This window comes from Tiliqua scincoides, chromosome 2, assembly GCF_035046505.1.
Source record: "Tiliqua scincoides isolate rTilSci1 chromosome 2, rTilSci1.hap2, whole genome shotgun sequence".
Taxonomy (NCBI): domain Eukaryota; kingdom Metazoa; phylum Chordata; class Lepidosauria; order Squamata; family Scincidae; genus Tiliqua; species Tiliqua scincoides.
The window spans coordinates 233,370,773-233,442,861 of NC_089822.1; positions in this window are offsets into that span (position 1 = coordinate 233,370,773).

Below are 72,089 nucleotides of genomic sequence, written 5' to 3' on the forward strand. Positions count from 1 at the left end.
AAGATAACTACACAGGAACTTTAGCTGAAAGCTTCGTAAGTTCCAGCAATAGCCAGAGGGTATATTCAAAGTGTAAAAAGATGAAGGCATTCTTCAGAAATATGCAGTATAGATTGTAAGCTTGCTTCACGTGGTCCCAGTTCTGTTGAAATTCTCTAAATGGTTCTTATGGTTTACACATTGGAACCTGACTAGATATGATGGAACTCCCGGGAAGCTTCTGTATTCTATCTTGAAATGCAGAGGGAGTCCCAGATGTCATGTGAGGACAATATTAAACTTTGGCTCATCTCTACTCGTTCCACCTCCATTTTTTTCCTCATTTTGCATTATCTAAACTGGTACATTCTCATTCGTGATGGCTGAGCTTGTCTCAGAAATCATTAGTTTTCTTCTGGGTGTTCTCAGAGAATCTTTGAGAGAGAAGAAAAAACTCATAAAAAGCTACCTTGAGCTGTGTCAGACAAAGGATACCAGCAAGATGAATGAGGTTCCAAATGTGCTCATAGGGCAAGGAGAATGCAATTGCACCATTATAGGATATTCATACTGAGAAACAGCAAGCTGGCATAGCTTGACTTTCATCCACTTGACTTTCATCGCTTTGCTCTTTCAACTGCTTTCAATTATAACTACATTTCACGTTTTGTCCATGTTTTCCTCTTTTGTCTGATTTCATCCAAACTTCCAGGATGTCTGCCAACGTCATATGTTTATTTTTCTCTTATTTCTGTTTGTTTAGGTTTCACATGCATTTGCATGTGTTATATTGTTAGTTATTGACGTTTCTCACTGGTCAAAATACATTTGCAAGCTAAATAAGGCTATGCTTTGACATTCATCAATTTTTGACTTTCATCCATGCGCTGGTCCCTAACCAGATGAAAGTGCAAAGTATTGCTGTACTCATAATGCTGTGGTTTTCAAACTCTTGAAAAGAGCAGTAAGTTCTTGCAAGGGAGGGTGAGGGAGGCAGCGGGGGCGGGGGGGAGGTATATAGATATCAGCTCAGGGGGACTGCAGGGACTGGGATGGACTCACCAGTCCCTGCAGCAGCGTCCTGGAAGTGCAGGGAGCCCTGTGCGAGCGTCTGCAGGGCTCCCCAGCCTGCAAAAAGTGAAAGCAAAGCGGCTGTGTTCTGCCTGCACAGAACCAGAAGTGGACAGCGATTGCTCTGCTTTCACTTTCTACAGGCTGGGGAGCCCTGCAGATGCTTGCACAGGGCTCCCGGCACTCCCAGGATGCTGCTGCAGGGACTGGTGAGTCCATCCCAGTCCCTGCAGCCCCTGAGCGACATGATCCTGGGGATCGCATCGCTGCCTCTTCCCTGCCTCCTCACTGCCCCCGCCCCTTAAGGGGGCAGAGGCCAGGGCCTGTGAGAAGAATTTTATCAGGGGGTACAAAGGTTCTTCTGGGCCCCTTTCCAAAAGGGAGAGGGGCAATGGGGGCAGGCGGAACAGGAGGCAAAATACAGTAAGAGAAAGGTGCTGACAACCACAATAGTCTTTGGAGCCCAGGTCTACTAGGTTTCTTGATGCAGAGCCCAGGTCTACTTGATCATGCTGCACTGGCAGCTAGATAAAGTAATATGGAAAACCAAACACACTCCTAAGTCTCTCTAAAATCTTTGAAATATAGAAAGTTGATTGCAGAGAATTAGCATCATTGTGTTTACGCTCACACTAGAATGGACCAAAATGAACTTCTGCAGCAGCAGTAGCCCCACAGCTGGGTCCCTGAGCTTCTCTACACTCCTTCATGGTTGTGGGATCCACAAGTCAAAGAGCTACTGTATCAAGCCAGTTTCCTCCCAGATTTGACACAGTGTTCAGGAGGGTCATGAATGCATTCCTGAGCCCAGTGTGTATGGCTTACAGCAGCAGAAAACTGCATGCACATGGTTGTGCCCGATCATCATGCGCAGGCAGCGGGTTCAGGTGAGATAGGAAAATGTCAGATTCCAGGAACTTTCTGGGCCCCCTCCTTTGACTCCTGGGCCCCCTTTCTGACCCTGGACCCAGGTACAAATTACCCCCTTTACCCCCTGGCCGGCGGAAATAATCTTAGTAAAATCTTAAATAAACTAGGTCAGATGATGTCATCAAGATACCTGATTGGAGGAGTGGAACCGACTTGGCTACTCCATCCCATAGCTTTGGTTGCCCACTTGGTAGGCCCATGTAGATATCAGTAAAAGGCTTAGCTACTCCAGATATGAAGAAGGAACCCCAATATACTAACGTGCATGGCTGTGAGCACTGGTGTTCCGGGGGGGGGGGGTCAAAATGCTAAGTTTTGTAGGCATGCAAGCGTGGCCGCTTCCCCACACCTTCAGAGCCTGTCATGGACGTAAAAGCTTTGCTTAGCATTTTGCAAAACTTAGCATTTTGCTCCCCCTCCAGGAGCGCCAGTGGCTGTGGGTTAATGCTGTTTCAAACATAAGACAAAGGCTGCTGCAGGAGTGCACGTCAGCAGCTTTTAAGTGACTGAACCAACACAGAAGCTTGGGGGGGGGGGGGTTTGGAAGTGTCCAGAAATTGGGAAATAAAGGTAAAAATTGGGGTGAAAACAGGACATTCATCACAGACTCCCACCTGTACTTTGCCCTTAACTTTCTACAAAACTTTCACGCAGTTAAAGGGAAAAAGTTCTTAGATCTTTCTTGTTGCTAGGGAAACTGCCTCCTTGATATTTACCTTGTGAGAACATGCACCTCTGTTTGTATTTGAGCAACAGAAGTCATTGGATCAGGTCACGACGGTGGAAAGGTTTTATTTATCACAAGAATTGTTAGGGCTTATGGGATTAAAAGACTGAGGCTATAAAAAAAGGCTTGTCGGCAAAGGAATTTTAGCTTTTATTGATGTCAGTGGCAAGCTTCTGAACTTAGCATTCAGGCCATTGTTTAATTCTGATTCTAATTTTCTGATCTGTTTATTGCATTCATTTCTCTAGCAGAGACACTTGACAAGGACCATTACTGTTTGGTATAGTTCAGGCAAACTTGAACGGAGTTCTGTCTGTGGCATGGATATTTTTATCATTCCTACCACACTGACTTAGGTATACATTTGGATTTTAGTTCTGGGTAAACTGTAAAGTCCACCTTGAAATCACCTCTGATCCCTTCTCCTGAAAGCCTATCATTTATTTTTGACCCAACACATCAACCACTCTTGTCGCAGTCAGTCATACATTTGATTTAGTGACTGGCACCAATTTTAATACCACTGTCTGCCATGACATCAGTCATTCCCTTATTTTTCATCTTCAGGTTGTTTTTGCCCTCCCAGTGCTGCTAGTCTGACTCCCAGTGTTACTATTTAATAAGCTCTCATGGATTCAGGAAACCGTCACTTTTTAAACAGGCTGTTCTAGACATACTGCTGAATACCAAAATACTCGGGCCCTCTGTAACTAATACTATTTTGTGTTAGGTTTAGAATATTTTGTGTTAGGTTAGTCTTCCTTTAAAAAATGGTGACTGGTAACTAAAAAAAAATATGAACGAACTAGCTACAACTTTCTTTTGTCAAAATGTGTCCTTTTTGAGAAGAAATCTCTGTAATTCTCCACTTTTTGTATATAAATTAGACTTGGAAAACTTGACACATATCCTTGTCCCTGTCTTTCAGGGTGCAATCCAATGCACCCTTGGGTTGATGCAAGTCCCTTGCTCTGCCCCAGGAGTGTTGCAAAAGTGCTGTCAAGAGCTCCTCACACTGACATGAGCTTCGGACCACATAAGAATGCACTGGACAAGCTCGGCAGGCACAGGGGTCTGGAGGGGTGCCGGGAGGGTGGGAAGGAGGCAGTAGGAAGATGTTTCGGGGCAGGGGAGGGTGGGTGGCAGGTGTTCCCAGAGGGTGGACAATAGTGGGAGGTGGGGAAGCTATGCTGGATCGCAGCCCCATTCCAGGGTAGCCCAGGATAGTCCCAGGCTACTTGGATGTGCTACCTCTTGAGATGGCACAGGTCTGAGTAGGCCCATTGGGGCTGCTGCTGCTTTATCTGGGGTAAGGGAAAGTGATTCCCCTTGCCCTGGGCTAAGCCACTTTCAGCTCCAATCCTGCCTTGGATGCAGTGCAAGTCCATCAGCCTGCCTGCTCCAGGGCAGGTTAGGATTGGGCTGGAAGGCGTTTAACAACCCTTCTGGTTTTGGACCCCTGTAAAGATAGCACAAACCAAACTCTTATTGAGCCCCTTGTGGGCCCCCATGCTGGTTTGATGTCAGTCAGAGCTGAACTTCACTGTTACTTATGTGTTCTAATAGGTTTAATAGGTTTCTATTGTTCTTTTCATTGACATGAATGAATGAGATGAGATGAAGACCCTCACAAAACCCTCATTTAAACCTATCATTAGATCAACATGAATATACTAGCGCTGCATTAAACTTCTTGCACAATGATCTCTGGCTAAATGCTGTGTTGCTTTTAAAAGATGTCACTTTAAAATTATACATGTACTTGCACAGAGTTACTGCCACCAGAAAGAGGACTGAGTTAAGAGCAAGCTGAAAATCAATAGCTTTTGCTCTTTGGGGATGGTATTCTTCTATGTTAAATCTTTAAATCACTTAGGTGAAAAGTTACTAAACCCCTTTTTGCTTACAAAGGTGTAAATTTTTAGTGAGCGCTACATAGTTTTAGAAACCTATACTGTTTATTTTCTCTTGCTCTGGATATTTCTAGTGTCTGAACGAAGAACACACAGATTCTACTTTCAATGTGTGTGAGTATTTGCAATTTGCAAGCTTTTTAGTAATGCAGCCATTCCACTGTCAAAGGTGAGAGGGCCCCCCTCCCCCTGCACCGGGCAAGACGGAGAAGATTGATTGATGATCAGGCTCTTGGGAGGAGTTCCCACAATGTTTTCTCCTTGCTTCTTCTTCTGAATTCACCATTTGGATCTCAGTGTGGCACCCTTCCCACCCATCCTAACTTAGAATGGTTTGAGATTAGCTGGCTGCCCTTGTGGGTTGAATATAATTTTTTCTTGGTGGAAAGTTTTTCTGCCTAACCAGACTGTTCCTAAGGTGCAGTGTTAGCTTGGAGCCCAGTGTGGCTAGATGTGGTGTTAGCTTAGAGCCCAGTGAAGTTGTGGGTGTCAAAACATAATGCAGCCTACTCCACTGGATCCTATGTCCCATGTTGGGCTCAGATTCACACGGGGCTTCCCATCTGTGCCAGCAATTTAGCTGGCATGCTTGATAAGTCCCATTGCAGAGGCTGGGGCTTTACTTAGGGTAAGGGGATGAACATCCCCTTCATCTCCAGGAGGGATGTCTCCCCACCCTTGCAATTCATACCTACCTTACTATTACAGGGAACCATGTAATCCCTCCTGTCGCTTATGGATGAAAGTTTGAAATGGTGCAGCGTAGAACTCACATGCAATGATGCTTTGCAATGAATCTAGGTTCTATTTTGTACTAATTCAAACTTTCATTCATGCACTTCAGTAAGGCCTTAGGCATATGGCAGCAAAAGGCTCCATTTTGTGCATAACTGGCACACTTGCCACATTGCTGAGTTTGATGATCTTGTTCTGATCTAGGATGATGGATTCGAAGTTTTTAGCCTTATTTATTATTTATGCCATGTCATTGTGGAGCACTTTGCAGAGTGATGGAAAAGGCAGCGGATTCAGCCAAGAACTTAAAACCTAAAATTAGGCCCGGGGTGGGTAGAAATGAGAGACAAAGTTTGCAGGGTAAGTTAGTGAGTGATTGCCATCACATTGGCATTGGATTCAAATGTGTGGGTAGGAGAGAGTAAAGTTGAAAATGAGCATCATAAAAGGAGTGGGTTTGGGAAACATCCTTGACAGATGAGGCAGAACTAACCTGGCTAAAATGTTCTGGAGGAAATTTGTAATTGAAGACAATAGCTGAAAGGATGAAGGCAATGTTCAGAGTGGAAGAATATTAAGATTCTTGGAAGTTACAGCAATACACTACTACACACATAAGTAGTAGACAACTGTATTGGGTTCAGCTTAGACCACAACATTATTAATTGAATTTACAAAGATCGGTAGCTGTGTTGAGACAGCAATGCTGAAGCCAAAAAGTGAAGCAACTTGCAAAAGAACTGACCCCTAAGATGTTATCCGGGCTGAGAGAGGTCACTGACTGGCTCTTGTTGAGCCTCTACAAGAGGAGGAAGGTGAGTGGCAGCAAGATCGTGAAGCCACCACCATTATCACCATAGACTTCTTTTCCGGGAGAACCCAGAAGTGACATCATGATGTCACCACCCCAGGTTTCTCGTTTATGGCCATGCCTCTGCTTGATGGTGATCTGTCCTTCATGCTGAGCTGAATCCCAAGAGGAGTGGTGGTGCTCAGAGCCTTTTTAGATAGCACCACATAACTGCCTATGATTGGCTCTAAGGCCCAAAGACTGACTCAACAGCACGCATCAACATGATGTCCTGCTGCTTTTCCAAGGCCAAATGCAACTCCCATCTGCTTCAGACCCAAAGGTAAGAGCTGCATTTCATTCCTTCTCTAAAGGACTTAGATGATGCATTCATCACAGGAAACTTTGGCCCAGAAATGAATGTTTTATCTCCTATATCAAGAGCTGTTCAAATGAAATGGATAACATTTGAATCCATACCCTCAGGATTTTCCTTACCATAGGGGGCTCTTCTAAATTAAAGCCTGTGTGAGAGATTTGAGCATTAAGTCGCAGACTTCTGTTGCAGACTGTCACTCAAAGAAAAATACAAATGTTTGAAGTGATTTTAATGTGCCACTGTCTTGACTAAGTCCCTGGGCATAGTCATTCTCTTTCCAATCTTTGAATCTTTTCTTTTTTTAAAATTTACTGTGTATCTCTACAGGGTGCAACTTCCATTGAAGAGGTGTACATAATTCCAACTGTTCCTCGTTCTAAATCACAGAAATTTTTTTTAACTTATTACAGATCTAGAGAGGAATGAAGAATAAAGATGAGAAAGTTATGTAAGGAAGATGGTATGAAACAGGATCAGCAGTCCATAGAATATTTTTTAACACTAACTTGCATCATTGCAAAAGTTCTATTTGGACTCTTGACCTGACATTTTGTCAGTCAGCTTTAGGAATATCTGCTTTTCCTTATCTCCTTTGAGATAGAGCTTTTGCCTGCCTTTGGTGTTTTTATGCTTCCACAATTTATCATCCAGGAAAAAGAGTTAGATCAACCCTGATTTCTCAAGATCCAATTCAGTCATCTGCTACTTTCATTTTAAATCCTTTGTCATTCTTTCCCCAGTTCTCCCCCAACCTGCTGTTTTCCAACAATATAAACAAAAGCACACAAACGACAATCTCTTCCTAAGAAGAGCACAAAATCTTAATGCTTATGGCCAGGAATTCTAGAGAATATGAAGTAGACAGAACTGGAGACAGGAGGACAAGTTTCGTAAAATTTATTTATTTACAAAATTATATCCTGCTTTATCTCCATTGAGAGCATACTCTCTCAGGTGAGTTTTGGGCCCTCAAGGCCTCCTCAGGGTATGTGCCAGCCTGTTGGGAGAACAAGGTGGCAACGGGGGTAGGGGGTGGGCAGATTGGGCCTGGGATGGGGATAGGATTGGCAGCACCAGGGCTCACTGAATTCTGAAGCTCTTCCTGGGCCTGATCCACCCAGATTAACACAGACTTGTGCCAGCAATATCATTGCATCTTGCATGGGAATTTTGGCTGCTGGAGGTCTCTTCAAGGTAAGGGAACATTTGCCCTGGGGTAAGCCCCCAGCAGTCGCAATGGGTTAACTCGGACCTGCACCAGCAATATAGCTGGCATAAGTCTGAGTTGATTCATGTTGGCAGTTCAGGCTTGGGGATAGGATATGGCACAAATGAGTGCTGCCAATCCCACCCCCTCCCGGGCCTGATAAGCACCCCCACGCATCACCGCCATCCCTCACCCTGTTCCATCCCTCCCTGTCCTCTCTGCGCCTGCAATGGATTTACCTACTCCAGTGGGCATTCGTGCAGCCACGGATGCACATGGGAAAGCTCCAGCCTTCCCACCCGTGTGATGGCTCTTTGCACTGTTGCAAAGCACTTTATGGAGCTTTTGTGTCACTGTGTGCTAGCGGAGCACATGCTCTGCCAGCGCAGGGGATGAATAGGACTGGGCCATAAAGCATGACAGGGAGAAGACATGTTTGGGGATGGCATAGGGCAGATCTTGGTTGCAATGTTACCATCCATTTCCTACTCCCCCCTGCCCAGCCTCAGCATGCCTCCTTGGGTCCACTTGGACTTGTGGTAGCTATCAGCTAGTGCAGATCTTAGTAGACCTATATGGCAACAGAGGTCTTACTTTGGGAACAAATGTTTCCTTACTTTGTGGAGGCTTCTTCTCTTCCCCCCCCCCCCCCGGCCATTGGATGCAGCGTGTACCTCCATGATGTGACTGCATTGGCACTAATGGTGAGGGATAGGATTGGGGCATTAATCAATTAAATAACTCATTATTTTAAAATAACTAGCCCCATAATCAGAAATTCATTTTTCTGGGCTAGGGCAAAAGAAAACAAAGAGAATATGCTAAATGTATGGCTCAGAATTAGACAGGATTCACAGTTGAAATTCAGGGTTCGTGCCAGAAAATAAAGCAGAGTGTGTAAGACATAGCATAAGATAAGCACAGTCTAGGAAAACATCAAGGATCACTCTTGGGGAAGAAAAATGAAAGCAAAAGTCACATGGGACTTTTTCATGTTTTATATAAGTTCAGAAACAGTTTTGACAGTGATCATTGGAAACTTTGTGCCATTTCTCCCTAAGTTCTTCTGTTGTTGTTTTTTTCCATATATCTTCCTTTTTTGTCCAAATCAGATCACTGCCTTAATAGCATTACCTTGGTTGTGTTTACTGAATCTTATTGCTGCAGCGATATCCAAAGAATATAAAACTATAGGTGCGTTTCCTAGATAACCATTTTAATTCTTCTTTCATTGATCAATGCTTCAGTCAAACCATAACTGAGGTTAAGAAGGATTTTTCCCCCTAATTCTTGTATACAGTGAGTTGTCAGATAGGGAACAGATCTTCATTTAGTTCATAGAAAAATCTTACCCTGATAAAGTATCCCTAGGGACTTTTCTGTGTCCCTAGTCGATTAAAAGCCACATTCCATTTGTAGCATAGAAGCAACTAAATGGTTGTACTCTTCCATTGCTAAGGTCATATGGAAGGAGCCTTACAGTGGCTCCACCCTGAGACGTTTGGGATTAATTCATTCCATGATCTATGCCAGTAATTTAGAATGCCATAGGTTAATTGGAGGCTAATCAATCACAGGACAGATTAGACTAGAAGGACAAAACACATTCTAGGAAGAAAGATAGAGCCTCATCCAGACTGCTATGCTATGAAACAGGAACCAGAACATTCAAATGCATGTATTAAGAGAATCCTGCACCCCCAGTCTTATTCCTAACCATCTCCGGCCCTTGAATTAGTGCACGTCTAAAACCAAAATTTCCTATGTTACTCATAAGGGAGTTGCTCAGTTCTTCCACATTACGTTTCCAGGATTACAGAAGCTTGGAAAAGGTGAAAAAGAAAAGTGAAAAGTAATCCAAATGGATTACTGGGCTGGGGCACCTCCCTTACGAGGAAATGCTTAACATCATGGATTCTAATTCTTTGACACAACCATGGTCTACTCACCCAAATAAAGATATGTTAAATTGTTGGATTAAAGGCTAAAGTGTTTGGGGCTTTTCAGTCTAGAAAAGAGGCGCCTGAGGGAAGATTGAGACATACAAAATTATGCAGGGAATGGATAGAGTGGATAGAGAGACGCTCTTTTCCCTCTCACACAACACCAGAACCAGGGGATGTCCACGAAAGTTGAGTGTTGGGAGAGTTAGGACAGAAAAAATAAAATATTTCTTTATCTAGTGTCTAGTTAGTCTGTGGAACTCCTTGCCACAGGATGTGCTGATGGCATCTGGCCTAGATGCCTTTAAAAGGGAATTGGACAAATTTATGGAGGAAAAGTCCATCAATGGTTACAAACCACGATGTGTATGTGCAGCCTCCTGATTTTAGAAGTGAACTACCTCAGAATGCAAGATGCAAGGGAGGACTCCAGGATATATTGTGGGCACCCTGAGGCATTTGGTAGGCCACTGTGAGATACAGGAAGCTGAACTAGATGGGGCTCTTCTTATCTTCTTCTCTGTATGCAATGTATCTGACAAACATTCACTGGCTTAGCTAGAGGGGGACGGGGCACTAAATTTTGCAGGGAGTCTTCCTGCAGCATGCAAGCTGCCCCTCCCCTTCAACTTAGGAGCATTCGCCTCTCTTTCCCCCCACCCACCCAGATGGCTCCAAAGAGGAGGGCAGGAGCAGCTCGCATGTTGCGGTGAAGCTAAAAGGAGGCGAATGGCTCCCAAGGGGAGGGGGAGGGGGAGAGGCTGCTGCATGCTGCGGGGAGGCTCCCTGCAAAACTTAGTGCCCCGTCCCCCTGTAGCTATGCCAGTGCATACGTTTCATGTATGTCAGCCAGCCTTTTTATTTCAATGCAGGGTGCGTGACACAGTGGCATGCGTGTGTACACGGTGCTCGGTGCCTGCCAAGAGAGCCCTGTCCTGGGCAGCCAATAACATGACTTTGGATTTGGGCTGAACACAAACGGCCTCAGATCCCAAAGGCTGTGAGGAAGGCCACCATTATTATAATGTGTCAAGGCTATCATCCTTTCCATCCCACTCTTGCCGGCTGGCGTGAGAGAATCCTTGCCTGGCTTTCATTTCTGGGAAAATGTCATTAGTCGGCTGCACCTTGCTTGCGCAGCGCATTTGTCCTTTGAAACAAAAGCCACATCCTGGGAGCTTTGCAACTTTAAGCCAATGGGCAGCCCAATCCTATTGGGCTGGTGGAACTAGCAAAAGTAAACCGGAAGTTGCAGAAGCAAACCAGAAGTCATTTCCAGTTGCTTCTGCAAGGCATTTTGGGGCCAGTGGAGGCAAACAGAGTTGCAGGCCCAGTGTGACCTGGCTCTGGTGGCTCCCAGTAAAGCTTTGCAGTGTGACAGTGATCATTGCATCACAACCCACGGCACATCAGGTTGTGACCCACCAGTGGTTTGTGACCCATAGTTTGGGAAATGCTGGTCTAAGGGATATTGCTGACTAGTGAAGTAGCAAGTTTGGTAATTCCCAGGGCTCATACTGAATGGAGAGAAATTCTGTGAGGCTTGCACATTTTCATTTTCTCACTAAAAGACAGTGGCCCATACAGTGCTGACAACAGATTGCTGGGGTTCCTGCGGCAGACCTCTGTAGTGGTTTCCCCATGGCATGTCCTACCCATCTTTGGACGGCTTAACCACTGCCACTGGTACAGAGGATTCAGCGTCCGTCTGGCCAGATGAGCCTTTGGTGGTTTCAGATGAGCCCTTTGGTGGGCCTTTGTCCAGCGGTCTACCTGGTCAACCACTAATGCCACCCCTGATTCCATAAATTGCATCCAAAGATGTGATTTCACAGTATTCAAGTTTTGTGCCACATCTTGCTGATGTGCTAGAAAAAAGGAATAATATAATATAATAATTATTAATATGGATTATTATAACCATAATCCATGGTTATATGGGATAACCATAGATCCCATATCCGCGGTTTCACTTATCTGCAGATGTAGGACCCCCGCCCCACGCAATTTACACTTAACTGGGGTAAGGGGCAAAATTCTTGCTTAAACAAGGTTGGTACGAACTTAGGAGCTTGTAGTGACCTCCAGGCTGCCTCCCAACAGCCTGGTCGATTGCAACTAGAGTGAAGTTAACAGGAAGCTGACCGTAACCACTTCCTGTTCACCTCTGTCTAGTTTTTTTTTTCCCCCCTTAAATACCCCTTCTCCTTTAAGGAACTTGGGCTTTGGTAAGACCTTAAACAAGATAATGGGCTTGTGGAGGGGAGCAGGGGCTCTGTGGTTTCATATATTAGTTATTCAAATCTACGGTTTCAAGAATCGGCGAGGGGTCCGGAATGGAACCAGGGCATGTCTGTACTAAAAGTCTTGCTGAGAAATTTAATGCTGGCATCAAAGTCACGTACGTCAACAACTATATGACTGAGAAATTGTCCTTTGAATATGTTTGAACTCAAAATTCAAAGGCTGCAGTCCACAAGCTTTCATGTACAAGGGCTTTCTGTCCCTTCGGTAAGAAAGAACAGTTTGAAGAATAAATGCCCCTGCATGTCATAAGTTTCCCTTCTTTTAGAAGAGAACAAGAAGCCTTAAGTACAAAGGAGTCTGCTGACCCTTTGAGATGATACTGAAATGCAGCACAAAGTTTGGCTGTTCAAGTAAAAACAAAACAATCAAACAAACAAACCCATAAACCTACAACACCAGTACTATGAGTGTAAGAAACCTGTTGTTTATTTCCATTGAGTTTTCTGCCTCCTCATATAACTATGGATCCTACACCACCCCAGAATGTTATGAGTACACTTTCTTTTTTTCAACAACTAAATATGTGAAGATCATTTTTTTTTTTGTTCTGAAAAAGTGGCTGCCCAATTGCTGTGCATTATACCTAGAGAGACCCCTGGGGGCTGGGGATAAGAATAGGCCCTCAGACTGGCTGTACTTGTCATAAGAGGTGACTAAACAGCCACCGGGTAGATGGGACTCGTTAGCCTGGGAAGGCAGGTCATATAAGAGAAGGAAAACTCTGATCCCAAACCTCCACTGCCTTGTGGCTACATCCAGTTATGGAAAAGGCTTCAGGAGCCAACCTCGAGGCAAAATCCAGAGCCGGAGTCCCTGAGGCAGTTCATGGCTGAACACAGTCACGTTCTGGCAACTCCTGCGACGTCACTGGAACCAACCGTATTGGCCTCTGCCTTTCCATTGGACCATTTCAGCGATGTGGAGAGGGGGGATTTGCTGCATGGGTAACAGTCTCTCCTCCATATCTGCTCTACCCAGGCTTTGTGCACTAGAGAGGACACTCTGTTCCAGAACCAGCATTCAGAGCGCAATACATAGTCTTCTGAGACTGAAGGATGCCAACAAGATACCTAGAGATGTTGTGAGCATTCTGCCCTGGGAGCTCCAGAAATTGAACTCCTTAGCTGGAAGGTTTACAAGCAGAATCAAGACCAGCATGAACATGCCTACAAAAGGTCAAGCCTTTGCAAGTGAATTGACTGCCTGCTTGTTTCCCTTCTTATTCATGCAAACATTTGGGAGTCTTTGCAAGTAGTTGGGACTTATGAAGGTTCAACCTCATGGGCACATTTGAGTCTTTGCAAGAGATTGAATGGATGATTTGCAAACACCCTATTCTGGCATTGAAATCATATGGAAATGTCCACACAATGGGGGAGAGTAAGAGTACAATAGCAACCCCCTCTCATGCTGATGCACTTCCAAAGCCCCCCCTCGCTCCAAGCACACGTGCTTACAGCGTATTTTGGCAGTATCAAACATGGTATCCAACCATGAAGCCTTTCTCACTGTGATCTGGAACACTGCACAGTTTGTCACAGGAATAAATTATTTTTCCCAGGTTCAGCAAACAACTGCTGTATGTATGAGGGGTGGGTTTACAGAAGCACATCACTGAGATGGGATTTGCTGACCCATTCAGGCTCCCTCACCTCCAGTTGCATGGACTTTTCATTCCAGTTGAATAGGGCTAAAGGCTCATGTTTCTGTAGGTATTTGCTTGGAATGTGCAGAAAAACACATCTTGATTGCAGGTCAACCACTGGGATGTGTGCGTACCTCTTCAATTATAGTTGGATGCAAGCTGAGTGGTACCACTAGTTGTGCCTCATGATGAGCATGTGCCTCAGAATGTGCATCCAACTGGAGACTTGCAAAGCTGCAAAAAAACCTGCATGTACATTTAGCTTCTATTTCTCTCCCTTTTTGAATAGCTTGAGAAAGAATTTGCGCATCTACTACATTTTTTTCCTGGTGGATAGGAAAACAGAGACTGGACAAACAGAAGGTTCACATAATGGTCCGTAAGAGCTGGACAACAATATTTGTGTCCGAAACTCAGTCTGGAGGAATAGTGTGGCACTGCTACTCAATACAATATCGTAACCTCATGATATCATATGAACAGCTCTGATTCTCTGGAATCAGCATCACAGTGTCTTCACGAAGCCAAGCTTAAAAAGGGCATGAGATATTTAGTTCCATCTAAAAAAGGGGATGGTTGTAAATATACAGTTCATTCTCTTGTCCTCATTAGATACAGGATATCTATGCTCTGCCATTCATAGTTAAACATGACAACAAGGCTTACCAAGTGAGCATAGAACAATGTGCATATATCTGGATGCCTGACTTTGAATAAAAAGATCACACTTTCCTAGGAAATAATGAGGGGTGCATGTATTTCTAATACTTTTGTGTATCTAGCAAACTCGGGTGTTTTTTAACTCTAATCCTTCTCTTTATCATCCACTCCTTTCTGTCACTGGCTGTGAAAGAGAGTGGGGAGGCAAAGGAAGCAAATGCCAGATGCTACCCATTTGCAGTTTCTGTTTTGTTACCCAAACACAAATGAAAGCATTTGATTTTTTATATATAAACTGGGATTTTTCTTTTTATGCCATTGTGCTTTCCCACCACTACAACAAAAAGTAAGGAAGTGTCTTGGATAGAAACGGCGCCAATTAGTTGACTCCACTTATCTCATAAACTAAAAAAAGGAAATGATAGGAAACTGTTCCGAGTGTATAATTTACTAAATTTAGCTTGAACGGTAATCATAGATTGTCATCGCTCCAAGGTATTCGGAAACTTGATATTTTGATTGTTGCCAGCCTGTGATCAGGAAGTGATATGCAATGATTAGATCAAAAGAAGGACAGGTTTTCTTTTTCTATCTCATTGTGATGAAAAAATATTGTGCAGTGCTGTGACATTCAGTGCCTATTTACACCACTGAGAGGAAAGTGGCTTTTGAGAAGTTCAGAGCATTTCTTGTTCTTTTAGTATTTCCCCTTTCATTGCATAAAAAGAATGCCATCCTCCTTTCTGTTGTACAAACCTAAGAATGCACCAGCCATTGCTATACTGCTCTGGGCCCTATACAGCTCTGGGCCAGGGTATCTTAGAGATCACTTACTCCCGTACAATCCAGCTTGTCCTCTTAGGTCATCAGAGAAGGCCTTTTTACAAGTGCCACCACCTAGAGAGGTACATGGGGCAGTGGCAAGAAAGAGGGCCTTCTCAGTAGTGGCACCAACACTATGGAATTCCCTTCCCCTTGACCTAAGAACTGCTCCCTCTCTTGAAACTTTTTGGCAAGGCCTGAAGACCCTTCTGTTTAGACAAGCCTTCTGAGTTCCTGGCCTTTAAAACATCTTTTAATATCTTTTTTTAACATCTGGTTACAGGCCTGATCCTTTTCTAATTTGCTGTGCTATGCTCTTTTACCTGACTACTTTTTTATCTGACTACTGTTTTTATGATATGTCATTATGTTTTTATCTGTTTTTAAATTGTTTTTAAATTTGTTTTAACCTTGTTTGTAAGCCGCCTTGAGTCCCTCCAGGGAGTAAGGCAGGGTAATAATAATAATAATAATAATAATAATAATAATAATAATAATAATAATAATGCATTTTCTGATAGTCCAATCCTACCTATATCCCTGCACAGCAATGCAGTGGGGCCAGCCTTAACCTGTGGGGGGTATTTGGCTGCTGAAGTTTCTCCACCTTCAGCCCCAGCTGCCAAAATGGGCCAACTTGGATATCAGTTGCACAAGCCTGGGTTGATTTGTGCAGGCAGATCTGGCCAGTTAGGGAGTTAGGATATGGCTTGTGCCTGTGCCGTTGATTCCACACCTCTCCTGGGCCCAATCGCCACGTTCTATGCCACATTTCCTCTCTGTTTCACCCCTCCCTGCCCTCCCCTCACCCATGCACTGGACTTACCTGCTCCAGTAGGCATCCTTTGTTCTACCAGTGTGCATGGCTGGTAGCACTGTTGCAAAGCACTGGAGCAAAGTGCTGTATGCAAAGCGCTTCATGAGTTCTGCTGGTGCAGGCCAAAAACAGGATGGTGTCCACCCAAGCGCAGATCATTGCGGTAGTGGTGGCTGAGATGGAGTACAAGTCGGTGCTCTGCATGAAGCCTGATGTTAGCATCTTCCAGATCCCCCCATGAGCCTCCAACTGGGGATACAGGGCTTCTGATTGGAAACTAGACCAGCCGGACTAGACAGGACGCTTCTGCATTACCTCTAAAGGCAAAATTGCATACATGACACTAGAGGGCAGAGTTTCAGGGGAGCTTTTTGCACAAGCCCCTATCGATCAATATCTCGGCATTGCTGTGGAGGCCGACTGATTCCAGCCAGTACTTCATCATCCAGTTTCAGGATGGGAATGGGCAAAGCACCTTCATTGGCATCGGCTTTGGGGATCAAGGTGACACCTTTAACTTCAACGTGGCCTTCTAGGATCACTTCAAGTGGATGAATTAAGAGACAGCAATCTCCAAGGGGTCCCGGGAAACTGACAACTGCCCCAAATTTGTCCCCAGGTTTAAGGAAGGATAGACCAAACATAGGATTAGGCAGTCAATCACAGAACAATATCATATCAATCACTGGCCTGGTGGTGATGCATCTCTGAAGATAAGCAGTTTGGTGCCCAGGCATATTGATGAAGGAAAGTGGGATTCCAATGTAGTCTATAAACACAGTAATACATGTGATTTGTTATGAAATGATTTTCACATTCACTGTAGCATATTTCTTGTTTTCACTTACTTGCTTTGTAAACTGCCCATGGTAGACTGCCTACCAGGATGAAGTAGGGTGGTTCATCAATGGCAGAATAATTGTTTGTGATGATCCAATTGAGAATGTGTGGGTTATCTACTCATTTAGTATTGACCCTGGCGTCCTGCTGAAGAGCCTCAAATGCTGCACAGTGTGACTTCATGATTAAAACTGCACAGTTGAAACTGGTGTATAGAACAGCATCCCTGTTGAGTCTAAAGTCTCCCTCCCCATGGGAGAAGCCTAGCCTTCCAAATGGATTCAAATTATTGTATTTGACACCGATGAACTTACAGAGTGCGCATGCCAGCGTTCTAGAGAGAGTGAACGCATCATAGTGCTTCATGGAGAGCCATATGGATGCATTTTAGTCCCCTTTAGTATCTTCATGCATTCGCCCAACATTGCAGTTTTTGTTGGTGGGATTTATTTGCCTTTATTTGCTTGCTCATTCATTCATTGCTAGCCCGCCTGTCGCTAAATAGTCCCAAGGTGACTAACAAGAGCATAAAGGCATAAAAGCAATTTACAGTAAAAACAAATTGAACAGTTTGAAAGTTAATCAGAGACTGACCAAAAATGTAAAATTCCAGCTGTTGCAGCACTAATGCAGCTTCCTAACCCCAAATCATGGTGGAACAGGTGCATCTCGAGAGCTTTTTTTTAAAAGCAAAGAGCGGTAGGGAGCTTCACATCTGGGTGTTTATCTTAGAAGGCTTTGTCCTGCATGCATGCCAATTATATGGGATCTTCGTCTAAGGTGACCTTCCCTATGGTGATCTCTGGTTGCATTTTGATTAAAATATCTTCTCTTTGTCCTCAGTTCAGGCTGTAGGAGTACAATATTTGTAGAGACTGCAACTGCCAGTTTGTACCTCTGCAATTAAAAACAACAAACATCATTTCAAAATGGCACAAAAGAAGCCTTAGTGGAGAATGATCTATACACTTTCTGATGCTACTGATAAATGACTAATGATGTGCTAAGCATGCAATTAGATGTAATTTGCTTATGTAATTGAGCAGAATTAAAAAAAGATCAATATCCAATCTACACCTCATATGAAAAGCAATTAATTTAATTGATGGGGAAAAAAAGACCCTTTACATCAGTTAATTACAATAAAATGGCCTCAGATAGTCCTAGATTATTAATAGGGCATGAACGTTTTAATTCTTTAAAGCATCTTTACCTGAAGATTAGTCATTTTTGTTGCTTGCTTTCAACAATTCTCATCTATGACAAGGTCTCCTGGCATTCTTTTTTTCTAGCATCAATGTGTGTTATTAACCATGATCTAATTTTAAATTAGTATTGAAACTAGATTTTAAATTTTTAACTAACCAAATTCAAGTGTACTGTATAAAATGTTATTGGTGTTCTAGGTTTTCTAAATAACCTCTTTTTAAAAAGAATATTATAAACATTGGGGCCTAAAATACCAGACTTTATACTTCAGCTTATTATCTGACATTCATTTCTCTAGTTTCACAATGATTGTTGACTCCTGTTCCAAAAACTAGATTGCATATTTCTGACTCTTTCATATTATACAATTTTAAATGTAAATTTATGCATTCCAAGTTTTTCACTTCACAAGAGGATTCTGCTATTGCATGGAAATTGTATGAATCCAGCTTCCAATAACAGCACAGATTAGCCATGGTGAGTGTCCCATCAGGTGAGCCTCCAATGTCCTTTCCAATGTTACCATGAAAAGCAGAAGGAATTGTTGAGGAAGTCTGAAGCAGAACATGTTGGCTGTGGCTGGATGGTTGAGAACAGTGACAGAGAGGAGGGACGTCTGGCTTGGGTTCTTTACACCTCTTGTTGCTGGGCATTGCTAGTTAAGCTGTGCTGTGTGGCCTTGGTGGTTACCTCTTTGGTTTTTGAGCACCTTAGTTTTGAGCTTTCTATTACTTACAACAGCGGACCTCCCATAGGAAGAACGGGGCAAAAGCTCCAGGTGCAGAGTTTGCGCGCCTCCAGGACTGTGCGGAAAGTCCTAATGAGGCTCCCAACGCAGACAGAAACTGCTTCCAGATTTCCAGAAGCACAGTTTAAGACCATGAGGAAGCCTCAGATGGTTTCTCCCATCAGTCCTGGAATTGCGTGAGGTTCCATGGTGATCCATGTGAGTGGGAGGGGGTGGCTTCACACAACGGGGCTGGCTTCATGGCGCTTTGCCCCAGGGCACCTCGAGGGGAGGTCTGCAACTAACCCCTAATGAGGCTCAGCAGCTTAAAATTCTCTTTTAAGGTTTGACTCTTTAAGTTCAGTGATAATGTCAAAAGATAATGTTCTTTTTCCAGTGGATGCTGCTTGGCTCCCATGCAAGTGTTAATCATGGACACATTATCTTTTATTCTTTTTTTTATTTTCCTTTTAGGCACGTGGGAGAGCAACAGCCCAATCCTGAGCTGCCCATCACGTGGGGCTGCCCAGCATGTGGGACTGCAGTGGCACCGGAAATGGCTGCCGCTGCATCCAACACACTCCAGGCAGCTGCCACCTTCTCCTTGGAAGAAGGGAATTTTTGTTCTCTTCTCCAAGGTAAACTGAGTAGCCGCACAATGGGGCTACTTGATTCTACGACGACCCAAAGATTGGCGTAGAATGAAGAGCCTCCGTGTCAAACGGCCAGCCTGACACGGAGACTCTGGATCCGGTGGAGCAAAGCTCCACCAATCCCACTTCCCTCTTGCCCTGCTCCCTCCCTTGCCACTCCTCCTTGCTACCCTCTCCCTGCCCTCCCTCCACCTCCCCCCACCGCAGAACAGCTCCCTGCCTCCCCCCCACACCCCCATCTACCTCTCCACTGCTTGGCGGCCAGTGCTAGTTTAGCACCAGCAGAGCACTGGCGCTAGGGCCCACAAATATACCTTAAGGCACGTTTGTGACTGTGCACATTGGCGGCGAGCCAGTATGCGCTGAGAAGGACTGGGCCCCAAGGCACCAAGGCACATAGTTAGGTCTTGGGATGTTACTAGAAGTGAATGGCTTGCTCGTAGTGGAATGTTATGGGGCAATTTTTGCCAATGTTGAATTCTTTTATGTGGCAGAACCCTCCTCCCCACATCACGTTGGCTCACTTAGGTGAACATGACCTGGTGCGGAGGACAAGTGTATCTGTCAGCCTTCAGGCCTGCAAAAATCTTATTCTACTGAGAAACTGGATTCCCGGAGTTGTTGTCCTATAGTCTGACTTACTCCAGTGCAGAGTTTGGAGTGGGGCTTGCTTTCCAGGGAGTGTTGATAGGGCCAGGCATAAGCTGAACAGAGAGTTAGGCAGAGTGGTTGTGACTCATAGTGGCATGCTTATTCATCATCCAGCCATTATGTGCTCTCAGTCTTTCTTTTTAGTGGCGATGGGGTCCCTTTCACAATGTAAGGATCTGATTTATAGGTGAGGTGTCGGCATCCATGAGAAATCTGTTCTTGGACACCACAACCACCCCCCCATGGATACTGAAAACTGCAGATAACAAAATTCATGGTTTCAGCCTCTTTAAACCTGCCAAGGCTTTCTGAATTGAACTGGAGGGCTTTCTCCGACCTCAGAATGCCTTATAAGGCATAAAAATGACACTTTTGGTTTCCCTCTGGAAGTTGGAAGTACTTTTTTTTTTTTTACCTTTTTGGCCTTTCTAGAGCTCGCGGAGGCTGTGGGTGGTCTAGCTTCAGTCACCTTTAGAGGTTTCAGGTTGAGGACCTGCATTGAGCCTGGTTCATGGATATAAAATCTGTGGATAAAAAGACTCCACCTGTATTTTTAACGTAGGGGTAAGGACCATTTTTTCAAACAATGTGGGGTTGGAGGGCGTCAAGGCCTAAGGACTGTGCCCTTAGTAGTTGGCAACCTTCAGTCTCGAAAGACTATGGTATCGCGCTCTGAAAGGTGGTTCTGGAACAGCATCTAGTGTGACTGAAAAGGCCGATTCGGGAGTGACAATCCCTTCCACACTGGGAGCAAGTGCAGTCTGTCCCTGGCCTGTCTCCCTGGCTATGGGCCTTCCTTCTTTGCCTCTTAGCCTCAGACTGTTGGCCAAGTGTCTCTTCAAACTGGGAAAGGCCATGTTGCACAGCCTGCCTCCAAGCAGGCCGCTCAGAGGCCAGGGTTTCCCACTTGTTGAGGTCCATCCCTAAGGCCTTCAGATCCCTCTTGCAGATTTCCTTGTATCGCAGCTGTGGTCTACCTGTAGGGCGCTTTCCTTGCACGAGTTCTCCATAGAGGAGATCCTTTGGGATCCGGCCATCATCCATTCTCACGACATGACCGAGCCAACGCAGGTGTCTCTGTTTCAGTAGTGCATACATGCTAGGGATTCCAGCACGTTTCAGGACTGTGTTGTTTGGAACTTTGTCCTGCCAGGTGATGCCGAGAATACGTCGGAGGCAGCGCATGTGGAAAGCGCTCAGTTTCCTCTCCTGTTGTGAGTGAAGAGTCCATGACTCGCTGCAGTACAGAAGAGTACTCAGGACGCAAGCTCTGTAGACCTGGATCTTGGTATGTTCCGTCAGCTTCTTGTTGGACCAGACTCTCTTTGTGAGTCTGGAAAACGTGGTAGCTGCTTTACCGATGCGTTTGTTTAGCTCGGTATCGAGAGAAAGAGTGTCGGAGATCGTTGAGCCAAGGCACACAAAGTCATGGACAACCTCCAGTTCATGTGCAGAGATTGTAATGCAGGGAGGTGAGTCCACATCCTGAACCATGACCTGTGTTTTCTTCAGGCTGATTGTCAGTCCAAAATCTTGGCAGGCCTTGCTAAAACGATCCATGAGCTGCTGGAGATCTTTGGCAGAGTGGGTAGTGATAGCTGCATCGTCGGCAAAGAGGAAGTCACGCAGACATTTCAGCTGGACTTTGGACTTTGCTCTCAGTCTGGAGAGGTTGAAGAGCTTTCCATCTGATCTGGTCCAGAGATAGATGCCTTCTGTTGTAGTTCCAAAGGCCTGCTTCAGCAGGACAGCGAAGAAGATCCCAAACAAGGTTGGTGCAAGAACACAGCCCTGCTTCACGCCGATTCAAATGTCAAAGGGGTCTGATGTGGAGCCATCAAAGACAACAGTGCCCTTCATGTCCTTGTGGAAGGATCTGTACTGTGCCCTTAATAGATTATTATTGTGTATATGCGAGTTGGGCCAAGGAATCATACTAACTTGGAACCAATGAAAAACTCAGAAGGTGATAGATGGTTAAAAAAGACTGAATTTCAGTAAATCGGTGACTTATCTAATGAAATCCCTCCCCCCACCAAAGTTAGGTTTGCTCAGGAGAGTTATCCAATTGTTATTGATCTTTAAAATGCTAATATGCTTGCATTTTCAGCCCTTCAGAGTCTATTGATATGACAACAGGGAATGTTTGTTTTTCAAGGACTGAAATGCTTTTGAATATATCTTACCTTGCAGAAGTGAAAATCCCCAGAACAGGTGGCATTTTCAGGCTTTAGGAATGAATGTTAAATGTCAAATAAGAAAAGGAAACAATTGCAGCAGATTGTATTTTGTGGGATAAACAAACCCAAAGTCCTCTCAGTCAAGAAAACAGCATCTCCCTTTCCAGTCTTGGTGCCTTTGCACAATATCTTTGAACATGAACAGTACCCTGGCTGGCAACGTTAGATGAAGAGTAAAACAATAGTTTACAGTTAGGACAGCACACTGCATTATCTCTCCACTGCCAGCACACCGATTCCAAGCACAAATGCACTCCCTGGCACTTCTTCATGACTAGATCTCCATTTGGTTCTAGCAATCAGAGGGTCATGGAAAAGAAAAGCTTGCTCGTTTTGATGGATCAGATGAACTAAACAAAGTTAAGCACTGGGTTGTATTGCTTATGGCCCAATCCTATTCAGGCCTTAAGCTGTCAAAACAAGCATTCCAGCAGCATAAGGCCCTCTACGGCTGTTGCAAAATGTGACAAGCCATTTGACGCAGCGTGGCCGCAAGCAGCCAGAGCCTTGCACCAGCGGAACAAGGACACCTGCCACTGCTTGTAAGTCATGCAGGAAACGGGAAGCAGGGTGACCTCCTATCATAACCACAAAAGAGGACAAGGCACCCCAAAGTGTTGGACATCCAAGAAAAATGTAGGACGTGACAAAATAAGAACTAAAAACATTCGTATCTTGATGTGATTAATTTTAACACTACATTACTTATTATTAAATTTAAAATTATATTACCCCACCATGCCTCCTCCTCCCCACTCCTCCTCCTCACGCCTCCCCCACCACACCTCCTCCCCATCCTCCCTCCACCTCCCCCACCCCAGAACTCTTCCCCTTCCTCCCCCCATGCCCTCAGGTGGCAGAACAGGGGCTCAGTGCCGAAGCTGAGCTCCAGTGGGCTAGCTCCAGTGCTGGGCCCGTGGTAAGGCTCGCAAATGTGCCTTACAGCATGTTTGTGACATTGTGCGCCGGCAATTGGCAGGAGCACTGGGCTCTGGACTGAGCCTTAAAATGGCTACCCCTCTGGAACGTTTCATGGAAGCCTTGCAACTTTTGAAAACGTCATTAATCTGCATTTGAAATTAAGGAGCAGAGATTTCCGATCTTGTTTCACACATTATTTTTTAACCATAGTGATTTTCCTCCAGTCATCTGTATGCCTGAGTGGTCCTTTTCTCTTGCTGCCTTTTGTGTCTTCTCAGGAGGAGCTACCTAGGACTGATGCTTAGCAACAATCAGATTTCCTAGAAGTGACATCGAAAGTACCAATAATTGCTGGTTTGATTCTCCGGGTGCTTTTAATTATGGCAGTAAGTATATGTGCCTTTCCCTCTTGATCCTACTTCTAAACATTCTGGAAAGTTCAAGTATGTTTTTATGTATTCACTAATGGGTGAATATATTCCCAGGCTTCACACTGTGTTGTTCTTGATGTCTATCATTATTTTATTTGATTCTACCCATTTTGCCAGAGTTCTGCAGAGATAGACTGATAATTAATGAGGGATTTGTTCTCCACAATGAAGGTAGTTATGAAGCACATTTTCTCCTAATTATAGGAATAAATGAATTGACCATTGCCAATCCAATCCATTTCCTCTTGTGTCAGTTTGACGTTTTCTCTTCTGTTGGTCCCAGCAGTCTAGCTGGCTTCATACTTTACTACTTCAGACTGTAATTAATTTGTGTCTAACAAGCAAAATAGAGGGCTGGTTCAGATGGTACTTCCTTGCCCAAATTGTCCTCAAGATACATGTGCTGACACTGCGCACATTTCTTGCCTCCTTTTTCCAAGTTGCTGTCCTCTTGAAGACCAAATCTTAATGGGCAATTACAATGGCAGATCTCACAATCTTCCACTGTAAGTGCCATGAGTGTCACACCATAGTCATGCCCATATGAGCCACCAGCACAAATGACTGAAGACTCTGCCCACTGCCCACTAATGGAAACAGCCCTCATTGGAGGTAAGATGCCAGCAGTGGTGGGATCTAGGCAGCTCAAGGGAGGTTCAGGGTGGAAAGTGTGAGGGGGAGCAGGGGAGGGCAGAGAGCAGGGGGTGGTTCAGGGGTGGGGAGGGATGGATCTTGGCTGCATGCCAGGATGCTATCCCTGTTTTCTCAACCTGACATGCCCACTGGCTCTCCCCGAACTCATGGCAACAAAATAGCTGGTAAGAATCTAAGAAGAGCTCTGCTGGATCAGGCCCAGGGCCCCTCTAGTCCAGCTTCCTGTATCTCACAGTGGCCTGACAGATGCCTCAGGGAGCACACAAGATACTTGCATCTCACTGCCACTTCCCTGCATCTAGCCAGGGCCTAGGAGAAGGGGGTAAAGGGGGTGATTTGTACCTGGGCCCAGGGTCAAAAAGGGGACCCAGGAGCCAAAGAACGGGGCCCAGCTGGGTGCGCGGCTGCCACTGCCCCCGAGAGCCATATGTACTGGGCCAAGGAATGCATACATGACACTCCTTAACACAGTGTCAAATCTGGGAGGAAACTGGCCTGCCACATGAGCTCTTTGGCTTGTGGATCTGCTTCCCACGAAGGAGTGGGTAGGGCCTCAGGGAGACAGCTGCGGGACTACAGCTGCTGTAGAAGGATGTTTTGGTGCAAATGGGACACTTTCCATTGTAGTGTGAGCCTAAGAATGATGGTACTAATTTTCTGCAGAGATTTTCTATTTTTAGACATTTTTAGAGAGACTCAGGGTGCATTTGACTTTCCATATTACTGTTTCTAGCTGCCAACACTGCATGGGAAGGTAGACCTGGGCTCTACATTAGGAAGCCCAGTAGACCTGGGCTCCAGCTGTCACCACCCTCCTTCTGCCCTGTTTTGCCCCCTCCCCACCTGTGTTTTGCTCACTCTTGTCACAACCCTCCCCCTTTTGGAAGGGGCCCAAACAAAACTTTGTACCCCCTGATAAAATTCTTCTTGGAGGCTCTATATCTAGCTGTCAGGGTAGGCTGCTTCCCTCCCACCCTGACTAACCTAGAGGCTGGGGAGGGTCCCCAAACTAGCAGCAAAAGCTGCAGGAGGAGAGGGAGAGGCGCCTGGACCCTGGGCACGCCCGCCCAGCTACCTGTTCCACCAAACACAAGGGAAAAACCCTTGTAGGTTTAGCAGCACCTGTAGAAAACTGGTCCAGAAAAACCTCCCAGACAAACAAAGTGGAAAAAGAGGAATAGAGGCAGGACATGTGTACAGTGTGAGAGCACACATGTCTTTAATCATATGGGAACAGAGCTGACCCTATATCCTGGCATAATCAGTGTCTAAACACTATCTTAAAGTGAAGCCGCAATGGACTTAAAAAAATCCTGATGTCCATAATTTGAACACACTGAGGTGGGGCAATGTCCAAAGAGTGGGTCTATATGACCCCCAGCTGCCCTGTCCCTTCCCCTCATTGTTGGGGGGGGGGGCTGGGCAGCTAGGGATCCACATAGGCCAATGCGATGTGGAAGAAGCCAATGGGATGCTGTCAAGAGCTAGTCTAGAGCCTTTGGGAGAATCTCTTTGATTCCACTAAACACTTCTCTTTCCTCCACCTCAGCTTGTGGCCAGGAAGCTTGACTCATGCCAGGGTAGGGAGGATGGGAGAAACAGACCACCTGTGAAGCCTGCCTGCCTTCCTGCCCATCTGGTAAGCAGGGGGAGGAATCTGAAGCTTGAGCCTGTCCAGGTCATTCTCCTCCTTGACACCCTCTGCATACTTTTCAAATATGGCACAATACGACATGCGTTCTTGAAAGGGGGAACGACCCTCTTGCGAGACTACCGTAACTTTTAGCAGAATACAGCAGTGTTGTCCTAGTAAGGACTCAGCTGCCTCCCTCTCTGACTTGTGCTCAATCCTTTTGCCTTGTCAATTTAGGTCTGCTCTGCTCCATATCTGAAACGTATGTCGGACCCCCAAATCAGACTGCTTGGACAGGAAGGTTGAAGGATAGGCAATCATTATGACAGATCACATGCTAAAGAGTATCCAGGTACAGTTCAATTGCACACCCCAGTAAAACTATCATTAGTCTATGTCTTGAACATACTAAATGGTCTTAAGCGAGCTGCTCCCTCTCCGCTTCAGCTGCAATGTGAGAATAATAAGACATATTTCCTTTACAGGGATGTTGTAAGCAGGAATGGGAACTCAGGTGACTCGAGTCCGAGTTGCAAAAACATACATTTTTTGCTGACTCGTGTACACTCAAGTCAGGCATGTCAATGACTCTGGTACTGACTCAAGTCTGAGGCCACTGACTCGGAAATCAGTCCCCATGCATGCAGATTGAAGTCTGTCTGCGTCTAGGTATGCTTGCTTACTTTTTCTGCAGTGTGAAAGACCTTGTGGGGCCATCATTCAGACCAGGCTAGCAGCAGGAAAGTGCCAGCCAGAAGGCAGGGAAGGGTTAATGTTTTAGTTTTGCATCAAGCAGGAGGCGGGGAGGAAGGTGGGAGCAGGGTCCATCTCTGAAGGAACTAGTGATCATTGGATGAAGGTTTTTTCCAATGGATGAGTGAGGGGAGAAGGTGGGGAGGAGGCGGTTGCTAGCCATGGAAAAGGAGCTTGTGGCATGGCTCCAGCAAGCTCATTGAATGACCAGTCGCAATAGGACTACTTCTGAGTCAAAGCCGCAAAGGATTACATCATACTGGTAAGCCTCCCAGCTGCTGTGCGTGACCCTCCTTCCTCTTGCCGCATCTATCCCCGCTATCACACAGTTCATCCCACCCCCTCCCACTTTGTTTACAGATGGGATTGGGACATCAGGGGAGTATTAAATGAGAACTCTGACACACACCCACACCATGGCAGCAACTCCATTTTTTTCTGCGGAGCCGCGGCTGATTTCTTACTGAAAAACTCGAGACCTGAGTCTTTTAGAGTCCCCAAAACATTCTGGGTGACTTGGAAAGTCCACCCATTAGGACTCGTTTTTAAGTCGAGTTAAAGGGGGTAGAGACTTGTGACTTGACTTGAGACAAGTCGTGCTGGATTTGCCCATCTCTGGTTGTAAAAATTATAAGAAGTCAAAATGCACGCAGTTTTGGTCATTCAAAAGTGCTATGCACAGGGCTGGTCCAAGAGCACTTATCCCCTGATGCAACATGTCAAATCCCATAATGAATGATGAGCCAGCCTCTGTTCCTCCCACTCTCCATTGTTCTAACTCAGGAGTCCTCTCTTCCTCTCTTTTTTATCCAATCCAAGGAGTGGTTGGATAAGGAGGAGTAGTGCACACAACTAGGCAGACAGAGCTGAGCACCCCCGCCGCCCGCCTGTTACCTGAGGCAGCTACTACGCTTGGCCTCATGGGTAGGCTGACCCTGGCTACAGGAACGCTAAGTCACATTGTTATTTAAACACAAGGTTGATATTTAATTTCAGTGTCATCCCATTTTCTGATTCCTTAAAGTTGTTTTAGTGTAATTGGGAAACCCCAAGAGAGGTAATCTTGACACCATAATTAACAGAGTTCATTTTGCTGCAATTAAATATTAAGCAAAGATCAAAGTAAAGAAGAATACCTGTGTCATGCAGCTGAAAATGTAATGAACTGAAATAATGGGCAAGGACAGCACAAACTCCTTGAAAAATATAATTAAGAACCCAATCTTATTCTTTTACCCCCTCCCCCATCATCACAGTGACAGCAAACGGGTGAACACTCTATCTATGGTGGGGGGGTGGGCTTCAAATAGTAAAGGGAATTTTAAATCCTTTAACCCCACGTAAAGCCACCTGACCCACAATGGGTCTCCTCGGACCTGTGCTGGCAACTTTGCCAGCGCAAGTTCAAAAAGAGAAAGGAGGTGGAAGAATCCCATCAGAGGTGATAGGATCTGTCGTGGGCAGCCCATGATGGATACTCCCCCTCCTGTTGCCTCCCCGCCCCAGTTACGCTTCCCCTCCCTGCCCAGTTTCACCTCCTCCCTGCCTCAGTTCTTCCCTCCTGTCACCCCCTTCTGCCTCTCCCATCAGTATACCTGCTCCAGCAAACAGGGATTCCCATGATGGTGGGGGCAGGATGGTGCAGGCTTTCCCACTGGAGCATGCTTACTCGCGTGCTGTCAAAACACCTTTTACAACAGGCGCTGGCTGCCTTTTGGCAGTCAGCACTGTTGAAGGAGCCTGGCTACCATCAGGCAGTGAGATGAAGATTGCGCCGTAAGGCAGTCAGGACAATCCAGTTTTTTAAAAGGGCACGGCCAAGCAAATTTAAGGCAACCCTAGTTTGCTTTGAAGTGGGTGCCTGTAAATAAGAAAGGATGGGAAGAAATTGTCACCATTCCTGTTTAGGGCCTTCTTCAAATGCTGTTTTGCTCTCTGGGATTGAAGCAGCTTTGAGAAGGCAGCATTTCTTCCAAATCTCATCCAATCATGTACAGAGATCCATTGCCACAACCATTAAGACAGGAGCCACAGATCTAAAGGCGGCATCAAAGCAGGAAAGAACAGTAGCAAGAAATGGCTTCTCAGAAATGAGTCTTCTGGGTTGGCAGGGAGGGGACTCCATAAAACTAATCAGGAAGGGGTGAAGTTGTTCTTGTTCATTGTAGAACCGCTGACTCACAAATGACCTCCTAAAATGTCAATTACAGTTTCCGTCTACAATTGCATTGTCACCATCCATGATGATTACAAAAGCTTTTAAAGTCAGTGTGAATGCTGAGCACAAAGGGATGGAGGTAGCCATGAATTTACATTGCTACAACTTTTGTTGCAAAGCTGGTACACAGTGTGAAGCAGGCATGCTTTCTGTAATTGCCACCCTTGTGGCCAAGGTGAGTTCATTTCACATTTAAAATGCCATTGTTTCAAGGGCTGAATGCCTTGTCCATGTACACACAATTTCACCCGGATTCTTGGCATAAATTATTATGAAATATAGAGTGGATTTGTTACCCTTTCACCTGAACCATTACCAATTAGGCTGTCGACACCCCCCCCCCGTGTGCAAATCCACCTCCCCTCCCCCACTCCCCTGAGGCTCACTGAGCCTCGGGCGACCCAAAGCTGCATAGGGGAAGCCACTCAGAGGTTCCCCGATGCTATAAGCTATGCTTCCGGGAAACCAGAAGCACAGTTTCTGACCACGTTGGGAGCCTCAGAGAGGCTTCCATGGGGTCCTACAGCCTTGTGCCCGGCACATTTGCCCCATATAACAAAATGGGAGGTCTGCAGCTGACACTGACACAGCATCTGCTGCATTCTGCAGGCCGGCTAGAGACCAGGTCAGCCAGGAGAGTTAAGTAAAGGAAAATGTTCCTTACTTACTTGGCTGCTCAGTGGTCCCCTACGGGGTTCCACAAACCAAGCCAGCTGTTTTGTTGGCACAGCCTTCAGGAAACTTCTAGAAGCAGCTCCAGGTCAGGATGAATGTTTCTAATCTGGCACATGCTGCTGCCACTGAGATCCATCCCTTCTCTATCTGCCCCTTTACTAACCCAATCTAACACTGATCTGTTTCCATTACCAGCAGAGATCTGCCAGCAGATTTCAGCCAAGTGCATGGTGCAGAAGCCAGAGCAGAGGGGATCCAGAGCAGAGTCAGAAAAGAGAAAGTTGAGGCAGCAAGAGAACACAGCAGCCTTCAGACATGGAGGTAGTCTTGGAGGCAGAGGGTCGAAAGGAGACTTGAGTCATGGTTGGACAGCATGGATAGGTCAAAGGAAGGTTTGCTGGGAATAAGCAATACAGAGACATGTTTGCATACAGTTGGGAAGGCACCAGAGGAGAAAGGCAAGTTGATGATGTGGTGGAGAGGAGAAATAGTGTTGGAGATATGTTGAGAGTGTTGACCGGAAGTCAGGACAAAATTGGATCAAATGGCAGATGGAGGCGGTTTGAAGAGATCAGCAAGGTAGTCAACTCATGAAGTGAGACAAAGGCAAATTTTAAAAAAGGGGGTGTCAATGGAGATGCATTCAAGGGACAGCCAGAAGAAGTGTGGAAGAGAGGGAGAACAAACAGAGAACAATCAGAGGGAATGTTTTCAGTTTTGGCACTGACACAGGATGCAAAGTCCTGAAAAGTCAAAGATCTACTTTGACCCCAGGTAGCAGATAGATGCCTTAGCTGGGCAGGAGGTCTGGTCTAGAGGGTTGAGCCTCCATTTGCCTGAAGATAACATCCAAAGGTCGCCAGTTCGAGGGCACTGGCACCGTGCGACCTTGAAGCAGCTGACAAGCTGAGCCGAGTTATTCCATCTGCTCTGAGCGTGGGAGGATGGAGGCCAGAATGTGCGGCCAGATCAAGAAAGAAACACCTGAATGTTGTGGTTTCTTGAAAGACAGAAACCTTCTTTCAAATTGTAAAAATCCCTACCGGGATTTAAAAATTGCCTGCCTATGTAAACCACCTTGAATAAAGTCTAAGGAGAAATCTATTATTATTATTATTATTATTATTATTATTATTATTATTATTATTATTAGCTATGCCACTGACTGGGGGAGGCAATAGAGCAAGGTGATGGTGAACTGCTGGGGAGAGGAGGTGGGTTCCTCCCCAATTTTCACTCTTTAAAAAGCCTGGATGTGATGTCACTTCTGGTTGTGACATCACTTCCAGGGCAACATTTTGAACTTGGCACTGGGCTACACAATTATTAGCTATGCCACTGGATCCAACAGGGCAATTAAAGCACTACTAATCTGCATTAAGGGATCCTGAGTATTCATGCACCTTTGGATGTCTAATGTAATCTCCTCCAATATTTTGTTTTAAATATTAGCCATATATGTCTAAGGCTGGGTATTCAGGCTAGGTACACTGGCAGAGGAGCCATGGCAGTGCCAGTCTTTCCCTTGCTTTGCAATGTGAGAATTCATAGTCCTATGGGAGATGTTCATCATGTATCTTCCCCTGTACATCTACACCAACCTTAACCTTTAAACAGAATGTTTTAATTGTTGATAAGGAAAAGAAGCTAGTGTGTACATGTGATCAGGCATCTTACATTACTCCATCATTGTTGGTAGAAGTAGTACCCCCCTACAGTGTATCTAGCCTGAAAATGTTTTGATGTTGCTGTAATTAGAGACTGACAGCCCAATCCTATTCCCTACCATTTTGTGTGATGCATCTGTGCTGGTATAGCCTGCACAGCATACCATGATCACATGCCTTAGGAGAGGTAAGTAAAAATAATTAATAGTAATCGTAAAAATAACTGCCTGACTGTGAATTTTGCCAGATATTTTGCTGGCATAAATCCAAAGAGAGGCACGGGGCATTTGGGGATGGGGAAAGGGAATAGGATTATGGCAGGAGGTTTGGACTGATTGCTGAGGGGCCGGTACTGCCTGAAGAGCTAAACAGGAAAATCTGTGGTTCTGTTTTTGGATGGGAGATGGAATGTCAGGCTATGACAAGCTGCAGTACCCATTGTGACAGAACAAAGTCACTGTTGAACTGATTAGCCATCCAGTGAGAAATGCATGGAAGTGGGTGAGAAGACCAGCCAGCAAAAAACAGAGAATGACCTTGAGGACCTGTCCAGTCTTGATTTATGATTGCCAACTGAAGTTCAATGGCACGCAGCCAGAGGAGTTAACCATACTGTTGAAGGCAACACCTGGTGACTAAGGATTCTGTGATTCACAGAAATATTTGTAAAAACCCCATAAGGACATAAGAAGAGCCCCACTGAATCAGGCCAAAGGCCCATCTAGTCCAGCTTCTTGTATCTTACAGTGGCCCATCAAATGCTTCAGGGAACACTCTAGATAACAGACACAACCTGCAACCTGGTGCCCTCCCCTGCATCTGCTAATCAGAGGCAGCCTACCGCTACCCTGCATATACCTACCATGATTTGTAACCCGTAACTTTTCCTCCAGAAATTTGTCCGATCCCCTCTTAAAGGCATTCAGGCAAGATTCTGTCACTACTTCCTGTGGCAAGAAGTTCCACAGACTAATTACATGCTGGGTAAAGAAATATTTTATTTTGTCTGTCCTAACTCTCCCGACTCTCAACTTTAGTGGATGTCCCCTGGTTCTGGTGTTATGTGAAAGGGAAAAGATCCTCTCTCTATCCGCTCTACCCAGCCCTTGCATAATTTTGTATGTCTCAATCATGTCCCACCTCAGGCGCATCTTTTCTAGGCTGAAGAGGCCCAAACATTGTAGCTTCTCCTCATAGGGAAGGTGCCCCAGCCCAGTAATCATTTTGGTTGCTCTCTTCTGCACCTTTTCCATTTCCACTATATCCTTTTTGAGATGTGATGACCAGAACTGGATGCAATATTCCAAGTGTGGCCTTACCATCGATTTGTACAACAGCATTATAACATCAGCCGTCTTATTCTCAATACCATTTCTAATGATCCCAAGCATAGAATTGGCCTTCACTGCCGCGGCAAATTGGGTCAAGACTGTCCACAAGCACCCCAAGATCTCTCTCCTGATCTGTCACAGACAGCTCAGAATCCATTTGATTCTTTTTCCCAATGTGCATTACTTTACATTTACATTGAAATACATCTGCCATTTTGCTACCCAGTCTCCCAGTTTGGAGAGATCCTTCTGGAACTCCTCACAATCACTTCTGGTCTTCACCACATGGAAAAGTTTGGTGTCATCCACATACTTGACCACCTCACTGCTTAGCCTTGTCTCCAGATCATTTATGAATAGGTTGAAAAGCACCGGTCCCAGGACAGATCCTTGAGGCATTCCGCTTTTCACCTCTCCCCATTGGGAAATTGCCCGTTGACACCCACTCTCTGCTTCCTCCCTCACCATCTAGCGGGCCAACCACTCCTCTAGCAGGTTTTCTGTTTCTAATATATTTGAAGAAGCTTTTATTATTCCCCTTAATATTGCTGGCCATATATTCCTCAACGTTTTTCTTGGCCTCCCTTATCACCTTCTTACATTTCTTTTGCCACAGTTTATGTTCCTTTTTATTCTCTTCATTCGGGCAAGACTTCCATTTATGGAAGGAAGCTTCCTGGCTCTGAACAGCCCCTCTAACTTGACTCGTTAGCCATGCTTGTTAGCCATTGAAAAATGGTGGTTTAGGCTAGCCTCGTTTCTGTTCCTTGCCCCAGACCACCACTTGACTGCCCATCACCCATCCCTGTCAGCACCTTACCTGCTACAATGTGGGCTGGGTCCACCTCTGGCAGGCATTTGGAGCCTCCAGCCATTTGTGCTGGTGGCTCTGATGGGCATAACTGGCACAATATTTACAGCACTGCAGTGACACTCATGGCAACGGATCATGAGATCCGCCATCATAAACATCCAATAGGATTTGACTGTAGGTCACAGAAGAGCTTAACTCATTTCTACCCAGCCCACAGGTGTATACATTTGGTCCCTGTTGTGTATATGCAACATTGGGCAGAAATGGCTTAAGCAGAGTTTAAACAGACAATGGTTAGTTTTTTTAGAAAAAATTTAATATTTTTTTAAAATGAAAAATAAATAAATGCCATTATTCAAGATGCATTAATCTACACTGAACTCTTCGTAGTGACTCTTGCAGACATTAGAGCAGGTTTTTATCGTTTCAGATTTTCAAAACAGTTAAAAGCCTAATTCTTAAACATCAGTTCTTCCAGGCTGTAGTCAAAGAAGAGATCTGAGTTCTGTCTGTGCTTGGGGAGGTGGGAGGGTGGGGAGTCAGATTTTCTCCCCTAAGTAACTAAATAACTGCATGGCATTTTATATGACTATGCCTCACCTAACACCCCCATTATAATAAACTTGAAACTAAAAGTGATGACTAAAGTTAAATTTGTCAATCATCAAGCAAATAATTGCCTGGAGAGTAAACAGACTGGTGAAGAGACAAACTTGAGAGAGATTCTGCTTTTCTTGTCCGATCATCAGGATACTCCCACCGTAGTAAAAGCCATTTTGTCAAAACCTTGGTGCTGACTAATAGTATACACACTTTAACTGCTGAGCATAGGATCCATGGCTTGCCTTTGCCATTTAATTATTTGTAGCTGCATACCCCAATACACATCACACTCATAACCTCATTTCGCTTGGAACCGAAACCAGAAAATGCTTGATACATTTTCTGAATTATTCTTTCCCCTGGCACTAATAGTGTTTAATTTAAATTTTGCAGAATCAAATGATCCTATTTTCATTCACAAGGGCCATGTTGATGATGTTAAAATCACCTATAAATATATTGTGCGGGGGTGGTGGGCAGTTAATGAGAAAACGCCAGAGTGAGGAAGGAGAGTGGGGTCGTAAACATGTTCCCGAGGCAAATGGCGTGATTACAGAGGAAAAGAACATGTATTTGGAGGCTAGTAAACAGGGAATACAAGCTTGTAAAACTGCTTACACAGATTGTTCTACAGTCAGCCTTTTCAGAGCAGATAAATTGTTAATTCCTTTCGTTTAAGTGCTGACAAATGTAAAGAAAGGACATGTCAGAAACAGGACTCTCTAAATGACACATTTAGAAGAGATATAAAAATGAGATTATTTATTATTAGCATTTGTATCCCACATTTTCACCAGGTCAAAAAGGTGACCAAAGCTGTAGCAAATTATAGCAGCAGATGCCAGAGCATCACCCCCCATGCAGTGGGTGGGTCAACACCCCAGGTGGTGGGTGTGGTGATCTACCATCACTCCGCCCCCACTGGTTTTGGGGCTGTACCTTTCGATAGAACACATTCTGCATGAAATTACAAATTGATTGATCTATAACATGATGGTATTATTCCTCCAAACTGTGATTTTAGTGATTTTGGTCACTAGTGGTGTCACACACCCCCAGGGTGTCAACTTACTAACATCTTATTGCAGCAGTTCTTAAACTTTTAGCACCGGGACCCACTTTTTAGAATGAGAATCTGTCCAAGACCCAGCAGAAGTGATGTCATGGTGACATCATCAGGCAAATTAAAATAAATAAGTATAAATAATTAAAGTAAAACAAATAATTAAATAAGCAGAAGCCAGCCCTATTCCACCAAGTGAATTTCCTCTGTAGCCTGCCTGCAATAACATCCCCCCCTCCAAAATCAGTAAGGTTTTCAGTCCTATCCAGTGCCAGGTCAATTTAAGAACTTCTGTTTAAACCAGATCACTGTCAGGATCCAGCTGGCTTTGCAAGTCTCAAAAAAAGTTCACCATATTAGCTGAAGCCTCTGTTTTGATCCTTTTTAGTGGGGGGGGGGGAGCCTGCCTTCTGGAGCATTTGTTGAGCTCCATTTCCATCAGATCAAGACCATTCTGATGGCTTCACATTCCCCTTTGCCTGGCCTGACCACTGGCCAAGGCACATTTGCTTACTCATGAGTAAATGTGACTGAGAGGCTTAGTTTCACTTTCCATAGGGCTCAATACATTTGTCTGCTTGGAGGGAGGGACTTCCTTCTCAGGTGTTTTTGGGGACTGCATTCATTGGATCAGGACCATTCATGTTGTTGGATTCCTCTAAGCCTGCCCTTTCTGACAGACTAAGGCAAGTTCGCCTACTTGCAAGTAAATGCACAATATGGCTCACTTTCACTTTCCATAGGGATCCATACATTTTTTGTTCTCCAGTATTTTGGCCATAACTTTTGATAGAAAGGAGATATTTCACTCTGGATTTTTGCATTGCCTTCTGCTCGGAAGTCCACATCCAGTGGTATATAACATGATGGGGTTACTCCTAACCACCACAATTTTAGCATGTCACCCCCCCAGTGCACGTCACCCCCCAATGTGCATCACCTGGTGCAGCCCGCACCCCCCGCACCCCCCTAGTGATGCCACTGGTGCAGGATTGTCTTTCAGTATTAATCTTGAGTTTATATCCAATGAGTTTATAAGTAGTCATGATAGAGGTGAGGTAGAGTATTGTAAATGTCAGGCACAGCCTTGTGATGTTATTGATTGAAGCCCAATCCTATTGGCGTGTTGTGCTGCCAGAATTAGTGTTCCAACAGTGCAAGGCCCTTTATGATGACATGAGAGCTGGGTGGCTCTTGCTTCCTCATAAGTGAAAAGTTGTTATTGGAGGTGTGTTGAGGAAGGGGAGGGCCGGGGGAGTTTCGGGGTCAGGGGAGGGGACAGGGAGGGGAGGGGACAGGGGGGATGGGACAGGGAGGGGGAGAGAAAGAGTGGTTGTCAGTGGCACCAGCATGTTCCTGCTTACTTACCTTAGTCATTAAGCGGCAGAAGACATGTTGTTGTGGGCAGGAATTGCCCACAGCAGAGTGCCAAGAAGTGCACTGTCAGGGTGCCTTTTGTGATTGGTGCTGACTGGTTTGTTTGTTTGTTTGTTTGTATACCGCTTTATCTTCCAGGTGGTTATTTATGGCAGTCAGCACCAGTGGAACTCTAGGAACAAGAACACATGATGAGTGTAGGATTGGGCCCTCTTTCAGTGTTCTGTTCTACTTCAAAAATCCTGCAGATCACAGGTTCTGGCAGTTTTCTGTTCCTTCAGTTTTCCTTCCCCCAAGTTATTGATATGCACCTGTGCAAAAAAGCAATAAAGAATGTAGTGAGATTCATAATAGAACTAAACCAAACACAGTTTAGCTCATTTTGTGCTTGATTGAATGAAGTACACTACTTTTGTGTGATTTTCAGCGTTTACAAGCACATTTCTTTGTATCAAACCACCTCCCCCATGTCCACATAGGACACCATATTCTGCATCAATTGAAACTGCTAAAGGGTCTTCAAAGACAACCCCACATAAGCACATTACGATAGTTGAACCTTGATGTCGCCAGAGCAGGTGACTGTGGTCATGTCTGACCAATTCAAGTATAATTGCAAATGGTGCACCAGCTCAAGCTGGGCAAAAGCCCCTCTGGCCACAGTTGCTACCTGGGCCTCTAAGAGAATCCATGAATCCAGGAGGAGCTCAAACAAACTGCATGATGGCATAGTATACATCCCAACAATAATGAAATAATTAGGTTGCATCATTTTAAAGCGGAGAGACTTTTGAACAAATTCCTTCAACCAACCAGTGCATCTGTGACAGCTCATCTGCAAGTACAGCCCTCTGAAGATCAGCCTGTCCCAAAGTTCATGACAATGTTTTCTTCAGTAGACCTCAACCACTGTGAGTATCCTGCATACTGTGCTTTGTTGACATCAATGCAAAAGTTTGAAAACATTCCCTTTCAAGAAAACTCTTGGCAATATATCATGCTGGTATTTTTTTTTTTTTTTTTTTTTTGCAGAGTTCTTTATGTTCTTCCTCTTTTATTACTTAAGCTATCTGCATGAAAACAGGATCTTTGTTCCTTGGGGATTCATTGGTTCCAGATGCTTATTCCCTACGTGAAGTCATAATCCTTTGTATGTGACATCCAAGTGGGTTGCAGCAAAGAGGATGATGGTGATGGCAATGGCAAACGGGGGATTATGACTTCTGTAGGGAGTAAGCACCTGGAACTTGTGAATTCCCCTGGAACTATGACCTTGTTTTCATGCAAATTGCCCTAGTAATAAAGTGAAAGAAAAGAATAGACAATCAAGTTAAGCATCTATCTATCTATCTATCTATCTATCTATCTATCTATCTATCTATCTATCTATCTATCTATCTATCTAACTTATTTGTATGCCTGCTATCTTCTCAGCAGCTATTCACCCTGCATGATGTGTAGATTAGTCAGATCCTGCATAGCCAGATAATTATCTAGCAGGGGCATTCATATTTGTGATGTGTGAGCTCTGACAGTTTTATTAAAATGAAAAGCATAGAAAACCTCATGCTGTTTTTATATCTAGACAGAGCCTTGTAAATAGCTCATTCCAAATTTCAGCACAGCCCAGGCAATGGCCTTTTTAATTTGCTTTGTTCCCTTTATGGTGAGGAGTGAGTGCATCCTACAATGCCATAGTCCCATCACGCATGCACAGATATAGGCTGTGGGTACAGAATTCCGAAGCCCCAGACCCATTATTTTATTTGTGCACAGGAAATTTCAAACGAAGTGCTTCACCTGGAGCAATAATATTCCCAAACCCCAATAGGTTGTGAAAACATGAAATAAAGGGGGGAAGGTTGTACAGATAAGCAATCAAAAGGATTTCAGATACTTTTGCAAGACCTAAATAGAGCCTCTTCTGCAAGCCAAGACAAATGGTCACTATTGTTACTTTATAGTTGGAGACTTTATGGAACTAATTTTCCCACTATACTTTCTCTGTTTCTCTCCTGTGTGCACTCTATTTCTCCCCCCTCCCCCTGAGGTTGACTATAGGAATTAACCCATAGGAATGAAGCAGATCAGAGCAGACTCAAAGGCCAAAATAGATCATGGCTGTCTTAGGACTGTTTTGTGACCATTCAGCATGGATAAATGGCTGCTAGAACATGTCTGCTAGTTCTCCAAACAGGCCTGGTTCATGGCATGCATAATCCTACAAGTTCAGGTGTTCCAGATGTTCCCATGGATGTACTGTTCACACATCACATGGAATTTCCATAAATAGCCCTACCCTGGATGTTTCTCCATATCTATTGCAATAGGGAAGCAGTCCTGCTTATTGAAGTGCTTTGTTGCATTGGTATGAGGCCATCCTAGATTCCACACAGCTGGATACAACATTCTATATATATTCTAAATATATGGCAAGTGTTATTATTACCTGACATACCTGAATAGGTGCCTGATATGATTTTAGATACATACATATGTGGTGCTGGGGGAATGCCTGGCAAATATGACCCAGACCTTTCATGCTAGTTTTCTTGGGCTGGTGGCAGGGAAGCATTAGGTCCCATAGGCCTGAGGAAAAAGGCCAAACTTTGGTTCTTCATAGCAGCCACACCCTTCCCCTCTCACTCTATCCATTTGGGGGGGGGGGGAATGTATATTCACCAATCATCCAACTTTCCTTGGTCAGTCAATTTAAACTCATTAACAAGACCATATCTTGGGAGCCTCTTTCTCAAAAAACCTGTTTGCAAACACAAATGGGTTGCTTCCAACTTCAGTATCCCTCACCAACTTCACTGTAAACTCAGTCAAGCAAGGTCACTGTAAAGGACTATTATGGCCCAAATGAACACTAGTCAAGGAGATCACCCTGTGATCTCATCTATGTTTACCTATGGAAATGAGGGCTACCAAAAACTGGATCGTAGATCCCTTGTCATGCTATTTGCTCTTTGCCTGCTGCTGTTGCCAGTCTCTCATGGATTGCACAGCTACCTGCCAGTGCTGCATCAAGCACCCAATCCCACCCAAAAACCACTGTGCCAACTGGCACCCAGGATGGATATCAGACCCTTCTCTTCTTTCCCCTTCCCCTTGAGTGCAACTGCAAACCACTATTCAAGAGCCTGCTGAGGGCTAAATCCTATCCAATTTTCCAGTGCCTGTGCAGCTGTGCCAGTGGGGCGTGCGTTGCATCCTGTGGTGGGGAGGCAGTCACAGAGACCTCCTCAAGGTATGGAAACATTTGTTCCCTTACCTCAGGGCTGCATTGCGGCTACACTGGTGCTGGAAAGTTGGGTAGGACTGGGCCCTGAGCTACTTTGCAAAGGATCCCTTCCCCTTGAAAACAACCCAATACATACTTGCCTGGGAGTAAGTCCCATTTAACACAATGGAACTTCTGTGTAGATATACCTAGGACTGTGCTCTAAGGCTATTGCCTAGCCCACCTGCCATTGCTTTTCAAACTCTTTTTTGCCTTTTCTCTACCTTGGAACCAGGAGATCTCTGTGTCTTGGCAATCTAGCCCATGATCCCTGCAGAAAAGAGGCTTCATCCCAGCAGTTACAAATCAGTAATCTTGACATTTGACACCCACTATTGATCTTCTGTGTCTTATATGTAGTCAAATCAATGACACGCTTATTGTTTCTGTCCTTTCCTACTTTAGCATGAATGTTATGAGTGTGTCTAGGGCTTTTTTGTTAACCTTTCACCAGTTAAAGGAGAGACCTAGAGATTTACCCCAAATGATTCCCTTTAGCCAGTCTATCCTCAGGAACAAGGAAGATTCACAGTTTCTATTGTTTTCATGAAGGCTGGGGCATTGGTTAATAGTGATCAAGCATTAGGAGACCCAAGGTTCCCCCACGTCAAGAGAGTAAAGTGTCTCACTCTCACTCCTCCTCACTCCTTGTCTGTGACCTCCTTTGTACTCCTTTTCCTTGTAAGGGTTTCTTCTTTCACTTTTCATCAGTCTAGGAAATATTGATGCTTAGGATCTAGTTGCATGATTGAGGCCCCAATCCTAGTCCCCATTATTAATGATGATACGCTCCACGCTGATGGAGTATGCACTGCAACCAATGGTAAGGAACAATCAGGAGGCCTGCCAGAAGTAAAATATTTTCTAATTATCTGTGGGTAGGCCTCCTATTAACCCAAAGATCTCCTTGGACCTTTACCAGTCACAGAGTGGGTGTAAATCCAAAGAGAGAAAAGGAGCCAGGTGGGTTTAAAAACCTGGTGCACCTTGATTGTATTGGCTCAACCCCCTCCTTCCCCTCTCTGCTCCTGCCTTCTTCCTCTATGCCCTGAAACTCCCCCTGGCCTGCCCTCCCACCCATGAAACATTTCCGCCATCATCTTACCAAGAGTGGCAAAGCCTTTGGAAGTTGCTGGCAAACACGTTACACCTCTGTCCATTTGTGGCAGTGGCCTGGAAGCACACAGTGGTGGCCTGGATTTTATGTCTCTGCAAAGGGCCTTGCACTACCAGAACATGGGTTCCAGCAGTTCAAGGCCTAGATAGGAATGGGCCATGAGTGTGTGAATATTGCATTATGTTTTTAACTTCCCCTTCCCAGTTGTTGCATTCATCTCCCCGTAACAAAAGCTACCTATTGCTCTACCTTTAACCTTGCCTACCTCCTCATTTCATGCCACCTCACGCCTTGTGCCGCTGGCTTCTGTACTTGGTCCCTGCATATGCAACAGATTTCCACCATGTGCACATGTTAATCATATCTTAGCGCACACCCCCCTGAAATTTATATATATAAAAACAAAAGTCCTAACTGACTCATCAGTGCCCAGCCCAAACCCCTGGCCCTAGAAACATGAAATTCAGGGAATTTATTCCTTCCATGACTTAAGCAGCCACTAAGAAGGAATTTTTAGAAATTCGATCCCTATAGGGGGTGAAAAGGGGTAAAATGTGTTTTCACTGATTTCTCAATATCTCTTAGGCTTGATGAGAGATCTACTTGGTTTTTGCTTACAAAGGTTACCCATACAAATGCTTAAAAACGTGATTCAGGGTTTTGCCCTAATCAATATCTAAAGGGCAAATCTAGATTTGGGGGTGAATTATATTACTTCTTATTACTTAGGCCTGGCTGGCTTTTCCCCCTGTGCTGCTGCCTGAGAGAGGCCTGTAACCTACATGCCATCTGAGGCCAGGCCAATTCTTTTTCCTGTGCATCCTTTTTTCAAGGCATGAGGGAGATCTGTGTCTTATATGTGTCATATGTCCCAACCCTGACCCTTTACTTCCACCATAAATGTACATTTATGTGAGCTGAACATTTATGTCAGTGCATTTATGTGAGCTGGTGGTGACTGGAGAACTGTTTGAGTTCATCTCAGTCTACCACCTTTATCAGCCATTTTCAACCTTTTTCAGCTCGCGGCACACTGGCAAGGCACTAAAATTGTCAAGGCACACTACCAGATTTTTACTTACATTAAATTACTACATTACAGTTAATCTTGAATTAATAAAATTAATACAATTAAATCATTACATGACAAAAAAATTGACAAGAAGCATGGAGAGGGAAGTATATGTGGTATCTGAAAAGGAGGAAAAGTTCTCTGTTCAAATTCTTATCAAAAGTGCCAGAAAGTGTTGGCAAAGACAGGGCAGGTTGATCACATAGTGGAGAATGTGGGTGAGGGGCAGTGAGGAGACATGATTGAAACAAGTGCAGGATTAAACTGGGGGTGGGGGAGAGAGAGAGAATGTGAGGCAGTGATTCTGTATCTTTGGAAGATGCGGACAAGTGAGGGGAGGGACAGTAAGAGAGTTGCTAACTGTGATTGTGAGATTTGGGGGGGGGGAAATATTCCTAGGGAAGGGGGGGGAGAACAGGAGAGATAAGTTCCAATTGCCTGCTTGTGTATTTGAGAAAAAAGAGTGCAACCAAAAGCCCAATCCTATGCATGCCTGCTCAGAAGTAAGCCCCATTATAGTCAATGTGCTTACTCTCAGGTAAGTGTGAATGGGTAGCACCCCCGGAGCCCAACCCTATGCATGCCTGCTCAGAAGTAAGCCCCATTTTGGTCAATGGGCTTACTTCCATGTAAGTATGGATGGGATAGCACCTCCAGAGCCCAATCCTATGCATGCCTGGTCAGAAGTAAACCCCATTATAGTCAGTGGGTGGGGCTTACTCCTAGGAAAGTGTAGATAGGATTGTGGCCCAGCACCCTTCCTCTAAAAGCCCCAAAGTGCAGGGAAGGTCACTTTGGGAAGTTGCAGGCAAACTAGCAAGGAAAAGGGACTTTCAGGGACCTTTGGTTGGGGGCCTCCACAGACTCGCTCGCTATGTACCTGCTTGCCTGCTTCTGGCTCCCTCTTCTCACTCACTCCACAGCTCCCACCTCCTGGCTCCTCTGGGCTTCTCTTGTTGGCCAATCAGCATGCAGGCAGGCAACAACCTCCTTCGTGCCCAACCCCATGCATGTCTACTCAGAAGTAAGCCCCCTAGTAGCCAACGGGGCTTACTCCCAGGAAAGTGAGGATCAGGTTGCAGCCTGAGTCATGCTCAGTAGCAGGAGTAAGCTCTAAGCGGACTCTTCAGCTGCTGCGTGGGATGCAAAGCAGCCGCGACCAGCCCCTTCCCTGGCTGCTCCCTTGCTTGTGCTGTCTGCCATGGGAGGCTCAAAGCAGCCGCTTCTCCCGCACGCGGGCACACAGCTGCTACCTGCCTCCTCTGATCCTGTGGCACACCTGAGGCAGCCTCACAGCACACTAGTGTGCCACGTCATAGCGGTTGAAAACTGCTGATCTATATATATATAAATACAAAATACCACTCACCAGCTCATTGTTCACTGTATCTTCGGAACTCTTTGCCGTAGGAAGTTGAAATTTTGCAAGGAAGTAACTCGTAGGACCTCAATGAGAAACCTTTTTGAAAATTCATCCTCCAAAGCTGCAGTTCTCAAACTCGCAGGGAGTTTGAGCTCTGCAGTAAGTCCTGGTGGGGGAGGAGGAAGCAGTGACGCAATTGCCAGGATCATGTTGCTTTGAAGGAGCACAGGGGCTTGGCTGGACTTATCACAGCCTGCAGCAGCCTCCTGGGAGTGCGGAGAGCCCTGTGCCAGCCTCCACAGGGCTCCCCAACATGCAGACAGGCAAAATAACAATTGCGACCTACTTCCTGTTTTGTTCAAAGGCAATCAAAGGCAAGTTTATTGGAATCAAAATGGATTTAAAGTAGTTACATACTGTAGCGAAGCACAGGTATCAAGCTAGTTACAATATATGAATTCGAGTCCTCTTTGTCTTTTAATTTGGAATTTAGCTTAGATTTCAACTTGGGTTGGTGTGAAATTAAAGTGAGCTCTTTCTTTTGGGGGACGGGGACGGGACAATTTAAATTATTCCCAGGATTTGATTCCAACATGGAGAGTGGTAAGCTCACCCATTCATAATTTTAATGACCCCTCATTCATTGAACTAAGTTGTTCCCAGACTGGAGAATCAATGTGATTTGAGTCAACCAGCACTTGCTTCACAATAAGGGTGTTGCCAAGTGTGTCCTCATATCTTATTGCTGATTCCATGGACTCCACATGCAAAAAAAGCAGAGTGAGAATCGTGCCTCTCATTCTTTCAGTCGGAGCCACGTCCTCTCTCAAGCAGCATTCAGCAGGGAAGTCAGCCTAATTTCTCTTTTCCGAATGAGGTCCAAAAGCAATTTGCATTTGTTATGCCACTACTTAAAGGCAGTGAGAAGTGACTATCCAATCAGAAGAGATTTATAGCTCCTTGCAACTGCTTAATGTACAGCCTTATTCTCCCCTAGGGTCTATTGTCAAAATGAATAGTAAAAATGAGAGCATGTTGCGGTACTTCTAACACTCAACAAGCTTTGATTTCTTAAGGCGTAGGACCAAAGACTACTTCATAATCTTTTCTTTAAAAAAAAGAAAAGAGCTCAGAATGAACCTGCAATTTCTGATGTAATGAACAAGCTGCATTGAGGCAGATAGCCCTAAATATCTATTGAATAAAAGCCCACCAAAGGTTTTAAGCATTTATTTACTTTTATTTACTTTGGCATGTGGAAGAATAGAGGCTGAGCACTAGCATTCTGCATGAACACGTGAAGCTGCCATCTTGGGTCAGACATTTGGTCCAGTGACCCCAGTACTGTCTACACTGACCAGCAGCAGTTCTCAGAGCTTTCAGACAAGCATCTCTTACAGTCTTAATTGGAGATGCTAAGGAACCTGAGACGTACCATGTACAAATTAGGTTTTTTGTTTGCTTGTTTTGTTTTTTTCTTTTTGTGTATGATTGAGCTATACTCTCAACCCCATCTGATTGGGGTGTTTAATGTCAAATCAGCAGTTTGCAGCCTGGGCAATGATTGGTGGGGGGCAAATGCGCGCCGTCACAGGGCATCCTCTTGCCTAAAAGATCTTTAGGGCCAGATTTCTCTTTTTATTGGGGGGCAGGGTTTGCTTCTGGCTCACAGCCTCTTTTTTTTTCTACCCATTGAAATGCTTTGATACACATCGTTTAATAGTACATTTCAGACAAGAGGAATAGCCCCACTAACTGGGCAAAGAAGCACCTTTCAAAGTGGTTTGCTCTTATGTTTATCAGGGGGAGAGCAATTGTCCCTCTGCATCCCAGCACGGCGTCTTTTCCAGAGGTTGTTGCTGGTGTCTCTTCTTCTTTTCCTTTTAGTCTGTGACATTTGGGGGGACAGAGATTCACTTATTGATTTATTACCTGCATTAACCATTTTGTGAACTACTTTTTGTTTAACAGCAGTATATTAATATTCTTAATGATAATATTTGAGGTAAGATTTTCAGAAGTTTCTCCCCCTTGTACTATCACAGAAGACATGCTGAGTAAGATGCTCAATAATTTTTCTTCTGCTGAATTTATAGAGTGGAAATGCTTACTGGAGAGAAATTAGTAGCCCAGTCCTGTTCCCCTCCTTACCTCTGGAACTCGTCTAGTGCTTCTGGAATGCCAATTGCGAGAACGGACCACCCTGAGCACGGTGGCGGGAAACAGAGCACCTGCCAATTCAGTTAGTTTGACAGGGAGACGGAAAGAGGCAGGGGAGGGCAGAACAGAGCTGGGGGAGGGTGGAATTGGGATAATTCATGGGGGAGGTCATGGGTGTGACAGAGGAAGGTTGGAATGGCACCCAACTCAGACATTTTGCTCCAGATGCTGTCCCCACAGAAAAGACACACTGGCAGTTGAGAAGCTTACAGGGAGGTTCTGCCAAGCTTCCTGATCTGCCTGTCCATCCTTACAGGATGCAGCACAAGCCTCCTTGGTTTGGCAGCTGTGGGAAATATAAGTATGGGCTATAAATCTGAATGCCTGCTTAATAAATGAGACAAAGGAGTCTGGATATTTCCTACTCCATTTCTGCAATGCTAAAGTGAATTTGAAGAGTCTACTTCTGAGGAGATACGCAAGCAAAGTCTGCTTCCCAGTTAACATGCACAGGATCCCATGCTCTCTACATGCCTAATAGTCTATTCTCTCTATTAGTAATAAAGAGTTATTGTACTGAAATGTGGCACTGAGCTGAAGGAGCAGTCTTCAGGACCATGAAATCTCTTGTCCTAATGCCTCTTTTGCAACTACTACCCCCTCCCCCTAATTTCATGGGGCAAAACTATCCCATCCACATGAGACTGTCTTAGAGAAGGGACTATAAAGCTAGAACAGATCCGTTTTTCCAAACAGGGTCTGCTGTGGCAGAATTGTCCAGTGCCTCCTCTTGTTGAGTTTCAATTGCAAAATGTCAGTTGCTGACACTGTGCTTAAAGCCACTTGTATAAGAAGTGGAAATGTAGGTTAAAATCTTCTGAAATGCTTGTTGTCCTTGTTCTGCTGGGCTGGCAGGACTTCAAGCAATAAACAAAACAGCCATTACAACTTGGTGGGACTTCTTTCCTGCTATTGTATCAATGCCTTTTACTGTGGGTGCCCAATTGTTTTAAAGAGATACACTTATTAAATGTATTCATTTTCTAGCAGCGGGGGAAGTGACACTGTGTACTTCCACCTTGTACTACAGGAAACATTTTATGAAAACTTTAAAATCTATTTAAGACCGTAAAGACTAATATGAAGGAATTCTTCAAGCATTCTTGCTCCAATTATGTAGTAAAAAAAAATAGCCCAAAAGCTTTATTTTTATAAAACAAATAAACAGAATTATCTCTTATACAACTTCTGTAAAAAGGGATACCTGCCTTAAAAAATCTCAGTTTGAATTGAACAAGTAAATATTTACCTCTTATGTGATTACCCTTTTCCTCTTGCATGTCTTGTCACCATTGGAGGTTTGGCTGGTAGGAATGAAACACATTCTCAGTTCTGGCCCCTCAGTGTGTGGAATTCTCTGCCACAAGAAATTAGGTTGCCCCCTCGCTGTTTCTTTTCACTGCATTTAAAACAATCTTACTTTATTATTCTTTTTGGCCAAGGGTTTGAAGTATTTGTTTTGATGTAATATTCTCTTTTATGAGTTTCTTCTGGCTCTGATTTTATTAGTTTATTGGGCAGCCACCTGGACACACAGCTAAGGCAGTAGGGAAGGCAGGATGGGGTAGGTGAGATCAGAATGACGTGGCAATAGGGCAGGGGAGGGCAGAACAGGTCCATGAAGGGGGCAGGATTGGCAGCAGTGGCTGCCACTGAATCCTGGCTCGCACTCTTCCCAGACCCAGTCCCACAGCATGGGTCAACACAGACTTGTGTCAGTGAATTTGCTAGTGTTGGTTCAAGCAGACCCCTCTATACTGTAAAGGCTTACTTAGAGGAGACCTACTTACTGTATGGGGGGTATAGAATGCATAGGATTGGGCTCCCATTCATAGAAAGAGTATTTGGGCAAAAAAATATTGGAGCAACATTGTTACTCTGCTCTTGGTTATCAGCACCTACTAAAACTGTTTTGAATAAAATGTTTTGTGGGCTATTTTTTGAATCAGTTGTGATTTTAATACTTATTTTTTTTCCATTGTGTGCATTTTTTTCCATTGTGCGCTTTAAATGCATTGTCTGCTTCTTTCGGCTGTTGGATAGGCATGCAGAATACTAACGTTTTGCATGGATACATGAAAATTGTCAGCATCAGTCACTGCATGGTGAAATAAACAGAGATCCTTGTCATCAGCTTGCCATTTATTTACCATAGATACTCACCTATAGTATATAAATTTTTTGCCAGGTAATCAAGCTCAAATTCTCACTTCACCTTATTTCCGGGTCAATCAGAGGGCAGAGCCTTTCAACTCTGAACCAGTTTCCTTTCTCAAGCAGGCAGGAAGAGATCATTTGTTTCTACAGCAAATGGGAAATTCCAGCCAAAGTCAACCTTTTATTCTCCTTCCTTCTGCTGCAGCCCAGTTCTTTTTTCTCAATACCAGGATGGGATCCTCCTTTCCATTTGAAGCAAAGTCCCAGGCTACAATTCAATACACCATTACTTAAGAAATGGTGTATTGAAAGGAAACTGAGCGCTTTCCACATGCGCTGCCTCCGACGCATCCTCGGCATCACCTGGCAGGACAAAGTTCCAAACAACACAGTCCTGGAACGTGCTGGAATCCCTAGCATGTATTCACTGCTGAAACAGAGACGCCTGCGTTGGCTTGGTCATGTCGTGAGAATGGATGATGGCCGGATCCCAAAGGATCTCCTCTATGGAGAACTCGTGCAAGGAAAGCGCACTACAGGTAGACCACAGCTGCGCTACAAGGACATCTGCAAGAGGGATCTGAAGGCCTTAGGGATGGACCTCAACAAGTGGGAAACCCTGGCCTCTGAGTGGCCCGCTTGGAGGCAGGCTGTGCAGCATGGCCTTTCCCAGTATGAAGAGACACTTTGCCAACAGTCTGAGGCTAAGAGGCAAAGAAGGAAGGCCCATAGCCAGGGAGACGGACCAGGGACAGGCTGCACTTGCTCCCGGTGTGGAAGGGATTGTCGCTCCCGGATTGGCCTTTTCAGCCACACTAGACGCTGTGCCAGAACCACCTTTCAGAGCGCGATACCATAGTCTTTCGAGACTGAAGGTTGCCAATACATATACTTAAGAATAAAGGAAAGCACCCATGGAAAGCAGTGGGTCTACGTCTGAGTAAAAAGGGTTGCAAAATATATGCAGCTGCATCTCTCTGCTGTGAATTGAATTGCACACTCTCAGTTACGTGTTATGGGTTGTATGTTGTACGTAGAGCTTCTGGCTTAACACACCAGACACCTTAAAGGCGGATTTGATTCCTGGTTCTCCTGCAGTGGTTCCCAACCTTTTTGACTTGCATATCCCTTGGCAGCCTATTTCCATAAATTGTACCCTTCATATTAGCAAAATGTTTGTAATTAATAATACAAGCCCTCATCTCCTCTCTGTGAAAGCCCAGACTTCATGTATTTATCACAGTGTTGGTTTTTTTATCTGTTTGAAGAACAGAAGACTGCCTTTGCACTGTTTTGCACCAGAAGTGTGCTGAGAAATTCTGGGTGATTAATCACTTTCCATATTATGTTTCAGCTTTTTTACTGTGCTGGTTTTCAATCACTGGTTCATACATGACTTGATGACCGAAAACTAGCTATTGGTGGGGCTTTCACAGCTAACTAGCTACCTCCCTTCCTGCCCTGCTGGTCCTTGCAAGGCATTTGGGAGCATGACCTGCATTATGCCATTCTTTTTCAAGTACCCCTAAAGGTCTGTTGAGTGTCCCTGGGAGTACATGAATAACAGGTTGGGAACCACTGTTTTACTGGTATGTTGTTTACAGTGCACTTACTCTGATAGTGCTTACAAAAAGGTGATGAAGACCAGAATTTAAAAAGAATAAAAATGTATCTTATGATCTTTTACTATGTTTTTAATAAATTAGAGACTACAGTTCTTAGGTAACAATTAGTGGTGGGTTATTTTTCAGGACTCACAAAGAGAGTCTGGTCCAACAAGAAGCTGACAGAACATACCAAGATCCAGGTCTACAGAGCTTGCGTCCTGAGTACACTTCTGTACTGCAGCGAGTCATGGACTCTTTGCTCACAACAGGAGAGGAAACTGAACGCTTTCCACATGCACTGCCTCCGATGCATTCTCGGCATCACCTGGCAGGACAAAGTTCCAAACAACACAGTCCTGGAACGTGCTGGAATCCCTAGCACGTATGCATTGCTGAAACAGAGACGCCTGCGTTGGCTCGGTCATGTCGTGAGAATGGATGATGGCCGGATCCCAAAGGATCTCCTCTATGGAGAACTCATGCAAGGAAAGCACCCTACAGGTAGACCACAGCTGCGATACAAGGACATCTGCAAGAGGGATCTGAAGGCCTTAGGAGTGGACCTCAACAAGTGGGAAACCTTGGCCTCTGAGCGGCCTGCTTGGAGGCAGGCTGTGCAGCATGGCCTTTCCCAGTTTGAAGAGACACTTGGCCAACAGTCTGAGGCTAAGAGGCAAAGAAGGAAGGCCCATAGCCAGGGAGACAGACCAGGGACAGACTGCACTTGCTCCCGTTGTGGAAGGGATTGTCACTCCCGAATTGGCCTTTTCAGCCACACTAGATGATGTTCCAAAACCACCTTTCAGAGCGCGATACCATAGTCTCTCGAGACTGAAGGTTGCCAACAATCAATTTTTCAGGATCTAGCCTTGGGTAAAATCAGACAAAACTATAGTCAGACACCCCCCTAAATTTAACCCCCGTCTTATCCAAGGGTCATATAAAATTCAATGATTGTTGGCTCAAAACCTGCCCTCGGCTTATCTGTGGGATCAACTTATAGGCGAGTGTCTGCGGTAAGTATATGTGCCTGAAGATGGAAACAGAGATAATCAGTGATAACAGATCATAGTCCAATTGGATTGTTAAGTATGTGGCTGAGTGGATCTATGCATTACGGCTGGAATTTCTCAAAAGACGTTGAGTCTCAAAGAACATTGTGAATTTCTCTTTAGTTCTGGAATGCTAAGGAGCAGAGTCCTGGGATGGCAGAGAGAAGGAATAGAGAGGAACAAAAAAACAACAAAAAACATTCCAGGCTCCTGCATTACTATTGCAGGTTTTTCTGTTGTGCTGCTTGCAGGACACTGGGGAAATGCAGTAAAAAAACCCTCCATATTACATTGCTGTTGTGCTGCCCACCTCGCCACCACATCAGACCAAGAAATAAAAAGAAGAGGAAGAGAAGCCAGCAACCACCTCCAGGTGGAGAAAATAATTGGATGGTTGAAGAACTTAACTCTCATTTGAAATCAACTTTTTAAAGGATAACCTCACAACTAACTGAAGTCCATAACATGCTATCCTTCCAGAATTTTTTTTTTCCCATTAAAATGTACACCATTTTGAGATATACTCACTTTTAACAAGAATCTGTTATGCCAGAGTTTGTAGGTTGGGACCCATTTGGTGGGTTGCGACCCAATGCCTGGTGGGTCCTGGTTGGGCCCTCCCAATCCGCAACCATCCTTGTGTCCATTTGCTCCAAATTGGAGCCCTCTGGACACAACTGGAGGCTGCACTGGGCTGCCACAAGTCCCCAGAGAGCCATTAAATCACTTTTGGTTTACTTATGGGTTCTTGAAAGTGACCTCTGGTTGCTTCCAGAGGCCTGTGGAGGCCTCTGAGGCCTGTGGAGACCCAGTACCAAAGAAGGAGGCAGGTTGTGGCACCCTCTGCCACAGAACATGTGGGTCGCGGCAGGAGGAAGTTTGAGAACCCCTGTGTTATGCAGTATTAGTGGGAAGCTCCTTCCTTAGCAGAGTGGTCACCTATTGTGCAGAAACCCCCCCCCCAAAAAAAAATCTATTTCTTCCCCTACCTGACAAATTGCACAACTCAGAGGTCAATAATGACATCATGTATCACAAGTCACTTGCAGTGCTCCTGAGCGCTTAAGGGCACCTGCTTTAATGTGATGTGTCAACCCCCACTTAACAGATTTAGTACTTACTTGTAATATATTAATAGTTCCATTTTTTAGATTTTACCTTTCGACCCAAGTAACAGCAGGGAATTGCTTGCCAGCTCAGTGAGTTGAGAATGGAACCAGATTGCTGAGCGTAAATTACAACAGAGAAAACAGCAGCAGGATCTGGGAAGTGAGCATGATAAATAGGTGATGTTTTCCAGATACATTGAGGGAGATTCGGGAAATGCCTAGGTGGTGAGCATGGAGTTCCTGGAGCACTGACTGCTGTATCAGGAAGTGACAGGCAGACAGGAGAGACAGAAAGCTGCTAAGGGATGGTAACGTATGTGGCCAGGTGTGCCTGCCTTTTATCCTTTGGATAGTAATTAAATGTAGCAGGAAATATTAAAATAATATATAAAATACATATGATATGTGGCTTTCGTAGCTATACGTGGCTATATGATATGTAGCAGGAAATATTAAAATAATATATAAAATACATATGATATGTGGCTTTCGTGTCTTGGTCATGGGCCCTCCTGAGATATATGTTGGACATTCTAGGGCAGTTTACATATTACAATCTACCCAGGTACATCTGCAATGAGATGAAATCAGCACATTATCCTGTACTTGGGTTCAGTTTTTCACACATTGTATTCAATGGAGGTACAAGCTGTATACAGTATAAATGGATGGCTGATCTGTAAAAATCAACCCAGGTAAAGTTACTCACACAAAATGTGTTCCTGGGTACAGACAGCCCATTTGAGAAGCAGAATGCAGAGCTCGGTCAACTTTTATGGACCTCCTTTTGTACATTTGTCTACAGCCCCATCTTAATGTATTTCACATTGAAAGAATGACAGAGAGTGTACAGAAGGTTACAACATTTTCTATACTTGGGTTTCTGGTAGTAGATAGCATGGGATACTATTATAATGCTTTCTGCTACATTAAATTAATATCCAATGGATAAAAGCCAGACATCTTTTTATCTATGCTTACACTTATGTGAAAATCATGTACCAAATGTGGGTGTCTCTGAGAAGGCTGAAGTTGCCACAAATTGCAAGGATCTTTTTCATGTGTAATCTAGAAGACCAGAGAGTAAAATTCCATTGCATTTTGACCATCTCTGCCCAGGACATGTTCTCCACCAATTACATGAATTATTTAATGTTCCAGTAAGAAAGACCACAAAAGTAGTTTGTGAAACCATTAGTCTGGGGTAAATGAAATGCTTAGAATTAAAATGACTACAAAAAATAAACGAATAGACCAACAGCTAACCCTAAATAATAATAATAATAATAATTATTATTATTATTATTTTCAGCAGTGTCACAGCTCACCAGATGTTTTGATTGGGGTTTTTGGTTGCTTACTAGTCTGAACTCTACCCAAGAGTTTAAGAACATATCGCTATATAATTTTCATATCCCCATATAATTTTCAGTGTTCCTAGTGGTGTGGCTCCTTGCAATTGTCCATTGTATTGTCAATACCTCTATTGGCCAGATATTTCTTAAGGACCTTGGGAAGTTTGCCTAGTGCACCAATGACAAAAGGTGGGGGAAGTAGGGGAATGGTGGGGAGGAGGCGTACTGGGGGAGGGAGCAAGGCAGGGGGGAAGCGGGACCAGAGGGGTTCTGCTCCTCCGCATCCAGAGCCTCCGTGTTGGGGCACCATGTCGAGCTGCCATTTCAGGGCTACTTGCCTTAACCAGGGAAGGGGACAAAAGTCCTCTTCTCACAAGGAGCTGCTGGTTGCTTCCCTGTTGAGCGCAGGATGCCACAGCAGTCGTTTCGGCCTCATGGCAGTCCCGGAGCAACGGGCAGCTCAGGGTTGGGTTGTACATCAGTCAATCATTCTTCTGCCTGGACTTTAACCAATATCAGGCCTGCTGGCTTAACTATCTTGACAAGGGATTGCTTTTGATCCTTCTCTGTAGCACTTTAAATCCTGGTCAAATTCAGAGATCCTTGTAAGATGTCCTAGTTCTGGATGCATTATCACTCAACCCCTAGTTTTGCCATTCCAGGGAATCAGTATTGAACATAAGGCTCTTAAGCCCTGGATGGGCCACCACATAATAGTGGGGAGCTGTTCTCACTGTGGGGTTCAGGTTTACCCAGGTTCATGTCCATGCAATCATATTTTAAATTCCAAAATAGAAGGCAAGGCAAACAGAATAGACACAGTGATTTGAACCCAAAATACGGTCTCTAAACTCTGTTGCAAATATGACTATTGCTTCTTCCTTTTCAATGCAAAGAGCAGATAGTGTTATTTTGTCACAGTAAAAACAAGCTCTCAGCTGCGTTTACAAAAAGAAACTACCTTTCAAAGAGGGAGACATAAGTGGGGGAAAGATCTGTGGCAAACAATGCTTTGCAGTGGAGTTTCAATCTCGGAGTCATCATCTGCATTCTGTTCACTGCCCTTGCTCCTCCTTTACACTGTCACTTCCTTCGCTTTCATGGCACAATAATAAGTCTCAGAATTCTTGACATGAACATAAAAATCCTGCATAAATTGTTGGCAATAAAGTGCAATTTGTTTATTTTGCTGTAAAACACTTCCCACAGAAATCTAAAATACGTAGTTAACAGACATGGATTGGCATTAAAAAAAGAAGAAGAAGAACAAAAGAACATTATCTTTTATCAGATCTGACTTTGTTTCCTTCTCAACATGTCAGGAAGGATATATAACTGACAATCACTGAAAAGAATTGAAGCTCTGCACAATGTGGTGTACTGTGCCTTTAAGAAACAAGTCCCAAAGACCTTGGCCACCAAGTCCCAAAGACCACAAGAAACAAGTCCCAAAGACCACAGGCCACCAAGAGAGGGAACAAAAAAGGAACCACTTCACTTTTGCAGTCTCTGCAGTAGAAGTCTATGAGGTGGTTGATCCTCAGAGGTCTGAACAGTCTTGGGCCTGGATGGACCCATCTGTGATCAGTGACGATTTCACTGATCTGCTCTCAGCCTCATTGAGTTAGCTGTGTCAGTTGTGTTGCTGTTCTCACTTAGCAATACAGGAGGGCCACATGCACTTTGCTTTCTTTCAGGTGTTAAAACCTGTTTCTGAAGTAGAAACTAATATGGCATTGCTTTACAGACTTGCCAGATATCCACATATCCAAAGTGGTGAATGGTACAGGTGACAACAATCAAGATGTCCTGTGGATTGTGAGGAAGGTGCAAAAGAGCAATAGAGTGAAATGCCAGAAGCAGCATCTCACCAGAACACCTGAATGTACAAGTCTAAATAGTAGTTTACCTTTCTTATTTTTTTTGGCAGGGGTAATTAATGTATACAACAGATAGAAATGTTTCAAGTAGAAGTTTTCCTAGCATGGAATTAAGGCTTCCTCTGCCCATTTTGTGCATATCCTACATTAGTGGACCAGGAGCCCTGCCTGAAAAAGTTGGCAGCTATGGTCCCAATCCTATCCAACATTCCAGTGTCAATGGAGTCACGATCCAGTCCCAAGTTAAGAAAACAAATGTTCCCTTACTTAAACATTGAGGAGTCCTCCATGACAATCCCCTGTGTGTGTGTGTGTGTGTGTGTGTGTGTGTGTGTGTGAGTGAGAGAGAGAGAGAGAGAGAGAGAGAGAGAGAGACCTCTGTCTTTAGTGCTACAGAATAGTGTCTCCTCTCAGTGTTTCTGTGTAACTCCTAAATCCTGGAAAATGTAAAGTGAGATATTAATTAATATGAAGACATGCAGAATAGAATCAGAATGTCTCTTAAGAAACCCTGAATCCAGGGAAACCCAAAATATTTTCCAGACTGCTTTATAAGACTTGATCACATTCACAACTGGAACAACAACGGTTGGAAGCAGAGCTTATTTTGAGGCCAAAACCATGAGTTTCCAAAGCTGGTACCAGCTCTCGGAATGAGTGAGCAGCTTCATATGTACCGTATTTTTCGCTCCATAAGACGCACCTGACCATAAGACGCACCTAGTTTTTAGAGGAGAAAAACAAGGAAAAAAATATTCTGAACCAAATAGTGTAATAAAATATTTAAAACTATAACAGAACAACATTTGAACCATGTAAAGTGAACAGCAGTCAACAGTGGCATTAAGAACCATTATCACTGTCATTAACAAATGGAGAGACTTAAAGGTTTGAGCACTCTAGTTTTCTGGAAACACCAAGAACTCATCATCGCTAGAGTCAGAATTTATGAAGCTGACAAAAGCAGGTGCACACAAATAGGGGATCACATTATCTTTCTGCTACCATGATGTTCTGCCAAATTCCAATCCACTGGGCCTCATGCCCACTTAAGGCTGATCAGTCCCCCTTGGGCAACTCGCCAGTGCAGCAAGCAAAAATGAGTCCAGTTCCAGTCCACAGATGCCAAGTAAATCAGTCCCATCATTCAGAGTTACCAAATCAGAGTCCAAAGCCAATAAGCCAAATTACAGTCCAAGGTCAGGTTCCAGGTAGGTCAGTTAAATCCATCAGGGTATCCAAGTCCAGTCACAATCCACAGTCAGATTCCAAATTCAATAAACCCAGTCAGTCTCCTCCCCTACCTCCAACCTGCACTCCTTCAAAACCCACAAACCCTTTCTGCCTCTGGTACTCCTTATATCCCTGAGGGCCCTATTGCCTTCCAGTGGCTGCAGCTGTGCAGCACTCTCTGATGGATGCCCAGGCCTTACCTTTAAAGGGGCCACTGCTGACACCACATCTACCTCCCCACCAGATCTTTCTGGATTCCAATACAAGGGGGGGGGGGAGCAGATCTCTATACATACCAGTGCAAAAGCAGGGGAAAAGTGTGGGGCAGGTAAGATCTCTGTATAGGCATCACAGCAAGACCATTGCAAAACCCCTTGCACACAGAACCAACAGATGGAAGTGGGGGGGGGGGTGCAGATCTCCATACATACCAGTGCAAAAGCAGGGGAAAAGTGTGGGGCAGGTAAAATCTCTGTATAGACATCACAGCAAGACCATTGCAAAACCCCTTGCACACAGAACCAACAGATGGAAGTGGGGGGGGGGGTGCAGATCTCCATACATAGCAGTGCAAAAGCAGGGGAAAAGTGTGGGGCAGGTAAGATCTCTGTATAGACATCACAGCAAGACCATTGCAAAACCCCTTGCACACAGAACCAACGGATGAAAGTGGGGGGGGGGCGCAGATCTCCATACATACCAGTGCAAAAGCAGGGGAAAAGTGTGGGGCAGGTAAAATCTCTGTATAGGCATCACAGCAAGACCATTGCAAAACCCCTTGCACACAGAACCAACGGATGAAAGTGGGGGGGGGTGCAGATCTCCATACATACCAGTGCAAAAGCAGGGGAAAAGTGTGGGGCAGGTAAAATCTCTGTATAGGCATCACAGCAAGACCATTGCAAAACCCCTTGCACACAGAACCAACGGATGAAAGTGGGGGGGGGGCGCAGATCTCCATACATACCAGTGCAAAAGCAGGGGAAAAGTGTGGGGCAGGTAAAATCTCTGTATAGGCATCACAGCAAGACCATTGCAAAACCCCTTGCACACAGAACCAACAGATGGAAGTGGGGGGGGGGCAGATCTCCATACATACCAGTGCAAAAGCAGGGGAAAAGTGTGGGGCAGGTAAAATCTCTGTATAGGCATCACAGCAAGACCATTGCAAAACCCCTTGCACACAGAACCAACGGATGAAAGTGGGGGGGGGGGGTGCAGATCTCCCTACATAGCAGTGCAAAAGCAGGGGAAAAGTGTGGGGCAGGTAAGATCTCTGTATAGACATCACAGCAAGACCATTGCAAAACCCCTTGCACACAGAACCAACGGATGAAAGTGGGGGGGGTGCAGATCTCCCTACATAGCAGTGCAAAAGCAGGGGAAAAGTGTGGGGCAGGTAAGATCTCTGTATAGACATCACAGCAAGACCATTGCAAAACCCCTTGCACACAGAACCAACGGATGAAAGTGGGGGGGGGGGTGCAGATCTCCCTACATAGCAGTGCAAAAGCAGGGGAAAAGTGTGGGGCAGGTAAGATCTCTGTATAGACATCACAGCAAGACCATTGCAAAACCCCTTGCACACAGAACCAACGGATGAAAGTGGGGGGGGGGCGCAGATCTCCATACATAGCAGTGCAAAAGCAGGGGAAAAGTGTGGGGCAGGTAAGATCTCTGTATAGGCATCACAGCAAGACCATTGCAAAACCCCTTGCACACAGAACCAACAGATGGAAGTGGGGGGGGGGGCAGATCTCCATACATACCAGTGCAAAAGCAGGGGAAAAGTGTGGGGCAGGTAAAATCTCTGTATAGGCATCACAGCAAGACCATTGCAAAACCCCTTGCATACAGAACCAACAGATGGAAGTGGGGGGGGGTGCAGATCTCCATACGTAGCAGTGCAAAAGCAGGGGGAAAGTGTGGGGGAGGTAAGATCTCTGTATAGGCATCACAGCAAGACCATTGCAAAACCCCTTGCACACAGAACCAACAGATGGAAGTGGGGGGGGGTGCAGATCTCCATACATACCAGTGCAAAAGCAGGGGAAAGGTAAGTCAGCCCCAGTAGAGCCAATGGGGCTCACTCCCAGGGATGAGTGGACGGGAGAAAAGCCTGCCAGCGCCTCCTCTCCCAGGGAGGAGCCCGTCTCAGTCCCTGGGCTCCCTGGACTCACTCCCTAGGCTCACAAGCCTGCCAGGGGCTCACTCCTAGGGATGCGTGGACAGGAGAGAAGCCCGCGATTGACTCATTTTGCCTGGAGATGGACTGGTAGCTCCAGGATCGACATAATGAGCACCCCTGCTCTAGGGGCTTGCTCAGCAAGACTGCCATTCCACCCACGCTTTCCTGGGAGTGAGCCCCAGTGACTCTGAGACTTACTTCTGAGTAGACACGTGGGCTTGCCAAGCGAGTCTGCCACCCCACCCCCGCTTTCCTGGGAGTGAGCCCCAGTGACTCTGAGACTTACTTCTGAGTAGACACGCGGGCTTGCTCAGCAAGACTGCCACCCCACCCCCGCTTTCCTGGGAAGCCGAGCCAAGCAGAGCGGGCAAGGGGCGGGGCCAGGAGCGGAGTTTTTTTTTTTTTTTTTTTTTTTGCAGTCTTCGCTCCATAAGACGCACACACTTTTCCCCCCACTTTTTGGGGGGGAAAAAGTGCGTCTTATAGAGCGAAAAATACGGTACTTCTGTAAACATCACACATAATGTTTATGTGGAATATCTTTGCAAAGGGGTGGCTGATGTTTGTGCCGAAGTGCTGGTTTTGAGTTTATGCCACTGGTCACGACTATGTTCAGATATTGCAACTATTTGCACACACCCTCCCCCCACACTTATTTGCAGGCACATTGGCTAATAAGATTAAACCGTAACAATCTGTATACTTTGATGAAGCCCATTTTCTTGGCTCACTTCTTGAGCTTAAAAAAAAAATCCTGCAAATATACTGATTCAACATTCATCAGACACTACTTTTAATAGCAAGAATATCTCCCACCAGTGACTACTGAACATTTCCTGCTTCCCCTGCTAAATATAGATGGAGATGAAAATCAAAAATAAATTGTTTCAGAATAGATTAGCTATTCAGAGGAGAGGGACACGAAGCTTAAGAGACATTTTGAAATCAAGATTGCATCTTAGCGGAAGATTAGACAGAGAAGATCAGGGCTCAAAACTACTTTGTATTATAATAAAGGATTTCTGAGTATCTGATCATTGGCTTTGTTAAAAAGAATCAGAACATTTCAAGTGAGAAATACAGGTCTTTGATGTGCTGCAAGAAGATCCATGAGGATAACCAGTGAATTAATAATCCAGGAAGTTGCTTTCTGCTAGGTCATAGCATTGGTTCATCCATATCAGTATAGTCTATATTGAACAGAAGTAGCTCCCCAGGGTCTCATATCGGGGTCTATCCCGGCCATACCTGGTTAAACCAGGGTTTCAGTCTGGGGCTTTCTCTTCGTTCTGCTATTGAGCTACAGCCCTTTATTATTCAGTCTTCCACAGAGTTGTCATAATAATTTAAGGGACCAACAGTGCAAGTCTATGCATACATACTCAGAAATAAGTCCCATTGTGTTTCATTGCTCTCACTCCCAAGACAGTGTATATAGTATTGCAGTCTTAGGCTAAACCTTTGCCTTACTTCTAGTAGACATGCATAGGATTCTATTGCAATATTCTTAATTAACACACAGTGATTTTGAATTATAACTGAGCATCATTACACTGATCAGGTATGTTGAACCCTTGTATTCCTAGAGGACACACTATTCTCCAGGAAGTGGTCCATGGCCTTGAAGTGCAATTTGCTGAACAAACTAATCCTTAATGAGTAGCAGTGCTCTATAATAAGGTTGGTACCACCTTCCAATTAATGACCCCTAGTTATGATAGAAAACATGTGCTCAGGCACAGAATTATATGCAAAAACATGTGCTCAGGCGCAGAATTATATGCAAAAAAGTATATTTGAAGGATAGGTACATGACTTGATTTGAATTTAGGTAGAATTGCCAATAACCAGTTAAAATTGTTTTGGAAGTAAATCTGGTTGCCTCTTGGCCATGTCTGAGCTAGATTGTTCTTAATATTTTTTAAAGCAATTGTGGTTTCCATGCAGCAAAAGTGTTAATCTATATACTGTAAACACAACTAGGTGCTGTATGAAGAAGCTCTTAATCTTTGCATTCTTTATCAGGTTGCATTAGACATAATTAATTATGCAGTATCCAAATGTCCAGGAATGGCAAATTGGTTGAAATGGAAACATCCTAAAGCGGGTATGAATGAAAAGCTTCCAGTGTGAAAGAGGAGGATTAGATTCAGCATGTGTTTTGCATATAGAAGGAAGCATATAGAACAGTCATTCTCAACCTTTAGTTGGGATGCTACCCCCTTAAGGAGAGTAGCGAGCCAATCGGGGACTCATAGCTGCTGTTGGTATGACACTTGTGAGTTTTGTTGCCACCACCGTCGCCACCAGCATTAAAATCCTTTTTATGTACCTTTCAGTGTTTACACTGCCAGAGAGAGGGGAGAGTGTGACTAATGGCCCAACCCTATTCTAAAAAAGTTAAAAAAAACAAAACCTTTTTACTTACCCGTGTTCAGCAGCAGCAATGAAACCTAGAAGTGCAGAACTAATGGCGGTTAAGGGTCCCTGACGATAAGGTCTCTAGTTTCCTTAAGGGAGTAGCGTCCCATTCCCTCCCCCCCCCCAAATGTGCATGCCTGCCCTGGTAGTCATTAGGATACACTAATGTAGAACATTCTAGAAAACTAGTCACTCTGAGCTGTCAAAAAAACCAAAACCCATCTTTTGGGGAGTAACACACATGTAGCAGACAAAACAGACCAGAATTAAGAATTTGTATTAAGGGAAAAACAGACTTTTTTCTTCTTCTTGAGACCTTATGGGCCAATTCTGGAAGTGGATTTAGCATTTCTGGACCATGAGTGACCTTGTAACAGTGCAAATGGCATGTCACCATTGCGTGCTGCAGAGCTGCTGGTGCAAACAGTTGGAAGCTCTCTGCATGCGTCTGAACCACCCAGATGCTTCGCTGGTGCAGATAAGGTGATGGAGAGGGCGGTTCATAGGCAGTTTGGAGTAGGAGTGGGCCGAGCTGGGGGCAATTCAAAGGTGGAGGGGGCCGATCTCAGTGGCAATCACACATGCCATATCCTCCTTTCCTGGCCTGGAATTATGCCAGCAAAATAGTTAGTGGGAAAGATTTTAGAGCTGGTGAGAACAAGTTTTATAAGGCTCATCTTGAATATATTCCAGGTTAAAAAGATAGAAAGCAGCATATTTTACAAATGTTTTAGGTCAGTGTTTCTCAAGGTTTGTCCTCTGCTGTACCACCTCACATGGTCCACCTGAAGTACCACCAGAAATAACTGGCGATGACTTCATCACCAGTTACTTCTGGGTTGGAAGGTCAGATGTGACATTACAGACCAGTAAGAGGCTCAGGGTGGGTGGGAGGCAGTTTTCGATCACAGAAAAGCATGCTTTGGAGTTCTACCTGCTGAGCCTAGCCTCCTACCGCTAGGGTGTTAGGGTCTTCCTTATCCTGTTCCTGAGGGCAACACATGTTTTGTTCTTCCATTACATGGACACTACTGAACAGCTTTGCCAGAGGTGACAATACTTTTCTTGTTTGGCAAGGGGAGAAAGGCATACTTACTCATGAATTCACAATGGCAGACCACCAATGTGTACGGTTGACCAATCCAAGCCATACAGCAGTATGCTGTTCTCATTTCCTCAAGGTGAAATCCAGAGATGAGCTAACTTAATGGTGACTGCCGTCATGATTATTTAAAGAGCAATGGTTTATGCATGTCTAGTAATTCCACAGAGCCAATATTTGTGATATTTTACTGCTGCTTTCCCCTCCGAACACAGTACTTGTTGACTAAAGCTCACGGTAGTAAGATTAAGATTCAAAAACAATGTGGTATATAAAATATTTATGGGGGTACTGTCACGAAGTTTTCTTCTGGGTTTCCTACTTGGAGGAATAAACATAAAACCAGAATCAAGGGCTTTAAAATTTATCATGTTGCTGTAATCTCATTCCAGATGGCTATTTCCCCCCCCCCCTTAATATCTTTCCCACAGCTACCGCAATAGCATAAATGAGGTCCTATATGATCACTACAAAAATGGAATTGGAAGGGATCCCCTAGTGGCACTAAAATATAGTGTCGATATCCCAGGAAATTCATCTCTGCCATGATTGGGCACATAAAAGATATCATTATCAGTTTCATGATGCAGCCCATTCTTCCTTGTCCCTCCTGTAGGTTTGGAATTACAAGCCCTAAGTCATCTTTTCCAAGCATCTCTGACACAATCCTCAAAGATCACCGAAGATTGGGAGAAATTGCTTTGTCAGCACCCAAAAGGGCAGGTCTTTCAGTTTCTTCCCCTTCTCCAAATGCAGACACTTCTAATCACTTTTTGCTAGGTTAATAGACTTTTTCATGTTATTTATGGCTTGTTAAATGTATGAAGTGTCAGCATCTAATTCATTGTAAAAGTATAAAGGCTGTTAAACACTCCCAATAAAAAGAGTGCTTAAGGGCTGATATGTCCAATATGACATTACTTAAACTTTTTGTTTTCCCCCTATGAGCTTTTCAGTACAACAGTAGTGTAGGGCAATTACCACTCAGCTTCTGGAAATGGCTTATAAATTATGACAAATCAGAGAGCTGCGGGGTTTTAATTGTGCATGAAATTCATTTTGTGTCTCATACATCACAAGGAGTAAACTCTTTTCATCAACTCGATTAGACAGATGAAGCTTGAATGTCACAGGAGTGAAACAAGACAACAGTCCTGAACAGGTTCTGAATTTGACACTCCATCCAGGAAAGATCTTCTGGGTTGATGATGGGTAGCTCTGCATCTGCAACATGGGAGTCACCAATACCAAGGCATCATACTTCAGCCAAGAGAGCCATCAAATAGAGTATGGATTCCTAAGATTAAAGGAATTATAGGTTCTGCAGGTTGAAGGCAGAATGACAGAGGGGCCATTGCCCATGGGATGCACATTCATCCCATCCAATCAAACAAGGCTTGCAATATCTGTAAAACTTGTTTGATCGAAGACTATGGGGCAAGAGAAATGAGATCATAGACAGTATGCAATAATGCTTCTATCATCCCACCTTAAAATGATCATCTTGTCTGTGTTCAGCCAGAGAACTACTTTCACTGCTGTTTTATACATCAGCAGAGGCAATTTTCCAGAGGAACCAATTTATAATAAAGCCTCTCTTCTTATAGTCTTCACAACAGCTTACATCTCATTCCTTAAGTGGCTGCTACAATCCCTGTAATGTAAAGCAGAGGGGGCGTTTTTTTATTTATTATTTTTATTTATTTATGCATTTTTGCTAGAACAGCAAAAACAGCATTGTAAGCTTGGCAGTCACTTGCAAATGCAACTGAATCCCAATACAGCTTCCTGTATTCTTCTTCTAACACCTTCAGAGTAAGACTTCTAACACCACAGAAGTTTTAATAGGCACATATTAATACTGACCATATAGCATTGGACCACTGAGTAGTCAGTACCGGTTACAGTTTGGTAGGACCCCTGGAAAAATTCCTGCATTCCCCCCCCCTCCCATGATGCCCCATCTACCAGCAGATAGTACATTGGGCTGCAACATATTTGCAGGTATTGAATAAATCTTGAGGTGCCTGTCATCTGCTTGATGCAAGTGTCAATTCGACCCATTATGCAGCAGCATTGAAGAAGGCCAATTCCATGCCTGGGATGAAAGGGGATTAACAGGAAAACTGCCAATATTATTATGCCTTTGTACAAATGGATGGTAAGGCCATATTTGGAGAATTCTGCCCCACTCTGGTTGGCCACTACATCAGAAGGCACCTGGAGGGCAGGATTGAGATGTATAAAATGATACATAGGATGGACTGAAGGAAGTTCTTTTCTCTCTTGTATAATATGAGAACCAGGGGCATCTATTAAAATTGGTAGGAGTAGCTGCGTCCCTGGCTGAAGTGCCACTCCAAGACACACCAGTTGCTCCGCCACCCTCTCCAACCCGGAAGTAATTTCAGTGACATGATGACATCACCACAATTACTTCCAGACTGCTGCAGAGGTGGTGGGCTTCTCATCCTCCTGCCTGCCGTCCCTGTAGCAATTCTCGGGAAGGGGATCACAGGGAGAGAGGCCGGCACCAAAAATGACTGCTGCAGAGTCAGCAGGCAGGTCTTACTGCCCACTGACCCCACAGTGATTCTCGGCGCAGTTGCTGGGAGAGGGGTCAGTCAACTACACTTCTAGGGAGCATGCTGGGAGGGAAGACACGGAGACTGCCGCACAGTACCACATGGTACTGTTGAGCCTTCCTCAGCTACACCACTGGGTGGGAGAGTTAGAACAGACCAAAGAAAATATTTCTTTACCCAATGTGTAATTAATTTGTGGAACTCCTTGGTCACAGGATGTCGTGTTGGCGACTGGCCTAGATACCTTTAAAAGGGGATTGGCCAGACTACTGGAGGAAAAGCCTGTCACAGATTACAAGTCATGCTGACTGTATGCAATGTCCAGGTTTTAGAGGTAGCCTGTCTCCAAACACCAGATGCAAAGAGGGAGCTTACAGGTGTCATGCAACAGTTTGCATGTCTTGTGTGCACCCTGAGGCCTGTGGCAGGTCACAGTGAGGTACAGGAAGCTGGAATAGATGAGCCCTTGGCCAGATCCAACAAAGCTCTTTTTATGTTCTGTTTTACAGAATAGTTGTACGGATTCTTGTGAAACACAAACACAAATAAAATACTAAAAGAACAATACTTTCCATACAGGTAACAGCAAACTAATATGTTTAATAAACTCGTGAGTAACCTCCCTCTACAATAAATATAACTGAGAAACTTTGAACAATGTCTACAGTGACTGGACAGTATAAATTATCAATAAACACACTCCAGCATACTCAGAGAAGCACAGTGTTTAATTTGCTATATTTGTAGTCTTTCCTAGATTGTGCTAGCAGCAGGAAAGAGACCCCCGTTTACTAGTTAAATACTCATTGATTTATTTGCTCAGTGAGAGGACCAGTGAGTAAAAGAACTATGCTTGAGAATCTAATGAGATTGATTCTGTGTTCTGAGAGTCAAAATAACACAGCATTGAAAAATTGGCAATTTAAGGAAAGAATGGGTTATTAAAATGAACATATAGTATATGCAAAAGGTCCCCCACCCAAAACAGCAACTTCAATCGAACTGAAAAAGCTGTTTAAAATCAATTTAGGCAGTTTAAAAAATGAATTATTCACTTAGTTTATTCCTATCCTAGATGCAATTTTGGACACTGATTTGAAGAAATTTTACTGTCAAGCCAGCTTCTAGGAGGGTTATCAGCACTGATAATTATTTAAAATGTTGCCATGATAACACATTTCTTTGTTGAGATGCAGAATAGTAAGCAATTTTCAAATAAGTGTCACTGTTTTGAAATGTTTGAGACATGTTAATGTTTTAATATTGTAGAGCTGGGAAAGGTGCAAAGGCAATCAAAAGGTTGGAGCATTTTCCTTTCAGGAAAAGCTACATTGCTTGAGGCTTTTTAACTTTGAAAAAGGTGATCAACAGCACAATCTTGTGCATGTCTACTCATGATGTCTACTCAGAAGTAAGATTCATTATGTTCAGTAAGATTTACTCCCAGGAAAGTTGGGTTGAACCCTAATCATGCAAGTTTATGCATATTTATTTAGAAGTAAGTCCTGTTTTACTCAGTTTGACTTACTCCCACAGAAGGGTATATAGGATTGCAGCCTTTGTGGGGGACATGATTTATGAAATTGTGTATGGTATGTGGAGCAAGACAGCAAGTATATAGAGATCAGTTTTTCTTCCTTTCTCAAGTTACTAGAATTAGGGGCTAGCCAATGAAATAGATTGCTGAGAGGTTTAAGATGGACAAAAGAAGTACTTCTGTACACAGTGCATTATTAGATTGTGAAACTGGTTGCCACAAGATGTGGCAATGGGTGCTAGCTTGGAGACATTAAAAGGGGATTGGACAAATTCATGGAGGATACCTCAATCAATAGCTAATGGTTATGATGGCTATGTACTCCTGTCGTATACTCCCGGGGTTTGGGGTGCTCAGAATTCTTGGTTCTTGAACCCTAGAGCCCTCAAGGACCCCTGTTCGGTAGTACTGCCACCACCCTGTATGTGCCAGTGTCTCAGTCCAGGGACACGGAGACCCTCTAGGCTTAATTCTATCCCTTGCAGGCACTGAGCACTTTCTTTAATTAAAGCCTCAGACCTCAAGTTACTAGTCCTCAATGAGTATTTGGCAGCTTGCTGAATGGCTAGGCAGGATTCTGAACCTTTGTCCCCAACAGACAATGAAACAACTTAGTAAAAGGATTTTTACTTTATTAAATACATAGGGTTACATAAAATTACAAAAGGCAGCAAATGCTAGAGGCATAAAACATCTAGCAAACATATCAGCATTAAAATAACAAAGCTAACTGGCTATCTCTATTATTCCCTAACTCTCACCTGGGTCAGCTTTCTTTTGTAGATCTTTCAGCTCCAGGTTACCTATGAGGCCACATGGCCCTGGTGGACCAAGCTCTCAACCTGCAGGATGTTGCACCCACAACCTTTTCCACCAAAAAGACCCCGACACACCCCTTGGGCTTTGTTCTTATACTTCTCAGGCTAACAGGATGGAGATGACTCTGTATTTATTTAAACTGTCCAATCAGAAGCTCCTGGGACAGGATCTTCCTGAAGTGGGGCTATTCCGCTTAGTTCTTCCCCTCCCCACTGGAGGTCCACCTGCATTCCATCCTTGATGGAATGCCTTTCTGTCTGCATAGGTGCTACATTATTACCTTCCATTGAGTTGTTAATTTCGTTGGCTGTTGTTACTCACATCCTTGCAGCTAGGAACTGCAAGCCACTTCTCTGTTACTGGTTTAGTTTGGTTCAGGCTCTCCATGCTACTAGGCCTAAACTGTACATATTCATGACAACTCCCTTCAGATTTAGCAGCATGGATCGGGCCAAGAGCCCATCTAGTCTAGCTTCCTGTCTAGTCCAACTTAAGAACATAAGAACATAAGAACAGCCCCACTGGATCAGGCCATAGGCCCATCTAGTTCAGCTTCCCGTATCTCACAGCGATCCACCAAATGCCCCAAATGCCCTCATCTGCTTCCCACCAGATGCCTCAGGGAGCAGTCAAGAATGTAAGATACCCATATCCTGTACAGAAGTGGTTCTCATACTTTTTAGCATAGTACAGATACAGGAAGCTACATAGTGTTACATAGATACATAGTGATACATAGTGATACATAGATACATAGTGAGATACAGGAAGCTGGACTAGATGGGCCTATGGCCTGATCCAGTGGGGCTGTTCTTATGTTCTTATACAGTATGCCTTTGGATACAGGCTGCAGGGGAGCAGTGCTGGGAAAGAAGCTTGCTTTTCTCTCTTGCTGAGCTTTCCAAAGACAGGTGGAGAGCCACTTTGTGAAACGGGATACAGTACTAGATGGGCCTTTGGTCTGATCCAGCAGGGCTTTTCTTATATTCCATAATGAATGTCCATAAGCACTATCTACCTAAGGACTTCCTTCTGAAACTTATACAAAGTTGCTTTCCAGAACTTACGAAGTTCTGGAAAGCAATTGCCCCTTTTAATTTGTTCACAACAAATTGCTAAAAGTCATTGCAATATCAATTTTTTTTGCGATATTCAATTTTCAGTACAAAAACCCATCTTTCAAAGTAACTGAATGTTTCAGAAAGAGTTCAATGCTCTATATCTCAAAACTCCATTTCACGTTTAAAAGGTTTTCAAAAAGGTTTAAAAAGTTTCACTCAGTTTAAATGGTTGATACTCCTATCCCACCCTATAACACTCTAGATCAGCGATTTTCAACCACTGTGCCATGGCACACTGGTGTGCCGTGGATGGTCCGCAGGTGTGCCACAGGACTCTGGGGAGGGTCATTTTTTAGTAGGGCCATTAGGGGATGTGAGCCCCCCACCAACAGCTTGGTATGCCTTGTCAATGGTCAAAAAACTGATGGTGTGGTTTACCAATTTTACATGCCCGATCTCGTCTGATCTCAGAAGCTAAGCAGGGTCAGGCCTGGTTTGTACTTGAATGGGAGACCACCAGGGAATACTGGGTGCTGTAGGCTTATACCATAGTCTTTCGAGACTGAAGGTTGCCAACCAACCAGTGTGCCATGAGATGAAAAAAACTGAAAATTGCTGCTCTAGATTCTTTATCAGAATTGTGGTATTTCATGTACTTGAAAAATGTGCATACTTATCTCCTGTTATCCTTTTGTCTTCCTGAGTGGATGCTGTAAACTTGCATCGCACCATTCAGCTCTGGGGAGCTTCTGAAGCTTTATCATCTCTAAGGCAGGGATGTACTGTGTGTGGATGGCAGGTGAGACAGAATCGCCTCACTGGAGTCCTCTGAAACTGCTGCCACCATCAAAGCTGTGAGTATGCAAACGCTTACAACAAAGTGTGCCAGCCACTGTTCAGAGTGCATGGGTTGTGAGTGTTTACGCACTCACAGCTTCGGCAGTAGCAGCACTTTTCAGAGCACTCTGGTGGGACGGTTCTGACTCACCTTCCGTCCGCACATGGCATGTTCCTGCTCTAAGATCTCCATAGCTAGCAATGTCTTCTGTAAATGATTCACGCCATCTCATCTCAGCTAATAAGACAATAATTTGATTACATCACAGACTGATACAGCTGGATAAAGGAAGTCATCACAAATTGGATAAAGAAAGTCATGAGGCCAAGGCAGCTAATCAGAACCTCTGGGAAAGGCATTAGATTTTTTGGCATTAGGAGGAAACCAGAATATCTTGTTGGGGTAATCACGACATGTAATGGACATGTCAATTAATACAATTTAATTAATTTAAGGGACATGTTAATTCCAACTTCCAAATACTGCTCCATTGTGCAACCCTACAAAATGGGTAGTGTGCCTGATGAACTGGCATCCACCATCTCCCTGCTTAAAAGCAAGAGCCAAGACCATGAACGTCAACAAGGTAAGCTTTGATCATCTGAGTAATACAATCATTACATAGCATTTATTTATTTAACTGATGGGCAGAAATGTCTCCAGCAGATGTTTTCCTTTGATAATGCGCATTCAATTAGCAGAAACCAACAAATAAAACGCTGGCACGGAACATGAAACAATAGTTATCAATAGAGAAATCTTTTCCTTTTCATCTTTCAGAAGTCCCGTGGAATGCATTTGAAATTTAAATTTTTACCTTGATAATAAGAGGCTGATATGAGAATAGGCTTTATCCAATAATGCTTACCTGAATATATTAATACCTAAAGAGACAAAGGTTCCTCGAAGCTCCTGAATACCTATTAAGCCAAATCTTATGGAAGGAAAAAAAAAATGCAAAGTGGAAAGATGTTTTACAAGCTTGTTAAATATATTTTCACTGGTTTTGCAGAGAAAATGAATTTGGGTTAAAAGGAATAAATAACAGTGGACTAGGAACTTACCAAAAAATGCTTAGGCAGAGCTGAAATTCATATTGAAACACATGGACAATTTGCAGCTCCTATCTCGGGTGATTTACCTTCTTGAGTCAGGTGATTTACCTACTTGAGTCAGTCCTGACCCCATTGTAATGCCCTCTTCTGCTAATCAATAACGATAGAACCAGGTATTATCCACTGCAGTGCACTTAAAATGTGCTCTGCAATACAGCAAAATCTGCAGGGAAAGAACATTAAGGTAGTTAAAATTTCATACCTATGAAAGGTCTAATGAAGATCGATTGTGTTTTCCCTTGAGTATCGGTGCTGTGACAACTTGGCTTTGGGAATCCAGCAAATTACCAAGACCCATGTGACCCTTTTAGGTATTTACAAAGCTGCAATGTCAACAAGGCTGACCGAAAGGTTTATGCCATATTACAAACAAGATGAGTTAAAGTCTGGGTCTGTGTGTTCTGCATAATACCTACAGCACATGCAAAGGACATTAAGGGCACTTTTTTCTAGTTCATGCAGCAGTGCAGGGCTTCCCCCGCCTCCTCCAGCCCCTTCTGCTTGCCAAACCCACTTGTCCCTATGGGCAAAAATGGCTGCTCCTGTCCCCCTCCCTCTCCTGGAAATGCACCCTCTGTCAAATGGATGCTCCAGGGGACCAGAGGAGGTGCCTCCCTCCCCTAAACATGCAGGTGCCTCACTTGTGTTTCAACCCACCTGTCCCTATGGGGAAAAACAGCTGCTCCTGTCCTGTATTATTAAATTGATACTTTGGCAGAAACCGCTACAAATTCTGCATCACATGACCCTGCAAGTTCAAAGTGCAAACAAAAAAAGTTAACCATTTCACTCCACCCCCCAGTCCATCTCTGAACACAGCGTACCCTGCTGCTCCTCACGTGCAAAAAATAGTTTCCTGGATGAATGCAAGAGGATTTTTTGGGTGAGATGGAGGTGGCGCAAGCAGTAGCCATTGGCAAGCAACTTGAGTCACCCAAGCAGATGGCGACTCATGAGTCAGGGGCCCCTGACTCGAGTGTTTTGCCAGATCTTCCACATGCATGATTCAAGTCTCCATGAGTCAATGAAAAATGCTGATTTTTGTGACTTGGACTCCAGTAACCTGACTTGAGTTTCCATCCCTGGTTACAAACCATGATAAAAAGGCTACCTTTGAATTACGGATGCAAGGAAGTGGCAATAGGATGCAGGTATCTTGTTGTCTCGTGTGCTCCCTGGGGCATCTGGTAGGCCACTGTGAGATATAGAAAGCTGGACTAGATGGGCATTTGGCCTGATCCAGTGAGGCTCTTATGACAATTTTAGCACTTTCTCAGTGTACCGTTTGGTGAAAAAGGTTGAAAATAGCTGGTTTGGACAGTCTGAGTGCATTTCTGCTGCCACAAACTTACCTGTCAAAATTAAGTCCAGTAATTTAAAAATTAAATGAAAAAAATTAAAAATTAAATTAAAAAATTAATAAGGAGCATAACAATTTAATTCTAAATTAATTTTGAATTAATTTTGAATTAAATTATGTTATGCACCTTTCTTCCATAGTCCGTACTCTCACTCTCTCTGTGCATGCGTTGGGGAGAATTTTGAATACACACATTCCTCATTAGTCGGCCAATATGTAAATCAGCCCTAAGCCTTAACCTTCTTGGTAGCAATTCAGTATGATGTACTTTCTATGAGCTTCATTGATTGAAAAGAAGGGACATAAATGCTTCAAAACATCCTCAAATTCTCGTCAATTTGTGGGAGTTAATTATAATTGAATTTCTCCGAACATTTCCCCTTATGTGGAAGTTCATCCCATGGATTTCCATGAACCTAAATGTCAGCAATGTAATTAGAATTGGGATGTAAATCATACATTTATAGAGCTTTTTTGCTGTGCCGAGCATGTTACTCTTAACTGAAATTCTTGTTTCTTACAAACATTACTAAACTTCAAAGTTATTACCAACAGGACTTGCCATCAGGTTTCTCCCTTTTTTAAAAAAAAAGTTTTATTTTTGTATTAACTTCCTGCTAGATCATATGGCATCCTTTCATTGGGCATACTTGTCTAAGAAGTTAGTCAGTTCAAGGTTTACTTCTAATTCACAAATTTCCATACATCTTTCCAGTGTTTCATCTACTTCAATGCCTGTGCCAGATTGGTGGCAAAGTCTTGCACTGGGTCTACCTGGGCACACCCAGTCTGTGAGGCCGTATTAACCTCGGCTGGGGCCGTAGGCTTTCAGGTATTTTGGAACCCCTCCAGGAATCACAGCTAGACTGTATTGCTCATGGAGGTTTAATAAAGGAGGAGGCACCGTGATGTCACATTTAGTGCTAGTGCACTATTGGTCCACTCTCTCCCCGCCTCCATTTCAAAACAAACCTCAGCTGACTCTGAGTGTGCCTTGCAACTTCTCAGTTTTATTATGACTGCTTGTTCAGCCTATGGCTGTACGAAAAGGAATCATGGGGATTCTATAACATTCCACTGGTAAGTGGAGAAGTTTAACAATAAACGTTTCATAGAAATGGACTAAAATAGGTGGAAGAGTATAGATGAACTGAAACAAAGCATCTCCCACCTTTTATTACTCTCACCTGAATACTGAAATAGAGATATGGACAAAAAGGGAACTGG